Genomic DNA, 64,533 nt, shown 5'->3' with positions numbered 1-64,533 from the left:
GTTAGGATGGGAGTAACAGCAACCTAATTTTGTTGACAACATTGTACATAAAACTGCGTTACCGTGCTGCTTGACAGGACAACGATAGAGGTTCTGCTCGTGATGTTCAATTGCAGGTGCAGATACTTCGATTAAAAAACTATTTGTAGAACAGTTGAAAAGTGAACCCGCTGACTACACAATGGGCTAATTAGAAAAATAGAAGCAGTACTTTTCAATGTGTGAGTTATAAGAGGTGTACTGTGAGAAGAGGGTCATATGCATGTGTCTCACAGCCAATGTGTGAGAGTTGGCAGCTCTGAAGGTGGAAAACACTCCCAAGAAATGTTTTTCTTATTAAATATTATTTTCGGGTTTCTGTACACAGATGAAATGACCACAAAGAACATGTTTATCTTTGTGTTAAAGTAAAAAATATATATATATTGTTTTACATTGTACAAGCATGCTTTCTTCAAGGACAAACATCATCCATGTTTAACCTCTGACTTCCATACAACACAATGCACTTTCTTCCAAGTAATAAAAGCAACCACCCACTTCACTGCCTTGACCTCCTTGTTGTACCACTGCCTATCTCTTTGATCAGATATTTGCTCTTGAGCCATTTCCTAAGTTTTGGAACAACAGCTGTGAAGTGTGTCAAGCCGTCAGCCTGGAAATGGACATTGCATTACATGGACAAGCCCTATCCTGCAAACATACGACCAAAGTGTGCACGCACTTGCGGATGGAAGGCCATCAACCAGTTATTTAGACATGACGTAGCAATTCAGAAGCATGGAGGCCAATAAATGTTCTGAAGTGTAAATACACTAAGAGTGGTTGGTGATAAGTTGAATGAAATTCAGTGCAAGTTGTTAGCTTGTCCTTTATGAGGTCTTCAGGGGAACCCACGCCCAGACTGATGTTGTCTCTTGAGCTGTTATCACTGAGGCTTACTGAGCTCTCTACCAACCATATGCCATATGGTAGTACATGCCCGCTGCCTTGTTCCATCGTGTCCCTGTTGTGTCAATGAGGGAGCTGTAGGCCTACATCGGTTTCCAGTATGCAGAACCCAGAACACACACTGACTGACTGGCACCACTTATCACAGGACTATAGGGCTTCAGGGTCATAAACAAAATCAAGGCTTTTCTGAGATTTCAACTCATATTGCTTTTGTTGTAGGTGAAATGTGATATACTGTAATCATTCACCTCTTTATAGATGATTTAGAAAGAATACCTTTACTTTAACACACACACACAAAGACCATGTTGCAACATGCAGGGCCAGCCCACCCTTTAGGCAGGAATAGGCAGCCGCCTAGGGCAACAAATTGACGAGGGCGGAATTTCCCGAGCTAAACTTTTGTTTTGGTGAAATGTGATTTAATCATTCGCCTCTTATTTTTCTTTTTGTATTTTCCCCCCCCTTTCCCCCCAATTTTGATCTTGTCTCATTGCTGCAACTCTCCAACTGGCTCGGGAGAGATGAAGGTGGAGTCATCCGTCCTCTGAAACATGACCCACCTTACGTTGCACCTTAACACACGCCAGCTTAACCCGGAAGCCAGCCGCACCAATGTGTCGGAAGAAACACCATTCGACTGCCGACCAGGGTCAGCCTGCAGGCACCTGGTCCGCCACAAGGAGTTGCTAGAGAACAATGAGCCAAGTAACATCCCCCTCGCTAAACCCTCACCTAACCAGGATGACGCTGGGTCAGTTGTGCGCAGTCCTATGGGACTCCCGGACGATTGTGGCACAGCCCAGGAATGAACCCGGGTCTGTAGAAGCGCCACTCGGGAGGTCCTATCATTCACACACACACAAAGACCATGTTGCAACATGCAGGGCCAGCCCACCCTTTAGGCAGGAATAGGCAGAGCAACAGATTGACAAGGGCGGAATTTCCCGAGCTAAACTGACCAAAATGCTCCTCCAACAACACATACAGTGCATTATTTTGTTACGTTACAGCATTATTCTAAAATGGATTCAATAAATAAAAAATCCTCATCAACCTTGTTGATGAGTCAATCACCACCTTCCGGAGACACCTGAAACCCCACCTCTTCAAGGAATACCTAGGATAAAGCAATCCTTCTGCCCCCCCCCCCCCCCCCCCCCCCCCTTAAAATGATCTAGATGCACTATTGTAAAGTGGCTGTTCCACTGGATGTCATAAGGTGAATGCACCAATTTGTAAGTCGCTCTGGATAAGAGCGTCTGCTAAATGACTTAAATGTAAATGTAAATGTAACCTACAGACAATACCCCATGACGACGAAGCGAAAACAGGTTCGTAGAAATTTTTACAAATGTATAAAAAATATTACTTATTTACTTAAGTATTCAGACCTTTTGCTATGAGACTCGAAATTGAACTCAGGCGCATCCTGTTTCCATTGATCATCCTGATCATGTTTCTTCGACTTGATTGGAGTCCACCTGTAGTAAATTAAATTGATTGGACATGACTTGGCAAGGCACACACGTGTCTATATAAGGTCCCACAGTTGACAGTGCATGTCAGAGCAAAAACCAAGCCATGAGGTCAAAGGAATTGTCTGTAGAGCTCCGAGACAGGATTGTGTCAAGGCACAGATCTGGGGAAGGGTACCAAAACAATTATGCAGCACTGAAGGTCCCCAAGAACACAGTGGCCTTGATCATTCTTAAATGGAACAAGTTTGGAACCACCAACACTCTTCCTAGAGCTGGCCAACCGGCCAAACTGAGCAATCGGGGTGGGAGAACCTTCCAGAAGGACAACCACCTCTGTAGCCCTCTACAAATCAGGCCTTTATGGTAGAGTGGCCAGACGGAAGCCACTCCTCAGTAAAAGGCACATTACAGCTAGGGTTGCAAAGGTTCGGAAACTTACCGGTAAATTTCCGTACATTTTCTGTAAATCTTCCATGGGAAGTTAAGCCCGGGAATTTTGGTAATTTTGCTTAAATTCATCAAAAAATGTAGCTTATAACAGTGAACCTTTTTTTGTGGAATACACATAAGGCAATTCTAGGTCTTGTGGCATATTTTTGTTAAACTATCCCCAATTCAATGGAATTGCAACCCTCTGCATGCACAGTGCATCCTACCATCACATGTGCAGTGCACTCTTCCATCACATGTACAGCTGATTCTCAAGATCTTGCACACTAATGAGCTGCTATTGAGCCCACACTACACTGTCTGAGCCAAGGACTACATGCTTTCTGGAAAGTTTTGATTACAATACTTGGTGACATGAATATATTTTATATGACATGCATGATTTTTTGTTAACTAGTAAATAGGAGCCTATAGCAAAGTGTTTAAATCATTTCTAACTTGTCAACAATTTCTGCTAGTTAGTTTTTGCTACCATGTGGGTTTTAGCTTACTTGAGCCTGCTAACTGAGTGTTAATTCACCTGTTTCCATACATGTTTCATTTTAAAACATTTATCTTACAAAGGAGTTGTTTAATCTAACTGCTTAATTATTTATCTGTACATGTAATTTTTTGAATGTATTTTTTACTAATTTCTTTCTAATCTTTACAGGAAAATGCCACGGGCACTATCTGATGTGTGGAGACATTTCACTGCAGCTCATGTAGAAGGAAAAGCTGTGTACATTTGCAAATACTGTGCCAAATCATATGTGAAGAATGCTACAAAGATGTAGAATCATCTGGTCAAATGCATAAAGTTCCCTCAGCGCTCACAACAAGCAACCTCTGACAAAAGTCCCTCTCCTCCTTTCGAGGTGAAAATGATGAAACAGACACCTTATCGATAGCAACAGCTCATGGTCCTCCTGGATCCTACGTTTTTTTGACTCAATGGAGGAGCGTAGTCAGAGAAATGCTGATAAATGACTTTCTCGAGCTGTGTATGCAACTGGTTCACCTCTGATGCTCACAGGCAATATGTATTGGAAGAGATTTCTGAATGTTCTTCACCCAGCATACACCCCTCCAACCAGACATGCTTGATCTACTCATTTGATGGATGCAGAGTTCTAGTGAAGGTCAAGCAAATCATAGAGAAAGCAGACTGTATTGCAATCATCTCTGATGAGTGGTCGAATGTTCGTGGGCAAGGAATAATTAGCAACATCATCTCCACCCCTCAACCAGTATTCTACAAGAGCACAGACAAAAGGGACAACAGACACACCGGTCTTTACATTGCAGATGAGCTGAATGCAGTCATCAATGACCTTGGACCACAGAAGGTATTTGCAGTGGTGACAGACGATGCTGCGAACATGAAGGCTGCTTGGTCTAAATTGGAGAAGTCCTACCCTCACATCACACCCATTGGCTGTGCTGCTCATGCATTGAATCTTCTCCTCAAGGATATCATGGCACTGAAAACTATGGATACATTCTACAAGAGAGCCAAGGAAATGGTTCGGTATGTGAAGAGTCATCAAGTTATAGCAGCAATCTACCTCGCCAAGCAAAGTGAGAGGAATAAGAGCACCACATTGAAGCTGCCCTTGCAAAACCCATTGGGGTGGTGTTGTCATCATGTTTGACAGTCTCCTGGAGGGGAAGGAGTCTCTCCAAGAAATGGCCATATCACAGTCTGCCGATATGGACAGCCCCATCAAGAGGATCCTCCTGGATGATGTATTTTGGGAGAGAGTGGTAAGCAGCCTGAAACCTATAGCAGTAGCCATTGCACAGATTTATGGAGACAATGCAATCCTGTCTGATGTTCAGACTCTGCTTGTAGATGTAAGAGAAGAAATCCGTACTGCCCTGCCCACTTCACTGTTGCTCCAAGCAGAGGAAACTGCAGTTCTGAAATACATCAAAAAGCGTGAAGACTTCTGCCTGAAGCCCATACACGCCACAGCGTACATGTTGGACCCCAAGTATGATGGCAAGAGCATCCTGTCTGGTGCAGAGATCAACAAGGCCTATGGTGTCATTACTACCGTGTCTCGCCACCTTGGCCTGGATGAGGGCAAGGTTCTTGGCAGTCTGGCGAAGTACACTTCCAAGCAAGGGCTTTGGGATGGAGTTGCAATATAGCAGTCGTGCCAACATATCTCATCAGCCACATGGTGGAAGGGACTTTGTGGATCTAAGGCTCTTTCCCCTGTTGCCTCCATCATCCTCCAAATCCCACCAACATCAGCTACCTCAGAGCGCAACTGGTCCTTGTTTGGGAACACACACACTAAAGCACGCAACAGGCTGACCAATACAAAGGTTGAAAAATTGGTAGCCATCCAGGCAAATTTGAGGCTTTTTGAGTCTGACAATGAGCCATCCTCAACAAGGTTGGAAAGTGACAGTGAAGATGAGGCCTCAGAGTCTGATGTTCAAGATGTGGACATTGAGGAGGTCCAGGGAGAAGACATGGAAGCCTGAGAGGAAGACAACCAAAGCTTTAGTTTCAAGACTAACAATTTACAGATGAATGTTGAAAACGTTTTTGGGAGATGAGATGGATCATTGGGGATCATTCAATATTCCCTTTCTTTTGTTGTTCAGTGAAACCATCCCATGTGAAGAGTCAACTCATTTAATTAAAGTTAAATTCGTAACTAAATCGTTTTTTTATTTCTATTGGAAGGATTTAATCATTTGCAATTATGTCTACTTATGATAAGGTAAAAGGTTTATGTTTCTGTCTCCATATGATATGGTAAATATATCCAATGCAAGAAACATCCACATTTAAATGGTATTAATATTAATTTGCATATATTTCCGTTAATTTCCATATATTCTCGTTAAATCCCATATATTCCCGTTAATTCCAATGTAAAGTTTCCATCTCTGAATATTCCCCAAAATGTGCAACCCTAATTACAGCCCGCTTGGAGTTTGCCAAAAGGCACCTAAAAGATCAGAAACAAGATTCTCTGGTCTGATGAAACCAAGATTGAACTCTTTAGCTGAATGCCAAGCATCACGTCTGGAGGAAACTTGCTACCATCCCTATGTTGAAGCATGGTGGTGGCAGCATCATGCTGGGGGGTGTTTTTCTGCGGCAGGGACTGGGAGACAAGTCAGGATCGAGGGAAAGATAAACGGTATAAAGTACAGAGAGATCCTTGATGAAAACCTGCTCCAGAGAGCTCAGGACCTCAGACTGGGGTGAAGGTTCATTTTCCAGGACAACGACCCTAAGCACACAGCCAAGAGAACGCAGGAGTGGCTTCGGGACAAGTCTCTGAATGTCCTTGAGTGGCCCAGCCAGAGCCCGGACTTGAACACGATCGAACATCTCTGGAGAGACTTGAAAATAGTTGTTCAGCGACGCTCCCCATCCAAACTTGAAAGTTCTTGAGAGGATCTGAACAGGGGAATTGGAAAAAGTCCCCAAAAACAGGTATGCCAAGCTTGTAGCGTCATACCCAAGAAGACTCAAGGCTGTAATCGCTGCCAAAGGTGATTCAACAAAGTACTGAGTAAAGGGTCTAAATACTTATGTAAATGTGAAAACCTGTTTTTGCTTTGTCATGATGGGGTATTGTGTGTAGATTTATGAGGGGGGGGGGACAATTTAATCAATTTTAGAATAAGGCTGTAACGTAACAAATTGTGGAAAAAGTAAAGGTGTCTGAATAGGTTTGGAATGCACTATATACCTTACGTAATTCTTCCCAAAGACAATTTCTCTCACTCAGTGGCATATGGGACATTTAGGTGAGCACTGATGCCGCTCCATGATAAGTAGCGCCCACTTTGTCAAAGGAAGGGGCGCAAAATAGCGGCGCTCCCCCAATGTTCTGTCAATTTATTTTTTACATAAATCATGTAGCCTAATAGCCTAAGGTAAAAATAGTGTTGTTTTCTGTAGCCTACTGGCTGGAGATCAAATGTATGACAGTAACCAGATTTCCATCCATGCAAGTAAATTACATTGGATAAAGATGTAGTGACAGGCCTTATGTAAAACAGAAAATTTGTCGGTGAACTTTCCAAATGTCGACAAAACAAAATATGCTAGAAGAGGTGGGATCTTTTTGTGTCTATAAAAGTAATTGTGTGAGAAATGGCGGTGGAAACACTGTTATGCACAAATATTTATATAATAGGCATCACATCGAAGTAAACTTGGAGTCGCGTGATGATATGTTGTGTGGTTCTCCCACTGACTCAGAAAAGTAAGCAGTTTATTAGGCTACATATGAAATAAATGATGATGAACTTCACAATGTGGTGAAAGTGCACGGTGATGAGTTTGATGCTCCTTTCTTAGAAATATTATTCTGGTGATATGATGATCGATGCTTGGCTGCTGTTTGACAAATAAAAATTATCTTGTCTTTTGTCCATAATAATCTCATCATGTAGGCAAGCCCCACTGTGTCTGCGAGCTGTTGGCTAGAGCGCACTTGCTAATTCCTGAATGGGCACATTCACTATATAACACATTTTTGGGACAAAATCATCAGTAGAATTGAAATTACCGCAAAAGTTAATTGTATGTGTACTACATCATCACGCACAGCCTTTTATCAATTCGATGGAAACATTGCTGGTGGGAAAATGTGCTCCATATTTATGGACGCGAACCAGTTGTTTGTTTTATATGTTCCATAGCTCACTCGCTGGAAACGTTCTTCATACATCCATAATAATGAGCTAATTATGCCTGATTTGGCCTGACACAGCAAGAAAAGTTTGCCTTCTCGTCAGGACACGCAACACTGTTAATTACGAGGAGACTACATTCATGAATAAACGTTTAAAAATAAATGTATTTGAAACATATTCCAATGTTGAATAGTTTGTGATGTGGTACTGTTTGACGCGTATGAAAGGGAACTCTTGGTCAATGTTTCTAAACGTTGTCAGGAGGTTTCAAAATGAACGTTTCAAAATAAATGTATTCGGAACCTATTCCAACGTAGCCAATAGGTTGGGATTTGGTACAGTTTGACACGTACGAGAATAAACTATTGGCCAACGTTTATAAACGTTATCAGTAGGTTTCAAAATAAATGTATTTGAAACGTATTCCAATGTAGCCAATAGGTAGGGATTTGTTACTGTTTGACATGTACAAAAGGGAACTCTTGGCCAACGTTTATAAACGTTGTCACTAGGTTTCAAAATGAACTTTTGCTTACACTCACATTGTCATAGAAACGCACAGTTCCATCAACTTGTTTGCGGAATGCGAGTGTGGTCGCAGACAAGACACTCTTTTCTAACTGTCACTTAAGTGAATTAACGTAAACTCGTACATTGCCTTGGTCCGTACAATTGCCCTTATTTTAGCGCCCCAAAAACGTAATACTTCCAGATCAACTGTACTGTCAATACCATTGTAAAGCACAATTTCTCCCCTTTCCAACAGAATCTATTACATGACCTACACGCTACCCGTTTCTGCATAATTCAAGCAGGCAATGAGCCCCGTCGGGTCTTTTTAAAAATGGCGGGTGGGGAAGCGAAACTAATGCGTGATAGTAAGAAGGAGAAATGTTGTGTGGGAAGTTTGCTTTTTTTCACTCGATCTGTCCACCTTATCGCCTCTAAAATGTAAATAAAACACTATAAAGAGTTTATATAATGTGTCATTACATACCTATTTGAAGGTTTGTGTCGAATATGAATCGGGTTTTTAGGGCGGTGCTAAAGTGATCTTAGAAGTAAACAGCGGCTTTGAGAATGATGATCGCATGCAATGATGACGCAGAAAATGACTTGGTATCCCCCCTTACCCCGTCACTGTCCATTTCTTGTTTTTAAACGATGAGAGAAGTGCTACACCTGGTGGAGAGAGATTGTAAGACAGAAATAGTTGCTTTATGTGTGCTGTACGTTACGACATGACATGCCACGATGTAACGGAGGGTCAGTTTTTTCAACTTTTCTCCAATACTATAGAGACATTACCATGTCGATCAATGCTTGAATAGAAACCTAGTTTACATCCCCCAATTTTGAAGTCAACACAGTCGCTACAGTCCCATTAGTTTTCTTTGTAGCCTCGTTTGAATGTTGCGGTTGCGCACATTTGTACGGAATGGGGTGAGTTTACGTTACTGCAGTAACGTCGTCGGGTCACTTGGTAATTTTTATATTTGTGGTTACATTAGCTTTTAATTATGTAATCAGTGTTGATGTTAGATTATTAAACAACTGAATGCCTGGAGTTAGCAAGCTAACATTAAGTTAAATAAGTTAACGTTTTAGAACAAGGTAATGTCGGCTAACGTTAGCTTACCTAACTCAGTTGACTCACTTAACGTAACGTTAGCATTAGCTAAGTTGACTAACGTTAGAGTAAACTAGGCTTATTAACATTATCTAACTTTACCGTTCTGCCAGTTAACCAGCCAGCTGACCAGCCGTAACGTTACGTTACCCCCTTGCCTTGAGTTCTTCGGATCGTCATTCTCCTTTTGCCAAGTCATTTCTGCTTTGGATTTCTCAAGCCAAGCCCCGGGGTGTGTTCGCTGACACAGATGTTTCAATGTAACTTAGATCAAGTCACCATGCATTGAAACATGGCAATCTCTGTTTTCTGTCTGCAGCTACAGCTACAGCCTGCCAACAAGCCAGTCAACGAACCAGCTGCAGCCCTTGGTAACTTACTCTTTGCAAGAGTCTTCCTCCTCCTCCAGCCACCTAACATAAGGTGATTATATGAATTATTGAAATGAATTAACCCACCCAATTACTCAACTAAGCACCCCACTAGCCACTGTGTATATATCTCAATGACACGATCAATACATTAATTTCAGGATATAATGGATAGAGCGAGAGAATGCTGCTATAACAGGAAATGGATTGACTCAAGGAGAAAACTACTAAAGGACTGTAGCTTAAATAGGCCAGGCCATGAAAGGCACATTGATCCTGCGGAGTCAGAAATTGCTATGGAATGCACATCAAGTCCTTATGACTTAGAGACATCAAACAAAATCAGAGAAATTGACAATCATGGAGCCAACAATGATGGTGATGGGGAAATCAGTGAAGGGGACATTAATGGAGCCGATGATGATGGAGAAATCAGTCAAAGGAATATTTATGGGGACTCAGACAATGACAGAGTGATGGAATCCACTCTAAGAGAAGACTTAGCCTCTTGGCTTGTTGTGAATAATATAAAGCATACCGCAGCAGATGGTTTTCTCAAGATACTGAAAAAACATGGAGTTGATGATCTGCCATGTAGTGCACGTACACTGTTAAAAACTGATAAACATGTGCAGGTCGAAATGAAGTCTGGCATTGACTATGTGTTTTGGGGAGTAGAGAACATGCTGAAGAAGAACCTAGACAAGTGTCCCAGTTGCTTCACAGATGAGACTGAGTATTTGAATGTGTCTGAATGTTGATGGACTACCCCTATTCAAAAGCTCAAAAACCGTTACCCGGTCTGCGTTGTGTGGTCTCAACACCCCACCGATAGTTTTCCCAGATGCACTGTCATGTGGAAATTCTAAACCGAATGACCTCAACTTTCTTAATGATACCATACAAGAGATGAAGAAGCTTCAAGATGAGGGAATGGTGTATAGAGGCAGGCAAGTAAAAATCCTAGGAGGGTTCAAACAATTCTCAGGATACTACGAATGTGAGAGATGTGCATATCAATCAAATTTATTTGTAAAGCCCTTCTTACATCAGCTAATATCTCAAAGTGCTGGACAGACACCCAGCCTAAAACCCCAAACAGTAAGCAATGCAGGTGTAGAAGCACGGTGGCTAGGAAAAAGTCCCTAGAAAGGCCAAAACCTAGGAAGAAACCTAGAGAGGAACCAGGCTATGAGGGGTGGCCAGTCCTCTTCTGGCTGTGCCGGGTGGAGATTATAACAGAACATGGCCAAGATGTTAAAATGTTCATAAATGACCAGCATGGTCAAATAATTATAATCACAGTAGTTGTTGAGGGTGCAGCAAGTCAGCACCTCAGGGGTAAATGTCAGTTGGCTTTTCATAGCCGATCATTAAGAGTATCTCTACTGCTCCTGCTGTCTCTAGAGAGTTGAAAACAGCAGGTCTGGGACAGGTAGCACATCCGGTGAACAGGTCCGGGTTCCATAGCTGCAGGCAAAACTGGAGCAGCAGCATGGCCCGGTGGACTGGGGACAGCAAGGAGTTATCATGCCAGGTAGTCCTGAGGCATGGTCCTAGGGCTCAGGTCCTCCGAGAGAGAGAAAGAAAGAGAGAAAGAGAGAGAATTAGAGAGAGCATACTTAAATTCACACAGGACACCGGATAAGACAGGAGAAGTAGTCCAGATATAACAAACTGATCCTAGCCCCCGACACATAAACTACTGCAGCATAAATAATGGAGACTGAGACAGGAGCGGTCAGGAGACACTGTGGCCACATCCGATGATACCCCCAGACAAGGCCAAACAGGAAGGATATACTTTGCCAAAGCACAGCCCCCACACCACTAGAGGGATATCTTCAACACCAACTTACCATCCTGAGACAAGGCCGAGTATAGCCCACAAAGATCTCCGTCACGGCACAACCCAAGGGGGGGCGCCAACCCAGACAGGAAGATCACGTCAGTGACTCAACCCACTCAAGTGACGCACCCCTCCTAGGGACGGCATGAAAGAGCACCAGTAAGCCAGTGACTCAGCCCCTGTAATAGGGTTAGAGGCAGAGAATCCCAGTGGAGAGAGGGGAACCGGCCAGGCAGAGACAGCAAGGGCGGTTCGTTGCTCCAGAGCCTTTCCGTTCACCTTCACACTCCTGGGCCAGACTACACTCAATCATATGACCTACTGAAGAGATGAGTCTTCAGTAAAGACTTAAAAGTTGAGACCGAGTCTGCGTCTCTCACATGGGTAGGCAGACCATTCCATAAAAATTGAGCTCTATAGGAGAAAGCCCTGCCTCCAGCTGTTTGCTTGGAAATTCTAGGGACAATTAGGAGGCCTGCGTCTTGTGACCATAGCATACGTGTAGGTATGTACGGCAGGACCAAATCGGAAAGATAGGTAGGAGCAACCTCATGTAATGCTTTGTAGGTTAGCAGTAAAACCTTAATCAGCCCTTGCCTTAACAGGAAGCCAGTGTTGGGAGGCTAGCACTGGAGTAATATGATCAAATTTTGGGGTTCTAGTCAGGATTCTAGCAGCCGTATTTAGCACTAACTGAAGATGCACCCAGAAGGGAGTCTGGCTTGGGTGAGTTACATATCAGACTGTAGAAGACCTAGAGGCATGCACTGACAAGTCATTTAGACAGCACACTCAACAAGAACATCACCAACAGGTGAGTTGGACATTAGAGTTGGACATTGACATGGTGAAGGCCTTTCCAGTAGACTATATGCATCAGGCTTGTCTGGGTGTCACAAAGAAGTTGATTCTGACTTGGATGCATGGAAAGAGGGAAACAAGAATGTCTAGGAGTCATATTGCAAATATCAGTGCCCGCATGTTGGAGCTGAAACCAGCAGTGCCCAACATCTTTGCTCGTAAGCCAGGAGTCTAGATGAAATCGAAAGATGGAAAGCCACTGAATTCCACCAAATCATGCTGTACACGGGCAAACTTGTACTTAAGTTTGCTACAACCTATCTAAAAAAAATTGCTTCTCAGTGGCTATGTGTATAGTTGTCTGTCCAGACCTCATTGAGCAGCACTATGACTATGCAAAAGAGCTGCTGACCTATTTTGTCAAGAAGGCCAGGGAGCTGTACGGCCCAGAGTTTGCTGTTTACAATGTGCATAGCATGCTCCACATTGCAGTTGATGCAATTTCGTGGACAGGACAACTGTTCTGGCTTTCCATTTGAAAACTACAATCAGAATCTATAGAAGATGGTTCGCTCTGGACACCATCTCTTGGCCCAGATTGTCAAACGTCTTTCCGAGACTGTCGCTGTGGTTAAAAGACCTGTGTTTGCCAAGGAACAACAAAGTGTGAAATGCAGGAGGCCTGACAATGTGTTCCAGACAGGGAACAAGTTCTGCGAGGTGTGCGAGGAAGTGTCACAAGGGCGGTGGGTTCCTCTGCAGGGTGTACCAGGACCTTGAGTCATTATTTTCTGAGCCCTGTGACACAAGATTGATTGGAGTGTACCATGGTAGGACAGGGAATACCTCAATTAGAGTCCTTCCACTGGCAAGCCTAAACAAATCAGCTGTAATGGTCAAGGAGAGTGAGGACTGCTATATTTCTGAGAATTCTTCACAAGATGTAACAAGTTGTAAGTGTAATACTGAAATAACAGTATAATGATGTCTTCAGAGTAGCCTAATCAACAGAGTTCTCTGATGTGTCACTCAACCGCTCAATTAATAAAAGTTTGTCATGGATCGTGACCACTAAGAAGGTGCTAACTTCTTTAGAAGCTGTGAAATAGAACCATAACATGAAACTAATTCATACGTGGTCTGTACTGTGCTGTTAATGCCTATGGATCACAATCAAGTACATTTTCCTTTCAGGGATTCCTGTGCTACTGGCCATCTACAGGCTACGGCAAGAAGCTGAAGAGAGGAGACACTCCTGACAAGGAGAGGTGGCCTAAATATAGCAACCGTGTCCTCCCTCACACAACAACTGGTAAAAGTGTACCACCAATGTAGTTTGTCCTTAATTAACCAAAAGTCACTCTGTCACCGTTATGTTTCTGTTCCCCCAAATGTAATCTATTTGTCCAAATTTCTCAAATGACTCCTGCAAGGCACGCCGCTTTACAAAAAAGTTCAGAAATAAACCTTCAATGTGGAAAGCACTAGCGAAATGGAAACACGACCACACACCATCGCAGCTCGTTACCCGACTGGTTGTTCTGATGACAGCAGTAGTAAGATGAGTATATTAATATATGTGTAGATCCGATGCTTATCGAGAAGAAAAAGAAATGCACACCTATTTAGGCCAGGTGCTGGCTAGCGAAGTAAAAAAACTTTAAAATAAAGGAGAGCCGCACACTCTAGGAGCTCAGATGCAAAAAATGTATATCCAACGTTTCGACAGCCAAGCTGTCTTCATCAGGGTATAGATCCGATGCTTATGACAACTGATATAGCAACTGGTATAGATTCGTTTTTTATGGAACCCTGCTTTCCAGAGAAAACTTTACGTTTAACTCTACCGCCCAGATATCAAATCAAACTTTATTTGTCACATGCGCCGAATACAACAAGTTTAGCCTTTACCGTGAAAGGGGGGGGGGGGGGGGGGGTACACGTCTTGGTAATCGATCTGGTCCAGCGGCTTTGTGAATGTTGACCTGCTTAAAGGTTTTGTTCACATCGGCTACCGAGAGCGTTATCACACAGTCATCCAGAACAGCTGGTGCTCTCGTACATGCTTCAGTGTTGCTTGCCTCGAAGTGAACATAAAAGGCATTTAGCTCGTCTGGTAGGTTCGCGTCACTGGGCAGCTCGTGTCTGGGTTTCCCTTTGTAGTCCATAATAGTTTTCAAGCCCAGCCACAATGACGAGCGCCAGAGCCGGTGTAGTAGGATTAAATCTTAATCCTATATTGACGCTTTGCTTGTTTGATTGTTCATCAGAGGGCATAGCGGGATTTCTTATAGTTGTCCGGATTAGTGTCCCACTCCTTGAAAGCGGAGGCTCTAGCCTTTAGCTCGATGTGGATGTTGCCTGTAATCCATGGCTTCTTGTTGGGATGTGTACGTACAGTCACTGTGGTGACGACGTCGTCGATGCACTTATTGATGAAGCCGATGACTGATGTGGTGTACTCCTCAATGCCATTGGATGAATCCCGGAACATATTCTAGTCTGTGCTAGCAAAACAGTCCTGTAGTGTAGCATCCGCATCATCTGACCACTTCCGTATTGAGCGAGTCACTGGTACTTCCTGCTTTAGTTTTCGCTTGTATACAGGAATCAGGAGGGTCGAATTATGGTCAGATTTGCCAAATGGAGGGTGGGGGAGAGCTTTGTATGCATCTCTGTGTGTGGAGTAAAGGTGGTCTAGGATTTTTCTTTCTGTGGATGCACATTTGACATGCTGGTAAAAATTTGGTAAAACTGATTTATGTTTGCCTGCATTAAAGTCCCCGGCCACTAGGAGTGCCACTTCTGGGTGAGCATTTTCTTCTTTGCTTATGGCCTTATAGAGTTGGTTGAGTGCCAGGTTTGTTCTGTGGTGGTAAATAGACAGCTACGAATAATATAGATGAGAACTCTCTTGGAAGATAGTGTGATCTACAGCTTATCGTAAGGTACTCTACCTCAGGTGAGCAATACCTCGAGACTTCTTTAATATTAGACATCGCGCACCAGCTGTTATTGACAAATAGACGCACACATCCGCCCCTCGTCTTACCAGAGGTAGCGTCTCTGTTCTGCCGGTGTATGGAAAATCCCGCTAGCTCTATATTGTCCGTATCGTCATTCAGCCACATCTCGGTGAAACATAAGAGGTTACAGTCTTTAATGTCCCGTTGGTAGGATAATCTTAATCGTAGGTCATCGGTTTTATTTTCCAATGATTGCACGTTAGCAAGAAGAACGGATGGCAGTGGGAGTTTACTCGCTCGCCTACGGATTCTCAGAAGGCTGCCCGATCTGCGGCCCCTTTTCCAGCGTCTTTTCTTCACACAAAAGACGTGGATCTGGGCCTGTTCTAGTGAAAGCAGGATATCCTTCTCGTAGGACTCGTTAAAGGAAAAAGTTTCTTCCAGTCCGCAATGAGTAATCGCTTTTCTGATGTCCAGAAGTTATTTTCGGTCATAAGAGACAGTAGCAGCAACATTATGTACACAGTAAGTAAAAAATAAGTTACACAAGATGCCCCAAAAATGTACAAAATAGCACAATTGGTTGGGGGAAAGTAAAAAGTCAGCCATGTTCTTCAGCGCCATCTTTTTCCTTTTTCAGGGCACAAATGAAGGTGTCTTATATGGAGAAATGATTTATGATTTTGCAACTAACAGAATTTTGGCCCAATGCAATGCCAAATAAATCATGCTTCTTATGATTTGTAATTACCCAAAGATATCCCGTAAAAAGGACAATCCAAAGTGTCCAATGCACCACAACTGGGTTACTGTCCATTTATCTTTGGTGTTGACTATAATAGCATATTGAATTCCCATACCTGAGTTTAATCTGAACTTCCTACAGGCCTACCAGCCAAAACAACAACTGGTGGAATAGCGCTACCTGCAGCATCCAGTAAGAATTTTGCATATCTGTTACAGTACATAGTCAACCTCCCTTAGTAGTGCCCAACAGTATCAACATATCCCTCTCTATTTTCCCCCTCAATCAAAACCGTTGTGTTTTTCTGAAATGTCACAATGCACTGTTAATAAGAATGAATTAATTGCTTTACGCTAAACCTCCTATCCAGACTCATAGGTCTCCAACAAAAGGAATCTGCATCCACAAGTGCTGTGCAGTCTCAGGGGATAATTGCAATGATGTCTGGTTAGTATTGTACATGTTCATCTGTGATTTAACAGTGCTTTGGTCAAAATAGCAACTCCCCTTTAATCCTTTCTGCTAAAACAGCTTGTCTAGGACTTAATTATATGTCTCCATTCTAATCAATGATGTTGTCTTGTTAAGCCTTCCAGACAAAGGTACTGATGAAGCTAGACATTATAATTGAGAACCAGCAAGAGCAACTGAGGCTCCTTATTGCTACAAGGCCATCGACCACAGCTGAGGACCTCGACATTCTGCCATCACTGTTAAGACTCTGTGGCTGACCTGAAGCTACTGTGTAAGCGGATCTCAACAGAGGAGAATTTTCACAAACAATTGGTATGTTTTCACTGCAAGTACTTCTTTAACACAAAAAGATAAACACATCTTTTTCATTGTTTCTGTCAGACATACCAGTAATCAAATTCTCAATTACTCAACTAGACATCTTATCTCAGTATGTATGGGTCCAACACCGTAGGGAAGACTGTGAGGAGGATGATATGGCACATTGGGACCAACAGACTGTTGTCCCAGTTCAGTATGAAAGGGAGAAAAAAGTTGGCATTCGAAGACCTGCCTCTTTTAAGAGTCATGACAAGTAGGTGCACATTTATACCGGATACCCTAGTAGAACCTTTATTATTTATAGCTCAGAAGACAACCAACATCTATATACCCAGAATCCATTGGCCTCCTTGTCCTAGATCTACAATAAAATACCATATTGTGCTGCTTTACTGCTAATTAAACTGAATCGTGACGCGTTTCAATCTCATTCAGCGGCCTGCATCAGATGCCACAAAGAGGCCAAAATCACTGAGTGTGAGACCGAAATAGGTGAATGCCTGAAGCATACGCCATTTAAGTAGGGGGGCAACAAAAACAGATGGAGGACAGGTGGAGTTCAACGTCAGATATTTTTGTGTTCATTAACAGTACGCAACAGCAGCACAAGTGTTTTACTTACATGCAAATGTTGTTCTTCATTGTAATTTATCTGAATAATTCAGTTGTATGATCGACTCCCTCGTAGCTCGCTAACACAACAGCTGGATGTTTAGCCTAGTCTAGCTAAATACTGTAGTAATCCACGAAGCAAAACATTAGCGAAGTAACAGCAGTAGATACGAATTACCACATGCAAGTTATGCCTAACTATACATTAGTAACTATACAACCTATTAAGCTGTCGATGGGTCTACTTCATGGGCACAGCCATGTTTGTTTAATTCACCACTATCCCATAATGCTAGGTAATGTTCTTATTCTGTAACGTTACTTGTCAAAATTGACACATCTGTCTCCAGAGAAGAAGAGAGTCGCAGATAAACAGAAAGAGCTCTGTGTGCCCAAATGGTGTGAGAGAGCACGAGCTGACTGTGCCCCTCAAATAAATGCTAGTTCAATGATGAGTTTTAACACTCAGTTACTTTGTTTCAGACCACAGCACCTGAAATAATGGAGAGCGACGGAAGCATGAGCCCAAGAGACAGATGCCCAAGAGACAGAAGCCCAAGAGACAGAAGCCCAAGAGACAGAAGCCCAAGAGAGAGAAGGAGCACAAGCACAGAGTCGACCCTCATGCTTTTTAACTAAAGAGGACATTTTGTAACTCCAGTGATTTTATTAAATATGTCCAGTGGTAAAAAAGGGAAATACTAGGGAAATAGTAATGTAATTAGTTGCTAATCCAATTATAGTTATTCAAGAGTTAGTAATTAACAGTTTTATATTGTATTTTGTATTTCCTTGTTGGTTAAAGAAAATCTAAATATATAGTTGGAATTTCCTGTCTTCGTTAGTTGAAGCCATCATCGCATATAACACCTATTACCAATGTTAACCAACGTTTGTTAAACATTGGCGAACTTGGATGGACGTTTGAAACCCAACCAAACCAATGTTGTAAAATACACCTATTACCAATGTTTGCCAACATTTGATAAACGTTGTTGGATGTTATGTTTAAAAAGGAACTTATGGCCAACGTAAATTACACTAATACCAACGTTTACCAAACGTTGGCAAATGTTTACAAAATGTAATCTGTCCCCTACACTTTAACCAAAACCGAACGTTTATCTGAATGCATTCAGAATGTTTAGACAACCAATCCAACACCTAAATAACCCGTTTATAAAACATATTTTTGCTACCTGGGTAGAAACATGTGGGAGGATTTGACATCATAGCGCTGCATCATGACTGCAACATAGGGACCAGAGAAATTCATGTTCATCACTCCCCACATTAGGTTCATCAGATGCTCCAAAAAAATATGTTTCTGCAAAAGCCAATCAGATAGTTAGCTAGCTACGTTTTTCCTCGTTGGACCTGTATTTACAATGTATCCAATTTTGGTTTGTGTGGTTCTTGGTTTAGCTTTCTGTAACTTCGGTCAGCATGTGTAGGCACATACTGTATTGCGTCATGATTGCAAGGTGTCCAAATATCATTTCCAACTGACCCATTATCTGGTTTTAATTTATATTCTAAAATGCTCTTCTAACCAATCAGAAATGACTATTCGACAATGCTGTGCTAAAAACTGGACAGGTCAAAGTAAAATGGACAATATCTAGAAGGGTAATTCTGGCTAGTTATAACTTCTGTCTGGGAGTTTCACCCTGTGGGCTAAATTATCAGAGTAATCAGTGATTTAAAGGTTGTATTAGTACATTTTTGATGAGCTGCGTCATAGTGAAAAATAAAATTCTTCTGCATTTCCCGTTGTGTACACATATGGATTCTCATTGCAAATAGGCTCAAGATTACTCCTGATTAAATTGGGTAGCTGATATTTAGAGATTAAATACTCAAAATGATTAGTCATAGGAATCAGGACTAATGAAGCCAATGCAACTGGCTGTTTTACACACGTTAGGCCTACCACATGGATGAACATTTATCAAATGTAATTGCGAGCCGACACTGTAGGCTACACTATTGTAGTTTTGCAGGGGAGGAGGGCGGCAGAACGGCCAGGACTGGCAACATGGTTGCTTTTTCCAGATCAATCAAATTCATATTCAATGTTCTCGTGCTGGACCTTTACATCAAATGAAAATGATGGACATATTAAAGTTAAACAAAATAATATAGTCCATGCAGTATTGAAAATGTAGGACATTCATTAATGTGCTCCTTATTGGAGCCAAGGTCTTAAGTCAAGTCACACTTATCAGTGTTCCAAGATGGCGTAGCAGTCGGATGTGTTTTTCTCTTGTCCCTTCCTGTCCCTTGAAAACATTGTTTTTTGGGGGGGGTTTTCATATATTTTAATATCACTTTCCATCTTTGTTTCTTTTTTTCTACTGTATTATTGACTGTATGTTTTGTTTATTCCACGTGTAACTCTGTGTTGTTGTATGTGTCGAACTGCTATGCTTTATCTTGGCCAGGTCGCAGTTGCAAGTGATAACTTGTTCTCAATTAGCCTACCTGGTTAAATAAAGGTAAAATAAAAATTATTAAAAATAGAAAAAATACAGTTTGGGCCTCCCGGGTGGCACAGTGGTCTAAGGCACAGCATCGCAGTGCTAGCTGTGCCACCAGAGACTCTGGGTTCGAGCCCAGGCTCTGTCGCAGCCAGCCGCGACCGGGAGGTCCATGGGGCGACGCACAATTGGCGTAGCGTCGTCCAGGGTTAGGGAGGGGTTGGCCAGTAGGGATATCCTTGTCTCATCGCGCACTAGCGACTCCTGTGGCAGGCCGGGTCCCTAGGTGTACGGTGTTTCCTCCGACACATTGGTGCGGCTGGCTTCCGGGTTGGATGCGCGCTGTGTTAAGAAGCAGTACGGCTTGGTTGGGTTGTGTTTCAGAGGACGCATGGCTCTCGACCTTCGTCTCTCCCGTACGGGAGTTGTAGCGATGAGACAAGACAATAACTACTAACAATTGGATACCACGAAATTGGGGAGAAAAACAGGGTTACATTTTTTTTAACAAATATGTTAAATGCAGTTTGGTGGCTATAAACACAACTCAAAAAACTCCCTCTGGTGGCCGTGGTGGGCATTTTTCTATTCCGCCATAACCACACAATGTTTTTTCCTTCATATCTAATCAATCATTCTGTTGACTTAAATGTACTTGCAGATCCCAGATATGATAAGCAGCAGTTTGCCGTGTCTTTCTTATTTAAGTTGCTCAATGTACAGCAGAGAGTTAAAGTCAATATTTGTCCTCATTTGTTCTGTTCACACCATATCTGCACAGTCCCACTCAAATAATCACATATTATTTATTTAATAATTATTACATATTATTTTGGCACCTGTCCATCGTGTAGTCAGAGAGACCCTTTCTATTATTTTATGTACAGTCAGGTCTGTGTTATTGTATATCATATTTTATATATCATTATTAATAAATTGTACCTCTAACTTTTTACATGAAACGTCTAAAAATAAGTTGTTTTATGTACAGTACCAGTGAAAAGTTTGGACACACCTACTCATTCAAGGGTTTTTCTTTATTTTGATTAATTTCTATATTATAGAATAATAGTGAAGACATCAAAACTAAAAACTATAAATAGCACATATGGAATCATGTAGTAACCAAATAAGCAAAGAGAAACAACAGTCCATTCTTACTGTAAGACATGAAGGTAAGTCAATCCAGAGGAACTACTAGTATTGAAGCCAGGCTGGTTAGGGTCAAGAAGATTGTTCTGAGAGATAACGAGAAAGTGGATCAGAGACAGCACGCTCACATGTTTTGGAAAGAAAATAAAAAAGGGATACAGGTCTCTGATCCACTTTCTCGTTCTCTCTCTCAGAACAACCTTCTTGGCCCTAACCTTCAATACGTGTCACTCAACCAAGACTGCTTTTCCCCGTGTCATGGAGGCTCTCCACACTGCCAAAGATGACTGTCTCTCTCCTCTGTTCTCATCCTCCTAGATCTTTCAACTGCCTTCGACACCGTGAAACATCAGATACTCCTCTCCTCCCTCTCAGGGCTTGGGGTCTCAGGCTCTGCACACTCTTGGATTGCATCTTACCTGGCAACCCACTCCTATCAGGTGGTGCGGAGAGGATCTGTGTCTGCACCACATACTCTCACTACTGGTGTCCCCCACGGCTCGGTTATAGGCCCTCTTCTCTATATACACCAAGTCACTCGGCTCTGTCATATCCTCACATGGTCTCTCCTATCATTGCGATGTGGATTACACTCAAATACTTTTCTCCTTCCCGCCTTTTAACACCCAAGTGGCAACACGCTTCTCTGCGTGCCTGGCAAATATCTCAGCTTGTATGTCGGCCCACCACCTCAAGCTCAACCTCCACAAGATGGAGCTGCTCTTCCTCCTGGTGAAAGCCTGCCCGCTCCATTACGGTTGACAACTCCACAGTGCCACCCTACCAGAGTGTAAAGAACCATGGTGTGACCCTGGACAACACCCTGTCATTCTCTGCAAACATCAAAGCAGTGACTCTACAACATCCGTATAGTACGGCCCTACCTCATACAGGAAGAGGCGCAGGTCCTAATCCAGGCACTTGTCATCTCCCGTCTGGACTACTGAAACTTGCTCGTGGCTCGGCTTCCCGGTTGTGCCATCAAACACCTGCAACTTATCCAGAACGCTGCAGCTTGCCTAGTTCTCGAGTCCCAAGTTCTCCCATGTCACCCCGCTCCTCCACACACTCCAATGCATTCCAGTTGAAGCTCGCATCCACTACAAGACCATGGTACTTGCCTACGGAGCAGCAAGAGGAACTGCCTTTTACTACCTTCAGGCTATGCTCAAACCCTACACCCCAACCCGAGCACTCCGTTCTGCCACCTCTCATCTCTTGGCCCTCCCACCCCTACGGGAGGGCAGTTCCCGCTTAGCACCTGTCCAAGCTTTTCTGTGTCCAGGCACCCCAATGGTGGAACCAGCTTTCCCCTGAAGCTAGGACAGCAGAGTCCCTGCCCGTCTTCCGAAGGGCCAGAAACCCTACCTCTTAAAAGAGCATCTGAAATAATCCCCCTCCTCACCTAGACCACCCACACATCCTAAACCAACACAGGCACTTGACCCCCACCCCCCTCCCCAATTCTAGCTCTGACTTTGCTGATAGCTACTTTATTGAGGAAAAGTGTACTTACTATGCCTGTGATATGTGGTTCTCCCACCTAGCTATCTTAAGATAAATGCACTAACTGTACGTCACACTGGATAAGAGCGTCTGCTAAATGAGTAAAATGTCAAAATGTCACACAGAAGAAGTTATCGGAGAGGAAGATGTGAAATGTGAAGCGAGAGGATTTACTCCACCCAAAATCTGTCCATGTGAGATACGTCCTTTTTTGTATGGAGGTTAATGAGAGAGTGTCGAAATTACAGGTGGCTTATTTGATCAAATACAAGTTTGGTATTGTTTTGGCTGTTACAAATGTACTGATAGACACTACCGTTCAAAAGTGTTTTTGAAAGAAAAGCACTTTTTTTTTTGTCCATTAAAATTGATCAGAAATACAGTATAGACATTGTTAATGTTGTTAATGTGTTAGCTAATCAAAGTTTATCATTTTAAAGGCTAATTGATTATTAGAAAACCCTTTTGCAATTATGTTAGCACAGCGGGAAACTGTTTTTATGATTAAAGAAGCAATAAAACTGGCCTTCTTTAGACTAGCATCCTGGAGTCACCTCTTTACTGTTGACATTGAGACTGGTGTTTTGCGGGTACTATTTAATGAAGCTGCCAGTTGAGGAGTTGTGAGGCGTCGGTTTCTAAAACTAGACACTCTAATGTACTTGTCCTCTTGCTCAGTTGTGCACCAGGGCCTCCCACACCTCTTTCTATTCTGGTTAGAGCCAGTTTGCACTGTTCTGTGAAGGAAGTAGTACACAGCATTGTACGAGATCTTCAGTTTCTTGGCAATTTCTTGCATGGAATAGCCTTCATTTCTCAGAACAAGAATAGACTGATGAGTTTCAGAAGAAAGTTATTTGTTTCTGGCCATTTTGAGCCTATACTTGAACCCACAAATGCTGATGCTCCAGATACTCAACTAGTCTAAAGAAGGCAAGTTTTATTGCTTCTTTAAATCAGGACAACAGTTTTCAGCTGTGCTAACATAATTGCAAAAGGGTTTCCAAATGATCAATCAGCCTTTTAAAATGATAAACTTGGATTAGTGAACACAACATGCCATTGGAACACAGGAGTGACGTTTGCTGATAATGGGCCTCTGTACACCTATGTAGATATTCCATTGAAAATTAGCCATTTCCAGCTACAATAGTAGTTTACATGAACAATGTCTACACTGTATTTCTGATCAATTTGATGTTGTTTTAATGGACAAAAAAATGCTTTTCTTTCAAAAACAAGGACATTTCTAAGTGACCCGAAACGTTTGAACGGTAGTGTGTGTGAATGCACGTATCATTCTGGCAATATTGAGAAAAACGACTTGATTGTGCCTGTTGTTCACACACGTATGCCCTCTCATTGGCTAGAAAGGCCCCACCTGATGTCATCTGTCTTTAATCTTTGAGGACATGTATTTACATTGTTAGAGTGGTCACTCGGCTATTTTGTCAATATAATAGATAATCTTTCTAAAAAACATTGCTATGCTACTGGATCCATACGCTCAAAGGCACCACCTATCCAGGTGTCAATGAGGACAGAGTTCACCCCTTTCCTACACACTCAGGTATGGTCTTTCTAGAATAATCTTTCGGTTTTTTTTCTTCATCATCCATACTCTATTATCTCCAAAATGAATTGGGATTCATTAAGAATAAATAAGTAGTGTTTCCTTTTGAGGCACTACATCTTGAATTATGAATAATGCTCCTGATGAAATGTACATTATATTGTCAGTCTGCAACAAGAGATGGGTTGTTTAATGAGAATAAAACATTTACAACCATTTTCCTACTGTAAAACGTGCTGTGGGATTATACTTTTGCCTTTCAATTGCTTTTCAGCATGTCTGAACTTTAATCGTGATGACACCACTTACAGTAAGTCAGTGTACAGTAAGATGGCGAGATTGCCGATAACAGAACCGTTAACCCTGGACTGAAGAGCCCACTGTGAGGAAACATCATACCTTACAGCTTGTACCATAAACCAACGGCCACACCATTAATGTGGGAAGCAGCACCTCTGTCTCAAGTACCACTTACCTCTCACAAATAGACTTGCAGTTTCTCTTGGGACTCAATGCCTATTTTTGTCATTTGGGGACCACAGCCTCATCCTGGCAAAATATGACATAAAACTGCTGTGGTCTCTCCCTGCCAACACAGTGTATTACATGAGTCAGTGAGTCAATCAACGAAAAAAAACTAACAAACATGTTTCCACATTATTTGTGTCAGTGTTAATTTAATCATACAAATCTTGATTTATACATACAGGAAAAATGCTTGAATTTGCCATTTTCTCTTCTCATAAATGTTCTATCATAAGACTATGCAAACTCTCCACTCATCCACTCACCACGCCACACTGCTTTAAAAAAAAAAAGAAGCAAATAATTAAAAACTCTCCCCGTCGAACACACAAACACAAGCAAAGCAGACAAAGGGACTCCGATGATTTAAAAAAAAAAAACGTTTGGGAGGATTAACAGTATGACCTTGAGAAATACAGAAATATGAAAGGCTTGTGTGAAAACACCATGCCCACAAGAAAACAGATACCGTCCATCAGAATAAACCATAAAAGACTATTGTACAGGCATCTACAACAGCTTTAGTCGATGAATAACAATTGTCACTCATTTCCTTTTTTTTTTTTTTACTCAACCTGGTGGAACACGGGAAGCAGACAAATCAGGATTGCTTGAAGAAAGAGTTAAAAACGACAACATTCCCAAATGGTAAACAGATTTCAGAACACGATGTTAACTTAGCTTGGTTGATATTTGTAAACAATGATTAACATAACTAAACCTCATACAGCACTTCATGCGGAGTACAATGAATTCCAGGGTTGAACCTGTGTTCTTTTCAATATAAGTAGTACCAAATTTACTTCATTTGACAATCAAAACGGGACTCAATGTTGTGTACAAGTTTGGAAGAAAGATATAAAACAAGGAGTATATATATATATAAACACAAAATACGCTCTAGATCCAGACAGTAAATCAAATCACCACTTGCAAACACCTGAAGTGGCATCGTGCAAACTGCAGAAACAACTGCAGAAATAAAACAATGGTGTTGATATTGCTGCTGGCTTGAGAAGTCACAAACCCAGAAGTCTATTTTCTATGATGTTGTCCGTCGTGACGTGTCAGAGCCAATTTGGTTTGGTAGTTTAATTATTAGCACCATCTGCTTGCTCTAAAGAACAAGCTTTACGACTGAATTATGCATCTCTGTGTTAGAACAGTACAGCAAAGCCTTATTTACTGGGCTACTCCTTCACAGGCCTGTATCCTAAATTCTGAAACATCAGTGGAGGAATTGTTTTAGAAGGAGTATTATATTTATGTGTACATAGGTCACCACTTCCTTACCGAAGTAGTAACCACCATTTCATGTTTAGTCAAATCCAAAAGGAAACCATTCACATATAGTAACAGTCCAACGTTTGGACACACCTACTCATTCAAGGTTCTCTCTTTATTTGTACTATTTACTACAAGTGTAGAATAATAGTGAAGAAATCAAAATAACACATATGGAATCATGTAGCAACCAAGAAAAAGTGTTAAACAAATCAAAATATATTTTATATTTGAGAATCTTCAAAGTAGCCAACCTTTGTTTTGATGACATTTTCGCACACTCTTGGCATTCTCTCAACAATCTTTGCGTAGGATGCTTCTCGAACAGTCTTGAAGGACTTCCCACATGTTGTAAGGGTAGGCCCCCCCCAGGTGGTAAGGGTAGGCAACAACACATCTGCCACGCTGATCCTCAACACTGGGGCCCCTCAAGGGTGCGTGCTTAGTCCCCTCTTGTACTCCCTGTTCACCCACGACTGCGTGGCCAGCACGACTCCAAAACCACCATTAAGTTTTCTGATGACAACAGTGGTAGGCCTGATCACCAACAACGATGAGACAGCCTATAGGGAGGTGGTCAGAGACCTGGCAGTTTGGTGCCAGGACAACAACCTTTCAATGTGAGCAAGACAAAGGAGCTGATCATGGACTATAGGAAGGCCGAACAGGCTCCCATTAACATCGACGGGACTGAAGTGGAGCGGGTCGAGAGTTAAGTTCCTTGGTGTCAACATCACCAAACTATCTTGGTTCAAAAACACCAAAGTAGTTGTGAAGAGGGCACAGCAGCACCTTTTCCCCCGCAGGAGACTGAAAAGACTTGACATGGGTCCAACTCCCACTCCCTTTGTCTTTACACTGCTGCTACTCGCTGTTAATTATCTATGCATAGTCACTTTACAAATTACCTCGATTAACCTGTACCCCCACACATTGACTCGGTGCTGGTACACCCTACAAATAGCCTCGTTATTGTGTTATTTTGATTGATTCGATTTTGTTACTTGAGTTTATTTTGTAAATATTTCATTAACACTATTTCTTGAACTGCATTGTTGGTTAAGGGCTTGTAAGTAAGCATTTCACGGTAAGGTCTACCTGTTGTATTCGGCAAATACAATTTGAAATGCTGATCTCGTTGGCTGCTCCTCCTTCACTCCGCGGACCAACTCATCTCAATTGGGATGAGGTCGGGTGATTGTGGTGGCCGGGTCATCTGATGCAGTACTCCATAAATCTCCTTCTTGGTCAAATAGCCCTTACACAGCCTGGAGGTGTGTTTTGGGTCATTGTCCTGTTGAAAAACAAATGACAGTGGGACTAAGTGCAAACCAGATGGGATGGCGTATCGCTGCAGAATACTGTGGAACCCAAGCAGGTTAAGTGTGCCTTGAATTCAAAAAAAATCACAGACAAGGTCACCAGCAAAGCACCCCCACACCATCACACCTCCATGCTTCACGGTGGGAACCACACATGCGGAGATCATCCGTGCACCTACTCTGCGTCTCACAAAAGAACCAAAAATCTCAAATTTGGACTCATCAGACCAAAAGACAGATTACCACCGGTCTAATGTCCATTGCTCGTGTTTCTTGGCCCAAGCAAGTCTCTTCTTCTTATTGGGCTCCTTTAGTAGTGGTTTCTTTGCAGCAATTCGACCATGAAGGCCTGATTCACAGTATCCTCTGAAAAGTTGATGTTGAGATGTGTCTGTTACTTGAATTCTGAATTATTTATTTGGGCTGCAATTTCTGAGGCTGGTAACCCTAATGAACAGCAGAGGTAACTCTGGGTCTTCCTTTCCTGTGGCGGTCCTCATGAGAGCCAATTTCATCATAGCGCTTGGTTTTTGTGACTGCACTTGAATAAACTTTCAAAGTTCTTTACATTTTCCGGATTGTCTAAGAGTAATGATGGACTGACGTTTCGCTTTTCGTATTTGAGCTGTTCTTGCCATAATATGGACTTGGGATTTTATCAAATAGATCTTATCTTCTGTATACCAACCCTACCATGTCAACACAACTGATTGGCTCATACGCATTGAGGACAGAAATTCCACAAATTAACAAGGCACACCTGTTAATTGAAATGTATTCCAGGTGACTACCTCATTAAGCTGGTTGAGAATGCCAAGAGTGTGCAAAGCTGTTGTCAAGGCAAAGGGTGGCTACATTGAAGAATCTCAAATATATTTTGATTTGTTTAACACGTTTTTAGTTACAACATGATTCCTTCCATGTGTTATTTCATAGTTGATGTCTTCACTATTATTCTACAATGTAGAAAATATGAAAAATAAATAAAAACATTAAAACTTTTGACTGGTACTGTACATATGCAGACATTGATTAAAAACCTACCGTTGGAAGTCGGAAGTTTACATACACCTTAGCCAAATGCATATAAACTACATTTTTCACAATTCCTGACTTTTAATCCTAGTAACAATTCTCTGTCTTAGGTCAGTTAGGATCACCACTTTAATTTTAAGAATGTGAAATGTCAGAATAATAGTAGAGAGAATTATTTATTTCAGCTTTTATTTCTTTCATCACATTCCCAGTGGGTCAGAAGTTAACATACACTCAATTAGTATTTGGTAGCATTGCCTTGAAATTGTTTAACTTGGGTCAAATGTTTCAGGTAGCCTTCCACAAACTTCCCACAATAAGTTGGGTGAATTTTGGCCTATTCCTCCTGCCATTCCTTGCTCACACACGCTTTTTCAGTTCTGCCCACAAATTTTCTATAGGATTGAGGTCAGGGCTTTGTGATGATGGCCACTCAAATACCTTGACTTTGTTGTCCTTAAGCCATTTTGCCACAACTTTGGAAGTATGCTTGGGGTCAATGTCCATTTGGAAGACCAATTTGCGACCAAGCTTTAAATTCCTGACTGATGTCTTGAGATGCTGCTTCAATATATCCACATCATTTTCCTTCCACATGATGCCATCTATTTTGTTAAGTGCACCAGTCCCTCCCGCAGCAAACCCCACAACATGATGCTGCCACCGCCAGGCTTCACGGTTGGGATGGTGTTCTTCGGCTTGCATGCGTCCCCCTTTTCCTCCAAACATAACGATGGTCATTATGGCCAAACAGTTCTATTTTTGTCTCATCAGACCAGAGGACATTTCTCCAAAAAGTACGATCTTTCTCCCCATGTGCAGTTGCAAACCGTAGTCTGGCTTTTTTTAATGGCGGTTTTGGAGCAGTGGTTTCTTCCTTGCTGAGCGGCCTTTCAGGTTATGTCGATTATAGGACTCATTTTACTGTGGATATAGATCCTTTTGTACCCGTTTCCTCCAGCATCTTCACAAGGTTCTTTGCTGTTGTTCTGGGATTGATTTGCACTTTTTGCACCAAAGTATGTTCATCTCTAGGAGACAGAACGCGTCTCCTTCCTGAGCGGTATGACAGCTGCGTGGTCCCATGGTGTTTATACTTGCATACTATTGTTTGTATAGATGAACATGGTACCTTCAGGCGTTTGGAAATTGCTCCCAAGGATTAACCAGACCTATGGAGGTCTACAACTTTTTTTCTGGAGGTCTTGGCTGATTTCTTTTGATTTTCCCATGATGTCAAGCAAAGAGGCACTAAGTTTGAAGGTAGGCCTTGAAATACATCCACAGGTACACCTCCAATTGACTCAAATGATGTCAATTAGCAATCAGAAACTTCTAAAGCCTAGACATCATTTTGTGGGACTTTCCATGCTGTTTAAACGCACAGTCAACTTGTGTATGTAAAACTTCTGACCCACTGGAATTGTGATACAGTGAATTGAATTTTTGGAAAAATAACTTGTCATGCAAAGTAGATGACCTAACTGACTTGCCAAAAGTATAGTTAACAAGAAATTTGTGCAGAGGTTGAAAAACGAATTTTAATGACTCCAACCTAAGTGCATGTAAACTTCCGACTTCAACTGTACAATTGCTCACCAAGGCAAAATAGTTTTAGATGGCTTTTTTCACTCACACATGTCATTTACTCAAGCACACACACACATCCATCCCTTTGCTTAACTCATCCAGCAGTCCTTACTCACTGAGGTGTGTTGAAAGAAAACTAAAAAACAGCTGTGTGATAGTATGATTTCTTTTTTCGGATTTATAGCACTCATTATGTAGCATTTACACATGCAGATCTCAGGAGGGTGCTGATGATGTTGCTAGGGGGTTATTCGCTGGGGTAGGTGCATCCTTGTTCTCTCTGTAGCTTGTGTTTTGGTGGATTGGGGGCAAGAAAGAGGGTTGTCTGGAGTCTGTATGAAATATGTCACTCCCCTCTCCGGTGCCCCTGCCTCAACATACCCGGGTCAGTTCAGCACCGCCTGGTTCTCCCATCTTTCTAACTCTGGCCAAACGGATAGGGGCCATGAATACCCTGGGGAGAGACACAGAACACAGTCAAATGCATGGTATGAGATCAGTAAAGTGAAATGCTAAGAACGTGGTCGATAGAAATGCGTTGTGTAGAACAAATATGAGATTTGCCTGTCGCTTAGAATAGGGAATCGTACAAGCGCCGTTCATTACATTTCGATCTGAAAAATTCTCTTACACTGGGGCATTGGGACAACAGTACTCCCCCCCCCCCCCCCCCCCCCCCCCGCTATACTGGAGGTGTAACTTTTTCCCGGCATGAGCAGTGTGGGCCGCTCTATCCCGTTGTTCTCGGGTGGGAGCTGCGTGTCTTGAAAATCTTGAAATTAGAACCGGTGCGCAATTTTACGCTGAACGGCGCATGCCTCCTGCGGAGTCGGCGTGCTCACGGCCAGGTTTTCATTGAATTTAATAGGGGTTTCTCAAGGTTCGCAAAAGTTGTGTCCGGTGTCGCAGGCCAGTAAGGAAGCAGCACCCTCCTGAACAGGGCAGGCCCTTACATAAAGCACATCTGTATCCCTCAGAAAGATAAGCTCCGCAGTACCTCAGTCCATTATTGAGTCAATAAAAGCTGTGAATGAGCAACAGAGGCATGGGTTTCTGTAAAGTCAGGTGTACCCAGCCAGGAGTGGTAGTACATTTACAGTCTGGAATAAACAAAATGGCTAGCTATAACAGAAGTATGAGGTGATTTCGAGCAGGCACGGACACACACATATCCAAGCATCTCTGAGGGCTATATGGTGGCAAACTGACAAGGGTTATTATCATATATACAGGTAAATCCATAAAAACAATAAAATAACTTGCATCATTAAAGGCAATAAACTTGGCAAAGCAGGTGGAGTACAGCAGCTGTAGTGGTGGATGTTGTTGCTCGGTGAGGATATTGTAACCACGAACTGTCATATAGGGATGCTTTTCCAGACACAGATTAGGACTACAAGGAGAACCTCCATTGAGAATGCTTTAGTCCAAGACTTAAAAAAAGGCCAATGCAGCCGTGTTCATCTCAATATCAATTCATTTCTCGGTAACAATTAAGTACTATGGATGAATATTTTACCAAACATCTACCACATTTCAATACCAAGAATAATTCATATTTATACCGAGAGTGTAACGAGTGTGCCCTGAGAGTCGGAAAGCAAGTTCAGGGAGTGAGTGTTTTTATAAATAAAAGAAACAATGAACACGAAACACACCGACATGAAAACAGAGTCAATAACACCTGAGGAAAGAACCGAGGGGAGTGACAGATATAGGGAAGATAATCAAGAAGGTGATGGAGTCCAGGTGAGTGTCATGAGGCGCAGGTGCGCGAGACGATGGTGACAGGTGTGTGGGATAATCAGCAGCCTGATGACCTAGAGGCCGGAGAGGGAGTATACGTGACAGAGAGTCCCGGGAAATACCACAAAAATCTTAAAACAAAGATATGGTTACTATGCCAGGGTTCTCCCAAAATACACTGCTCAAAAAAATAAAGGGAACACTTAAACAACACAATGTAACTCCAAGTCAATCACGCTTCTGTGAAATCAAACTGTCCACTTAGGAAGCAACACTGATTGACAATACATTTCACATGCTGTTGTGCAAATGGAATAGACAAAAGGTGGAAATTATAGGCAATTAGCAAGACACCCCCAATAAAGGAGTGGTTCTGCAGGTGGTGACCACAGACCACTTCTCAGTTCCTATGCTTCCTGGCTGATGTTTTGGTCACTTTTGAATGCTGGCGGTGCTTTCACTCTAGTGGTAGCATGAGACGGAGTCTACAACCCACACAAGTGGCTCAGGTAGTGCAGCTCATCAATGCGAGCTGTGGGAAAAAGTTTTGCTGTGTCTGTCAGCGTAGTGTCCAGAGCATGGAGGCGCTACTAGGAGACAGGCCAGTACATCAGGAGACGTGGAGGAGGCCGTAGGAGGGCAACAACCCAGCAGCAGGACCACTACCTCCACCTTTGTGCAAGGAGGAGCACTGCCAGAGCCCTGCAAAATGACCTCCAGCAGGCCACAAATGTGCACACCATGACTGACACACTGGGTCAGTCATGGTGTGGGGTGGCATTTCTTTGTGGGGCCGCATATCTACCACATGTCCTGCCAGAGATCAAATAACCAAATAAAATAGAGATTCAGTGACCCAAAATCACATTGATTGATTATCAGACAAGTCACAGGCTTTTGGTTGGGAGTAGGACAGGCTACTACCCGAGTGAAGAGGAAGCAGACTTGTTCAAAATGTTATCAGCTAATATACAGTGGCAAGAAAAATAATGTGAACCCTTTGGAATGACCTGGATTTCTGCCTAAATTGGTCATCAAATTTGATCTGATCTTTATCCAAGTCACAACAATAGACAAACAGTGTGCATAAACTAATAACACAAATGATTGAATTTCTCATTGTCTATATTGAATACATCATTTAAAAATTCACAGTGTAGGTTGGAAAAAGTAGTGAACCCCTAGGCTAATGACTTCTCAAAAAGCTAATTGGAGTCAGGAGTCAGCTAACCTGGAGTCCAATCAATGAGATGAGATGTTGGTTAGAGCTGCATTGCCCTATAAAAAAAAAACAAATTAAAACAAATTTTGATTTGCTATTCACATGAAGCATTGCCTGATGTAAAACATGCATCGAATAAAAGAAATCTCAGAAGACCTAAGAATTGTTGACTTGCATAAAGCTGGAAAGGATTACAAAAGTATCTCTAAAAGCCTTGATGAACATCATTCCACAAAATGTCTAGAAATTGATCAAGTTCAACACTGTTGCTACTCTCCCTATGAGTGGCCGTCCTGCAAAGATGACTGCAAGAGCACAGCGCAGAATGCTCAATGAGGTTAAGAAGAATCCTAGAGTGTCAGCTAAAGACTTACAGACATCTCTGGAACATGCTAACATCTCTGTTGCCGAGTCTACAATATGGAAAACACTCAACAAGAATGGTGTTCATGGGAGATCACCACGGAAGAAGCCACTGCTGTCCATAAAAAACCCATTGCTGCACATCTGAAGTTTGCAAAAAGTGCACCTGGATGTTCCACAGCGCTACTGCCAAAATAGTCTGTGGACAGATAACACTACAGTTGAGTTGTTTGGAAGGAACACACAACACTATGTGTGGAGAAAAAAAAAGGCCCAGCACACCAACATCAAAACCTCCTCCCAACTGTAAAGGTTGTTTGGAGCTGCTTTGCTGCCTCAGGGCCTGGACAGCTTGCTATTGTCAACGGAAAAATGAATTCTAGTTTATCAAGACATTTTGCAGGAGAATATTAGGCTGTCTGTCTGCCAATTGAAGCTCAACGGAAGTTGGGTGACACAACAGGACAACGACCCAAAACACAGAAGTAAATCAACAACAGAATGGCTTCAACAGAATAAAATACGCCTTCTGGAGTGGCCCAGTCCTGACCTCAACCCGATTGAGATGCTGTGGCATGACCTCAAGAGAGCAGTTCACACCAGACATCCCAAGAAAATTGCTGAAACTGAAACAGTTTTGTAAAGAGGAATGGTACAAAATTCCTCCTGACCGTTGTGCAGGTCTGATCCGCAACTACAGAAAACGTTTGGTTGAGGTTATTGCTGCCAAAGGAGGGTCAACCAGTTATCAAATCCAAGGGTTCACATACTTTATCCACCCTGCACTGTGAATGTTTACACAGTGTTTTCAATAAAGACAAAACGTATAATTGTTTGCGTTTTATTAGTTTGAGCAGACCGTTGTTCTATTATTGTCACCTAGATGAAGATCAGATAACATTTCATGACCAATTTATGCAGAAATCCAGGTATTTCCAAAGGGTTCACATACTTTTTCTTGCCAATGTATGAGCAAACTAGAATAAAATACGATCATTAGTACTTAGCTAATATTTCCCCAGCCTAATTTTTACCAAATATCCACTCAGAGATTCAGTGAAAAATCTAACAGATTTGTTACACACAATTAGTATAACAGTTGGATACAACTTTAGGAGTTGCAGTATAAGCAACAATTTGATACATGCCTTCAATTGCATTAGCCTACTTTATTCCAATATTTTCATCATTCAGTTGCTCATATCTAAAGTGAGTTTTCCTTTCTCTCTGCGCTTTTTCTAGGCCCAATGTCTGTTTCCTCACTCCATTTCCGCCCGCCTCCACCATGTTCTCCTCAACACCAGTTTAAATCAATATAGCCTACTGTTTACTAGAAGTCTGGCTTTTTTTTTTTTTTCAGGTTCGGAATCATTTCATTTCTGTGATGGCGGAACAGGCCTGGGCTCGGGCTTCTGCTCACCGGGCTTGGATCAGAATAGCATTTTCAGTTCTAATTAGAACTCTAAACTGCATTTGGGTCTTGTGTGCAGTCCGACAGTTTCAATTATGCATGTGCTTTGAATTTATGGCGACTTTGTGTGAAGTAAATCCGCGAGGCTAAAGGCTTCCATGTGACAACCTGTTTAGATAATGTGCCATTACATTTTTTGCCAATCTGTTGCGGCGCATGTTGTATATTTTGTGGAATTGCATTAGTGCCACATTGGGGGGAAATGTTGTCATTTCCCAGGTCTTGTCATAAAAAATAAAAATCAGGAAATGTGAAGAGTGGTTATGGGATCCAGGTTACTGGTGTTAATACCTATTAAGTACACACACAACCGTTGAAAAGTTTAGGTCACTTAGAAATGTCCTTGGTTTTGAAAGAAAAGCACATTTTTTGTCCATTAAAATAGCATCAAATTGATCAGAAATACAGTATAGACATTGTTAAAGTTGTAAATGACTATTGTAGCTGGAAACAGATTTCCAAAAATGGAATATCTACATGGGCCTCTGTACACCTATTATCAGCAACCACCACTCCTGCAGTTCTCTCTGTTCTGTGAAGGCAGTAGTACACAGCGTTGTACGAGACCTTCAGTTTCTTGGCAATTTCTCACATGAAATAGCCTTCATTTCTCAGAACAAGAATAGACTGAGTTTCAGAAGTCCTTTGTTTCTGGCCATTTCGAGCCGGTAATTGAACCCACAAATGCTGATGCTCCAGATACTTAACTAGTCTAGTCTAAAGAAGGCCAGTTTTATTGCTTCTTTAAAATCCGCACAACAGTTTTCAGTTGTGCTAACATAATTGCAAAAGGGTTTTCTAATGCTAAATTAGACTTTTAAAATGATGACCTTGGATTAGCTAAAACATGCCATTGGAACACAGGAGTGATGGTTGCTGATAATGGGCCTCTGTACGCCTATGTACATATTCCATACTTATTTTTATTTTTTTTAAAGCCATTTCCAGCTACAATAGTCATTTACAACATTAACAAGACTACATCGTATTTCTGATCAATTTGATGTGATTTTAATGGACAAAAAAAAAGAGGGAAAAAAGTGTGCTTTTCTTTCAAAAACAAGCACATTTCTAAGTGACCCAAAACTTTTGAACGATAGTGTATATACACACACAAAAGTATGTTGACACCCCTTCAAATTAGTGGATTTGGATATTTCAGCCACACCCGTTGCTGATGGGTGTATAATACAAATATATAAATAAATTGAGCACACAGCCATGCAATCTCTAAAGACAAACATTGGCAGTAAAATGGCCTTACTAAAGAGATCAGTGACTTTTAACAAGGCACTGTCATAGGTTGTCACCTTTCCAACAAGTCAGTTTGTCAGGTCTGCTCTGCTAGAGCTGTCCCGGTCAAATGTAAGTCCTGTTATTGTGAAGTGGAAACGTCTAGGAGCAACAACAGCTCAGCCACGAAGTGGTAGGCCACAGAAGCTCACAGAACAGGACCGCCGAGTGCTGAAGTGTGTAGCGTGTAAAAATAGTATGTCCTGAGTTACAACACTCACTACCGAGTTCCAAACTGTCTCTGGAAGCAACACCAGCACAATAACTGTTTGTCAGGAGCTTCATAAAATGGGATTCCATGGCCGAGCAGCCGCACACAAGCCTAAGATCACCATGCGCAATGCCAAGCTTTGGCTGGAGTGGTGTAAAGCGCTCCCCCATTGGACTCTAGAGCAATAGAAACGCGTTCTCTAGAGTGATGAATCACGCTTCACCATCTGGAAGGCCGACGGACGAATCTGAGTTTGGCAGATTTGGCCCTTTCCTGTTTCAGCATGACAATGCCCCCCGTACACAAAGTGAGGTCCATACAGAAATAGTTTGTTGAGATCGGTGTGGAAGAACTTGACTGGCCTGCACAGAGCCTTGCTTTCAACCCCATCAAACACCTTTGGGATGAATTGGAACGCCGACTGCGAGCCAGGCCTAATCGCTCAACATCAGTGCCTGACCTCACTAATGCCCTTGTGCTGAATGGAAGCAAGTCCCCGCAGCAATGTTTCAACATCTAGCGGAAAGCCTTCTCAGAAGAGTGGAGGCTGTTATAGCAGCAAAGGGGGACCAACTCCATATTAAGGCCCATTATTATTTTTTTATGAGATGTTCGCCGAGCAGGTGTCCACATACTTTTGTGAATGTAGTGTACCTTACCATGATTGTTTTTAATAGCAGAGAAGCATAAATATTGCGCCCCCCATGCATTTACCACAAATACCTTGTTTGCTAAGTTAGCCGTATTGTAAATCCCTCTCAGTTACTCTTTTGATGTATCGTCATTAGCACAGTATACATTATCTACGTTTTTGCGCCAAGACGCCGGCAATTTGAAAAAGTTGAATTTGATTGTGCCGATTTACTCGTGCACTGAATCGTGTCATCCGCTGTAGTTTCAAAACTCTGGATAGTGCTAAAAAATATATTTCTGAATTCTGACATCTTTATGCACCTTTGCAATTAAAATGGGCAAAAAGAAACACAAAATAGCTTCTTAGCAAAAGGGCAATTTCTCAAGCAAGAATTTCGCTGGGACTGTCTGGGAGTGGTCTGAGAGGGAAACTGAAAATGAGATGCGCTCTAGCCAACAGCTCGCAGGTACAGTGCGGGTATAGACTACATAATGAGATTATTATGGACAAAAGAGTGAAATTACTTGTATTTGTCAAACGGCAGCCAAGCGTCGATCGCCGTGTCACCAGGTTAAGACCCTCGATAATTATTGGAAAGGAGCATCAAGCTCATCACCGTGCACTTTCACCACCCTGTGAAGTTCATCCTAACTTACTTCATCTGTAGCCTAATAACTTCAGTTTCATACACATGCTCCGTTAGGTTGTTAAAATACTGTACCCCTGAAAACCAGAAACATCCACTTTCTGCCAACGAGCGGTAGCCTAATAAACTGCATGCTTTCCCGAACAATCAGTCTGTGCTACAATTCAAAGCAGCGCTCTATTGTGTTTTACACACTACCAAACACACATTCTGTAACTGTACAGTAGTGGCAACGCCTGGAAAAATGGCGAACTTCACTAACACTGTACTTTTGTGACAACAAAAACACTATATTGAATTAGAGGTTTCAAAGTCAGCCATGAGAAGAGATGTTTTGATCCACATCCAAACATGGCACTGAAAACAAAAACAAAACAAAAAACTCAAGAAATATTGTAATAACTTCTCACACAAGAGGCCCGATGTTTAAGCAGAAAACAATGAGTGGACGTCACCTTGTTTCGAGGCAAGCCAAACTTGGTTCATCAATTCATACATACCTGACTGTAAGTCACTACTGATAGATTGCTTTGGAGCCCATTCGATGCTCTATTTACAGAATTGTGAGACAGTCCGTTTTGATCTTGCTGGATGGCGTCCTGCGTGCCCTCCCAGGCTCCTCCAGGGTCTTTCAAGTTGTTGTGGTCTCCGGCGTTGTGTTTGCTCTTCTGTGGCGAGGCGAAGGGGTTGAAGTCTCCCTCCACGTTGCGGTGCGGCTGCGTGTTGAACTCTGTCTCGAAGGAGGACAGCTGCTGTGTCACGCCCAACAGGCCCCCCACCTCTACACTGAGGATCACCCAGATCACGTCTGTGTGGACAGAGAGAGTGACGCACACCAGGCGTTAGGGGTGACGTGTTCTGTCCAGGAGACAGAGTGCTGTGAGTTAAATACCCCAATGCTCAGTAAATCAAGGATAAAAAGTCAAGTTGACCAATTTCAAGACATTGACCACTTAAAAATCTTGAAAAAGGACTTCACAGCTAAATGATTGCACACAAACGTATAAAATGTTTAAAAGAAAAAAAAGACTGCAGAGGTTAACGTGTCTGGATAATTTCTAGACTGAATTACACCCTTATGGAAAAAATGTGTCCACAAAACAGTGCATCTGCGCTGTGTGGGACATACCTCCGTAAAACTGTCCTGTGGCTGTGCACATCCTCCATTGGCCCTGGTACATGCCAGGTGACGCAGGGCTGTGCATCTGCACACTGACGTCTGAGATCTCCTGGGGCTCTAGACAGCGCACCATCACCATGTTGATGTGGCCAAACTGGTCCCCTCCAATGTACTTCAGACATACCCCGGGTGGCCAGGACTCTGCACCTGTGAAACACACAGACAAAGATATTTCATACACATTTGTAAAGACAGAAAGCTCCCTTGCCAACCATGCAGTCAGTTACTCATACCTTACCTGCATCACACACACACACACACACACACACACGTTTACAGGCCAGTGGTTTCCAGGTCTGACATTGCAGTGAAGGTTTTTCTTCTTTTGTGACTGAATCATACGTATGGTGATATAAACTGGATGAATAAAAGGTAACCCCCACCTGTGTTCTGTATCCTCCAGGTCTTTGTGAACGGTGTGTCGGGGGGAACAGACTCTCCCTCACCAATCGTCACATCCTCCAAAAAGGACATGGATGATGTGTTGATGCTGGGACTCTCAACGTCATAATAGGCACCGATGGCTGCCTGTAGATTCCTGTTTTAATGGCAAAAGACATTGAGGAGAGTGGGTGAGTCAATGCCATGTTGAAATCAGCAAGTATTCAACCTGATCTAGTTCCTGAAACTGCTTCACAACAACCATTTGAATATATATATATATATACACACACACACACACTGCTCAAAAAAATAATGGGAACACTAAAATAACACATCCTAGATCTGAATGAATGAACTATTCTTATTAAATACTTTTTTCTTTACATAGTTGAATGTGCTGACAACAAAATCACACAAAAATGATCAATGGAAATCAAATTTATCAACCCATGGAGGTCTGGATTTGGAGTCACACTCAAAATTAAAGTGAAAAACAACACTACAGGCTGATCCAACTTCAATGTAATGTCCTTAAAACAAGTCAAAATGAGGCTCAGTAGTGTGTGTGGCCTCCACGTGCCTGTATGACCTCCCTACGACGCCTGGGCATGCTCCTGATGAGGTGGCTGATGGTCTCCTGAGGGATCTCCTACCAGACCTGGACTAAAGCATCCGCCAACTCCTGGACAGTCTGTGGTGCAACGTGGCGTTGGTGGATGGAGCGAGACATGATGTCCCAGATGTGCTCAATTGGATTCAGGTCTGGGGAACGGGCGGGCCAGTCCATAGCATCAATGTCTTCCTCTTGCCGGAACTGCTGACACTCCAGCCACATGAGGTCTAGCATTGTCTTGCATTAGGAGGAATCCAGGGCCAACCGCACCAGCATATGGTCTCACAAGGGGTCTGAGGATCTCATCTCGGTACCTAATGGCAGTCAGGCTACCTCTGGCGAGCACATGGAGGGCTGTGCGGCCCCCCAAAGAAATGCCACCCCACACCATTACTGACCCACCGCCAAACCGGTCATGCTGGAGGATGTCCAGAACGTTCTCCGGCCTCCATGCTCTGGACACTACGCTGACAGACACAGCAAACCTTCTTGCCACAGCTCGCATTGATGTGCCATCCTGGATGAGCTGCACTACCTGAGCCACTTGTGTGGGTTGTAGACTCAGTCTCATGCTACCACTAGAGTGAAAGCACCGCCAGCATTCAAAAGTGACCAAAACATCAGCCAGGAAGCATAGGAACTGAGAAGTGGTCTGTGGTCACCACCTGCAGTACCATTCCTTTATTGGGGGTGTCTTGCTAATTGCCTATAATTTCCACATTTTGTCTATTCCATTTGCACAACAGCATGTGAAATTTATTGTCAATCAGTATTGCTTCCTAAGTGGACAGTTTGATTTCACAGAAGTGTGATTGACTTGGAGTTACATTGTGTTGTTTAAGTGTTCCCTTTATTTTTTTGAGCAGTATATATATATATATATATATATATATATATATATATATATATATATATATATATATATATATATATATATATATATATATATATAATAAGTATCTTGGTGATAAGGATTTTCCCTGGCAAAAATATGAGTCAAGGTAATTTCAGGGTTGTTTTATTTTGTTGTGATAAAGTCGTGATCACTAGCCTACCTTAGCTCACTACCAATCAAATGACGTCATCATATCATATCGCAAACACTTGTTCAAAAATGTACTCCTGGAGCTTGCACATGGTTGTTTAGCTGGACCACAAAAAAATACAAGTGAAATTGTGATGGAAACCCATTTTTCAGCTCTACTGATGTTTTAAAAAATATATATTTTATAGGGAGTGTGCCTACTACGGTATTGGCAAGTGTTAACTACAGGGCATGTATAGCCTGCATGATGAAATGATTATGGACCAAAGAGCAAGATCATTTTTATTTGTCAAACAGCTGACCTGGAATCGATGATCATGTCACCAGAATAAGACCCTCGATGTTTGTTGGAAAGGAGCATCAAGCTCACCACTTGCGCCACCTGGTGAAGTTCATCTTAAATTTGTTCAATCTGTAGCCTAATAAACTGCATGCTTTCCTGACGAGTCGTAATGGGAGGACCACACAACATGTCATCGCATGACTCCCAAGTTTACTTCAATATGATGGTTATTAAAGCAATATTTGCACATAAATGCATTTCCACCTGCATTTCTCACATAATTCATTTTAACAACAAAAAGATTCCACCTTGTCTATCATGTTTTGTTGACAATCGTAAAGTTAATTTAAAAAGAAATTGCTGCTTCCATCAGACATGTCATGACATTTTTTATCCAACATGGTCTTTGCTGGCATAAAAATGTTGTTTTTTCATACGATACGACTTTACTCGCATAAAAACTGTATGGAAGTGTGGTTATTGAGTTGATTCGATGAATCTGGTCCAGGGAAAATGTTCACTGCATTAGTTTTGGAACCGGGCTGCCTCCCAGGCTTGAGCCAGGTGCCCCTGTTCAAATGCGCCGTTCAAATCAACTGGGAGCTGGTATATCTCCGACTTCCGACAGTGTGTTCAAGACAACTGGGTATTACTTGGGGGGGAAAAAATGGAGCAGCTGGGGAAAATAGTTAACAGTCATCCAACTCAGAACCTCTGGCATCTTTCTAGAAGATCAATGACCCCATGATTTTACCTCATTTTCCAAATTCCCAAGGTGCTTTCAAGACAACTGGGAATTCTGAAAAATACAAAGTCAAGTCATGAAGCCAGTGCTCTTCAGGTCAGAAAGTCAGAACTCTACAAAGAGGCCCGAGTTCCTGAGTTGGAATTCCGAGTTAGATGACAGTTAAAATCGATCTTCCCCATTTTTTCAAAAGTTCCCAGTTGCCTTAAACTCAATGACGTCAGAAGTCAGAGATTTCAGAGTTCACAGTTGTTCTGAACACAGCATAATGAGTAGGATTCTGTGTTTACACATGCAATTGATTGCTTTTAACAATAACGCTGTATCTGCCTTCCCAATGAAAACTAGTTTTAAAATAAATTCTAACACACACGCACACAAAATGGACAATATATGTTGTATGCACCATGCTGCCTTGTTTACAACATGACCGAGCAGCGTATATTACTGTTTCATTTGAGAAAGGCGCTCCTCCCTCACCGCTTTTGCCCGTTCACGTCGCGGTCCATAGACCAGTGCCCCGCAGCATAATCGAATATATATCTGGCGTTAGCTACAGTTTCACATAACTAACGTAGCTATTGCCGCGTTCACATACTAATCGAAACTAGGAAACTCGGAAAAGTCTGACTTGTTAACTGGTTATTTATACATGTGTAGCGTTCATCGAATCAGCAAATCGGAATTTTCCGAGTTCCGACTAGCACAAGAACACGGCTAATTCCCAGCAATGTCATAGCCAAATTCAAAGTATCAGCACAAGTAGATCTAGCTATAACTACATGAAAAAGAACGAGAGAGTCATCACACACACAACCACAATAAATGACAGCTAGCTCGCTTCTTTGGCACTCGTCAAAATTTAGCTAGCTACTAGCCAAGTTAGGCCCCACATCCACGAACTCACCAGTTGGTCATATCAAGGAAGAAGGCGCATCCTGCCGGGTTGAGTTGGAACCCCAGCAGTCTTTGGAACTCTGAGATGAGGACATCCTTGTCAGTGGTGCCCATACAGTTGAATTTCTGCATGAGCTCCGGGTCCAGGTCTATGTCCATGCCCTCCATCGGCAGGTCTACCGTGGCAGCGACGGCGGGGTCTCCTAATTTAAACCGAGGCCTTGTCCAGTCATAACAACCACTCCAACAACAATACATTTAATACGCATGGTGGGGGGCAACGTTTGACGTCGGTGCAATTGAACGTCACCTTGCGTCGCGGTGTGTGGGCCAAGGTGTGGACACAGAGATTCTAAACCCAGAGACGCAAAAGCGCAAGCGTTCGAAGCAGACTAAGTAGACCAGGCCGGGGTTTGGGGATGGAGAAGTAAATGAAAGAAGTGAAAAAATATTCCTTATTTGTTAATTTTCTAAAGGCAAAACCTAGATTCGAGACAATGTCTTAAGTAATTTGTGTTATTACTCGAAATTCGTCAAAAAACACTATCGAAGCCGTGCCTTTTGAGTTGACGGCCTGCACATGCGCAGTTTGTCACGAGGCGACCGTTAGACCAATGACGTTTTCTGCGCATGCGTTTAGCTAGCCAACGTCGCCATGACATCGCCTTCAAGCGTGATCTGGGATTTCTATTGGAGAAGCGTTTAAGCACAGATAGAACAACGAGACAGATATTTCACCAGATGTATAAAAAGTGAAGCATCCGCTTGGCGTTTCCACTCACTACCAAATATGGCTGGCAGGGGGAGACGATGGATTTTGGCTGAAATTCAGCACATTTTCTAATCGATGAAACATTGGATCTCAATACAGTTTTCTGTTCCCCAAGCTAGAATCCGTTATGAACAAAGTGGACTACGTTTAGCAGACTTTAACCTTTGCCAAAGTTGTAAAAAAATGCGTTGTTTAGGAGTGCAAATGCGAATTGAGTTATTGCACACGCGGAAATGTGCAGATATATGCTACAACAGGCTAATAGGATCTCGCTGGCTCGTGTTTGGTCCTGCCCACTATGACTAATGTGTTCCCATTAGAAACGACAGGCTGTGGTCTCTTGGTTTAGTTGTAAACATATTTGGTTTTAGCCTATCTTCATACTTTTCTGTCAAATCGAGCTTCATTTATACAGCACATTTCAGACATGGAATGCAACACAATGTGCTTCACAGGGAAAACAATGGAAATAAAAACTACAATATTTACTACATAGGCTATATTATTTAATTTATTTCAAGTCTAGCATACAAATAAATACATTGTGAAGCATTTGCAAATGTGACACAATAGGCTGGTAGGGACATATAGCGCTCAGCATTTAAATAACATTTCCTTGTATTATATCATTATAGTCTATATATTGCGCATATAGACTGTGACTTAGAATTAAATACAAAGTCAACAGAAAAATACTTATTAGTGAATTTGAATTCATTTATAGAATACATTTTTAGAAACATGAGTTTGGCCAGTGTGTGGCTACAGGCTCATGCGATGCTGCCTGCGAGCCGGCCAGCAGCGGAGAATATCCTTTCCACACTTGCAGAGGCACTGGGGATGGTAAACACCCTTTTGGCCACTCTTGCCAGGCTGGGCAGAGATGCAGAGTTGTTTTATATTTATATAGATAGGCTCAAAGGTTTTTAGGCAAAACAACCCAATCAAAACGGAAAGCTCCTTGAACGTGGGAATATGTAGGCTAGTTGAGAACAAGTTCTCATTTACAACTGCGACTTGGCCGAGATAAAGCAAAGCAGTGCGACACAACAACACAGAGTTACACATGGAATAAACAAGCGTACAGTCAATAACACAATAGAAAACAAGAAAGTCTATACAGTGTGTGCAAATGGCGTGAGGAGGTAAGGCAATAAATAGGCCATAGTAGCAAAGTAACAAGGTCCAAGAGGCATGGAGAGGCAGCCTTCAGTTAGTATGCCCCAGCCTCTGGAATAGCTAAACGTTTAAGAGATCTGATTTTTTGTTTATACATACTTTGTTACAATGACACAGTTATATACCCACCTCCTTCCTTTCATGTGCACATAGTTAGTACACCATCATCCATTTGGGATAAGTGTATTTTCAGATACCACAATGATTCTTTAGTTGTGGATACTACATCACCGCACTCCCTATCTTGCTCTTGGTCGTCATCTTTGTAAATCACCTTGATTTAGCCCCTGTGTGTTTTACTAACTTCTTTATGAAAATATTTAGGGAACTCCATGACAGTAGCTAAAGCAAGGGGCTATAGCAGCACACAAGTAGACTACAAATGCATGCCCTGAGCTCGTCAAGTGAGCTCTACTGGACTAGATGGGAAGGCCGACGCTCCAGTCTTTGGGAATCTCGCCCAACACTCCAGTCAAATTGGGCATGCTCAGCTCCGCTCACATACTCTGCTGGCAGGCTATTCCAGAGGCTGGGGCCATACCAACTGAAGGCTGCCTCTCCATGCTTCTTGGTCCTAGGCTTTGGGATAGTTAAAAGGCTAGTGTTAAAAGGCTAGTGGCTTAGAAGCACATCAGACATGTTTTGGGGTGCACAATCGGGGATTGATTTAAAACCAATAGAATAGTCTTAAAATTCATTCTAAAACTGTCTTTGGTGCAGACTTTTGATTAGGTAATCTGTTGCTATTCGAATTCTTATTTGTATTGGCTTTTCTTTAGCTAATGATGGTTTCAAAACAATAATCTGGGTTGTTCTAAGGAAAAATACAATTAAATAATCAGAGGTCCTTTATTGCATTAGTGAATTAGACTAATCAACTACTCCCTACAGGGAAATCATAATTAGCGATGAGAAAAAGTATGTAAATTATTAGGCGGAACTATTTATGGTCAACCTTTGAATTTTCGAACAATTGAGAGTGGGAACACAGGCAGGGTTGCCATGTCCAGAGTTTTCCTAATATTTGGTTACTTTGAAAAGGATGTCACCGGTTAAAATGTTGCGAGGTTTATGCTATTTCTAAATTGCATCGTGGCCGCCATGGCATTTTGCACCCTTGACAACTACTGTGATTATAATTATTTGACCATGCTGGTCATTTATGAACATTTGAACATCTTGGCCATGTTCTGTTATAATCTCCACCTGGCACGGCCAGAAGAGGACTGGCCACCCCTCATAGACTGGTTCCTCTCAAGGTTTCTTCCTAGGTTTTGGCCTTTCTAGGGAGTTTTTCCTAGCCACCGTGTTTCTACACCTGCATTGCTTGCTGTTTGGGGTTTTAGGCTGGGTTTCTGTACAGCACTTTGAGATATCAGCTGATCTAAGAAGGGCTATATAAATAAATTTGATTTCTCTTATTTAAAAATAAATCTCACTGTGACCTGCTGATGCTGACTATCAGGCTGTGAGTGAGTAAGTGAATGAATGATGGGGAGGGCCGGAGGGGTGTGTATGTGCGTGTTGAGAGCACTGGTTGAGAGAGCGCTGCAGCAGGCAGCTGAGTCACGGAGACAGAGCACCAAATGCGCGCTTGTGACAACTTTTTGCCAGTTGTAGGTAGGCTACTTCGATTGGTCATTATGGAGCCACCTATTTCCAACCCCTTTTCCATAAAATATATTACCAACATAATTAGAGCAGTAAAAATACATGTTTTGTCATACTCGTGGTATACGGTCTGATATACTGATTGGCTGACAGCCATGGCATTCAGGGCTCGAACCACCCAGCTTAATTATAGCAGTCAGAACAAGTTAAATTGATAATGATCTGGCTAGTTTAATAAAGAATAATTATATTTTCTCTTGCAACATATTCTTAATAAGCTCTCAATAATTATTATTTTGATGAAAAACCGAATTAAATTAAGTCTATATTATTTCTTAATTCGCTCGAAGTCGTTATGGGAAAGGGTTTATTGGATAAAAGTAGAAACTAATATTGCTGCTAGTTTTCAGGCCTGGGTCAAGGATTTACATTTGCGAAGGCCTGGCAACCCTGAACACAGGAAATGATCTCACTGAGCGTCTCGTGAAGAACACAAAAAAATATGCCTAAGTAAGTTGCGAAATCCCTCAATTCAATTGTTATTTACAAGTATTTTATCGCTGCGTCACCTGCAATAGTCACATGTTTCAATGTTTTAAAACTTATGTTTGGGAACGATTCTTTTTAAATCGAGATTGTGTATATTTTGTGTCTGCCCCCCAATAGTTAACGTTAGCATACGACCTTTAACGTTACCATTCTGCTCATTATTCATTCGCATCTAGACAGTTCGCTGTTTTGATACTAAGCTATCTGTTCTCATTTAGCGATGCCATATCGTGTTAATGATCTCCTTTGCCTTAACTAAAGTTCAATTGTGTATGTGAAATGTTTTATCTAGACTAGCTAGCTAACCCATTCATAGACGCTAACTGTTTTAACGCCTGACGATGGTATCTTTTTGTAGTTGTACTTGTTAAGATCCCCGACTCGTTCTGAAAGTTAAAACGCATCGCTTGTGGTAGTGAATGCATCTTTCATATCAGCGAGAGATAATTTTCAATAAACAAAAGGTTAAACGCCCACACCAATAGAAATCCACGTTTTGACCCTGAAAGACGATGGCCAGAGCTTACCCATGATGTTGCACAACAATGTAGCCAAGTCATCATTTTAGTCAAAGTATGATATACTTGGGCTTGAAGTGCCAAATCCGAATTTGTGACTTCGGATGTTTCCGTGAGTCTTAAGTGTCTTTTCCAGTGGCGATTTTAGCATGTAAATATTGGTGGGGGCAGTGCATGCCAGCAAAGCCACTACACAACACGATACATTAATTGCCCTATAACTGTGACAAACGGTGCCCACAATATGTTAGGGCCTACATAAAGCTGTCCCATCACCTTACCACTGCTACACCTGGCTATCAGCGGAGTTTTCTCTGGCAGTGAAACAGGTCATTTAGCCTCATTTACTGTCTTTAAAAAACATGTACAAACTAGTGATGCGCCGATATGACATTTTTGGCCAATACCATTATCCGATATTTTCCTTGTCAAAAAAAATGGTACCGAAATTAAACATTTTAGCTGCCTTTTAAGCGTTCTAGTACAGTTAAATAGTTCACACGCACACAGCGATCTAAGGCACTGCATCTCAGTGCAAGAGGCGTCACTACAGTCCCTGTATCGAATCCAGGCTGTATCACATCCGGACGTGATTGGAAGTCCCATAGGGCGGCTTCATATTGGCCCAGCGTCGTCCGGGTTTGGCCAGGGTAGGCCGTCATTGTAAATAAGAATTTGTTCTTAACTGACTTGCCTAGTTAAATAAAGATTACACACATACACCACACTGACAAAGTTATTTTGTTGGCATTTACGTATGTCCCCATTAGCAGTAAAACATAATCAAAACCTATTTCTTTCACTTACTTGCTGTGCTGTTACGCTGTTCATTTGTTCAATCGTTTTATTCTCAACCAGGATTTCTATGGAACGCTGTTTGGGTCTTTGCGTGTCAAAAAAGATACACGTCAAAACACTATTTGACGTGTCAAATAAGCTTGTTGACCAATCAGGACCTGAAATGACTGCACGTTACATAATAATTGAATACGTTCATACATTTTTTTACATAGTTATTACACATTGATTACACTATCACTCGTATTTCATATGTCACAACGATTCATCGATACGTATGCTATGGTGCTGGTTAAGTTGTCTCGCGCACCTACAGTGCTGGTCATAAAAAAAGCTAGCTAGCTCATGGATGTAAACAATGTTCTTCCCCAGAAACATAGCAAAACGACCCTAATCATCTAAAATAAACCTAATTTATAAGACAGTTCTTATTTGATTAATGGTGGTCGGACCCAACTATGTGAAGCTAACCACAATAAGGATTAGCCGCAATAGTGGACTTTGCGGTTAGCTTTCAAAATAAAAGTATGCCATTGACAGTGATGCAAACGAATACAAATTGTAGAATTATGCCATAATTGAATAGATCATGCTAAACGAGGTTGGAATGTTGTCAGTCTACTCAGTGACACCCAGAGAACATTAGCGTCGTAGCTCTTATTGACTGGGCAGGTGATTTTACAGTCACAGTCCCGTGATAAGAGCTACAATGCTAATATTTGCGTAAACTCCTCAGAGTTGTGTTCTGTGGGTGTCACCGAGTAGACTGATACCCCATTTCATTGCTTCACATTCCAACCTTGTTTAACATTATCTAGTCTAAATATGGCATGATTCCACCAATTGTAACATTCTGCATCACTTTCAAAGAGGTACTTATATTTTAAAGGCTAACCGACCACTGGATATCATAAGGTGAATCCTCCAATTTGTAAGTCGCTCTGGATAAGAGCGTCTGCTAAATGACTTAAATGTAATGTAATGTAATGTAACCGCAAGTTCCACCATTGTGCCTAATCCTTATTGTGGCTAGCTTCACAACACATAACACTGTCTGGTCGAGCCTCACTAGCCAGATTAAGCTAACTGGCTGCTTATAGCTTTAGCTTTGTGCAACAGGGTTAAGTAGCTGGCAAGCTAAGTTAAATTTCAATAGGCGAACAACAAGCGGCTACCTAGCTAATACTTATTCTCAAGGATTCCTAAATCATTGCTAAGAATAATGAAAATGACTGCAGTTTCTGTTGGTCATTGTTTTCAGGCTGGTTGTATTGGTGCTAGCTAGGCACCAAGCCAAAGCTAGCTACCCCAGAAGTTGCGGTCGAACAAATAATGCTTTATTGCCAACGCCGTATTGTAAACATATCGTTCGTAGCCGGTGTTTGCTTGTTTGCAGACTTTTTTTTAACAAACAAGGTCGACTCATGATGACGTTAGTGATCTTCAGGTCGGAGCTCTAGAAAGAGGCCTGAGTTCCCGACTTACAATTTCAAGTTGGATGAACCTTCAAAAAGTATTTTCCTAGTCGGAGCTCGTTTTTTCCAGAGTTCCCAGTTGTGTTGAACTCAATGAAGTCAGATTTCCCATTTCTGAGTTTCCAGTTGTTTTGAGCGCGGCAGAAGTCATGCTGGATTGACACCATGGCCAATGTTGAAAGTTTATCCTTTTAAGCTGGGAAAAAAGACCCTTAAACCCAGACTTGAGACCACACACCCACTCTACTGAATAGCAGGGTAGTGATTGCTTTGCAATGCTTGCAGTTAGCCACTGATTCATTCCAAACCACTCATTGTTGAATTTGCGATTTTCAAGTTGTTGTGTAATGTTTATAGTCGATGAGCACCGATACGTTTTCTCTATAATTTCTCTTCATATGACAAGGGTGAAAAAGGATTTGGCAGTAGATTGTCGACTTGATTCATGATAATAACTGCTAGCTAAGATTTTGAAAATATGATGTTGACCTGATCAGTCCAATCAAACTTCTGTACATATAGCGTGATTTGACAATTTTATCTGTGGCTAATGACCTTGACCATTCTTGGATGGGCACTTCTAATATAACTCTCTGGCAGCACTCAAGGGGCTTGAATTTTTGATCTCTACCCTTTGATTTGTTGGTGACAGAGTGTCCCCATGAGTGACAGAACACTGAGCCAATCACGGCGCAAATGGAGAACATTACCAACCCCTGTGCCTCGTTTTTTTCCCCGCTGGCTGCCCCAACACCACAGAAAGCACTGAGCTAGGCTGAAACACTTGCATTTTGGAGCTGCCTTACTCAAGAAAGCAAAAAAGAAACCATGATTGTATGTGGCTTTATTAACTCAATGATTTACCAAAAAAAATGATATGTGACACGTATTAATGCCAAAATAACATTTACTATTTTTTACATTGTAGAATAATAGTGAAGACATCAAAACTATGAATTATATATAAGATGGCGCCGGAGAACAAGGCTGACGTTTTATCTATTCCTAACTGTTTTTTTATGTTAATTTCTTTGCATTGTTTGTAAGTTATTCTGTACATAATGTTGCGGCTACCGTCTCTTATGACCAAAAATAACTTCTGAACATCAGGACTGCGATAATAAACCCCCACTTTCTTCCATTCTACTAGCAAACGTGCAATCTTCAGAAAATAAAATCGATGACCTACGCGGAAGATTAAACTACCAACGGGACATTCAAAACTGTAATATCTTGTGCTTCATGTTGGCTGGTTATACGCTGTATCGGCAGGACAGAACAGCGGTGTCTGGTAAGACAAGGAGCAGCGGACTATGTATTTTTCTAAATAACAGCTGGTGCACAATATCTAAAGAAGTCTCAAGGTTTTGCCTCGAGGTAGAGCATCTCATGATAAGCTGTAGACCACACTATCTACCTAGAGAGTTTCATCTGTATTTTTCGTAGCTGTCTATATACCGCAACAGACTGATGCTGATGCTGGCACTACGACCGCGCGGAATGAGCTGTATTCCGCCATAAGCAAACATGAAAACACTCATCCAGAGGTGGCGCTCCTAGTGGCCGGGGATTTTAATGCAGGGAAACTTAAATGAGTTTTACCAAATTTCTATCAGCATGTTACATATGCAACCAGAGGGGGAGAAGTCTGGACCACCTTTACTCCACACACAGAGATGCATACAAAGCTCTCCCTCGCCCTCCATTTGGCAAATCTGACCATAATTCTATCCTCCTGATTTAAGGAAGCACCAGTGACTCGATCAATAAAAAAAGTGGTCAGATGAAGCGGATGCTAAGCTACAGGACTGTTTTGCAAGCACAGACTGGATTATATTCCAGAATTCCTCCGGTGGCATTGAGGAGTACAACACATCAGTCATTGGCTTCATCAATGAGTGCATCAATGACGTTGTCCCCACAGTTGACCGTAGGTATATACCCCAACCAGAAGTCGTGGATTACAGGCAGCATGCGCACTGAGCTAAAGACTAGAGCTACCGCTTTCAAGGAGCGGAACTCTTACCCGGACGCTTATGAGAAATCCCGCTATGCCCTCCGACGAACAATCAAACAGGCAAAGCGTCAATACAGGACTACGATCGAATCGTACTACACCGGCTCTGACGCTAGTCGGATGTGGCAGGGCTTGCAAACCATTACAGACTACAAAGGGAAGCACAGCAAAGAGCTGCCCAGTGACACGAGCTTACCAGACGAGCTAAACTACTTCTATGCTCATTTCGAGGCAAATAACACTGAAACATGCATGAGAGCACCAGCTGTTCTGAAAGACTGTGAACACGCTCTCAGCAGCCGATGTGATTAAGACCTTAAATCAAGTCAACATTCACAAGGCTGCGAGGCCAACCAGATTACCAGGACGTGTACTGCGAGCATGCGCTGACCAACTGGCAAGTGTCTTCACTGGCTTTATCAACCTTTCCCTGTCCGAGTCTATAATATCAACATGTTTTAAGCAGACCACCATAGTCCCTGTGCCCAAGAACACTAAGGTAACCCGCCTAAATGACTACTAGCAATGAAGTGCTTTGAAAGGCTGGTCATGGCTCACATCAACACCATTATCCCAGAAACCCTAGACCCACTCAAATTTGCGTACCGCCCCAACAGATCCACAGATTATGCAATTTCTATTGCACTCCACACTGCCCTTTCCCACCTGGACAAAAGGAACATATATGTGAGGAAACTATTCATTGACTGCGGCTCAGTGTTCAACACCATATTTCCAAAGCTCATCACTAAGCTAAGGATTTTGGGACTAAACATCTCCCTCTGCAACTGGATCCTGGACTTCCTAACGGGCTGCCCCCAGGTGGTAAGGGTAGGTAACAACACATCCGCCTTGCTGTTCATCATCACGGAGGCCCCTCAGGGGTACGTGCTCAGTCCCCTCCTGTACTCCCTGTTCACTCATGACTGCATGGCCAGGCACGACTCCAACACCATCATTAAGTTTGCAGACGACACAACAGTGGTAGGCCTGATCACCGACAACGACGAGACAGCCTATAGGGAGGAGGTCAGAGACTTGGCCGTGTGGTGCCACGACAACAACCTCTCCCTCAACGTGATCAAGACAAAGGAGATGTTTGTGGATTACAGGAAAAAGAGGACCGAGCACGCCCCCATTCTCATCGATGGATTCATAGTGTAGCAGGTTGAGAGCTTCAAGTTCCTCTATACCAGGCGGTGTCAGAGGAAGGCCCTAAAAATTTGTCGGACTCCAGCCACCCTAGTCATAGACTGGTCTCTCTGCTACCACACGGCAAGTGGTACCGGAGCGCCAAGTCTAGGTCCAAGAGGCTTCTAAACAGCTTCTGGGTACCCAGACTATTTGCACCCCCCCCCCCCCCCTTTTACACCGCTGCTACTCTCTGTTGCTATCATCTATACATAGTCACTTTAATAACTCTACCTACATGTACATATTACCTCAAGTAACTGGTGACCCTGCACATTGACTCTGTACCGGTACTCACCTGTGTATAGTCTTGCTATTGTTATTTTAATGCTGTTCTTTAATTACTTGATACTTTTATTTCTTATTCTTGCTCATATTTTTTATTTTTTTAACTGCTTTGTTGGTTAGGTGCTTGTAAGTAAGCATTCCACTGTAAGGTCTACACCTGTTGTATTCGGCTCATGTGACTAATTAAATTTGATTTGAAATAAAACATATGGAATCATGTAGTAACCAAAAAGTGTTAAACAAATCTAGATATATTTTAGAATTTTCAAAGTAACCACCCTTTGCCTTGATGACAGCTTTGCACACTCTTGGCATTCTCTCAACCAGCTTCATGAGGTAGTCACCTGGAATGCATTTCAATGAACTGCTGTGCCTTGTTAAAAGTACATTTGGTCAATTTCTTTCCTTCTTAATGTTTTTGAGCCAATCAGTTGTGTTGTGACAAGGTAAGGGTGGTATACAGCCCTATTTGGTAAAAGACCAAGTCCATATTATGGCAAGAACAGCTCAAATAAGCAAAGAGAAAAGATAGTCCAGCATTACTTTACAACATGAAGGTCAGTCAATCCGGAAAATGTGAAGAACTTTGAAAGTTTCTTCAAGTGCAGTCTCATAAACCAAGCGCTGTGATAACACTTGCTCTTATGAGGACCGCCACAGGAAAGGAAGACCCAGAGTTACCGCTGCTGCAGAGGATAAGTTCATTAGTTACCAGCCTCAGAAATTGCAGCCCAAATAAATTTTTCACGGAGTTCATGTAACAGACACATCTCAACATCAACTGTTCAGAGGAGACTGCGTGAATCAGGCCTTCATGGTTGAATTGCTGCAAAGAAACACCTAATAAAGGACACCAAGAAGAAGAAGAGACTTGGTTGTGCCAAGAAACACAAGCAGTGGACATTAGACCGGTGGAAATATGTCCTTTGGTCTGATGAGTCCAAATTTGATATTTTTGGTTCCAAATGCCGTTTCTTTGTGAAAACAGCGTAAGTGAACGGATGATCTCCGCATGTGTGGTTCTCACCATGAAGCATGGAGGAGGAGGTGTGATGGTGTGGGGATGCTTTGCTGGTGATACTGTCATTGATTTACTTTGAATTCAAGACACACTTAACCAGCATGGATACTGCATCAGATGCATCAGATGACCTGACCTCCAGAATCACCCGACCTCAACCCAATTGAGATAGTTTGGGATGAGTTGGAACGCAGAGTGAAGGAAAAGTAGCCAACAAGTTTTCAGCTTACGCGGAAACTCAACTCCAAGCATTCCAGGTGAAGTTGGCTGAGAGAATGCCAAGAGTGTGCAAAGCTGTCATCAAAGCAAATATATTTAGATTTTAACACTTTTTGGGGGGGTAACGTCATGATTCCATATGTGTTATTTCATAGTTTTGATGTCTTAACTATATTCTACAATGTAGAAAATACCTGGCAATTTCCCGCATGAAATTTCTCAGAACAAGAATAGACTGATGAGTTTCATAAGAAAGTTCTTTGTTTCTGGCCATTTTGAGAGTGTATTCGAACCCACAAATGCTGATGCTCCAGATACTCAACTAGTCTAAAGAAGGGCCGTTTTATTGCTTCTTTAATCAGGACAAGAGTTTTCAGCTGTGCTAACATAATTGCAAAAGGGTTTTCTAATGATCAATTAGCCTTTTTTTTTATGATTAACTTGGATTAGCTAACACAACGTGCATTTGGAACATAGGAGTGATGGTTGCTGATAATGGGCCTCTATATGCCTATGTAGATATTCCATCAGGTCTCTAGAGATGTTTGATCGGGTTCAACTCCGACCTCTGGCTGGGCCATTCAAGGACATTCAGAGACTTGTCCCGAAGCCACTCCTGCGTTGTTGGCTGTGAGCTTAGGGTCGTTGTCCTGTTGGAAGGTGAACCTTCAAACTAGTCGGAGGTCCTGAGTACTCTAGAGCAGGTTTTCATCAAGGTTCTCTCTTTACTTTGCTCCGTTCATCTTTCCCTCGATCCTGACTTGTCTCCCAGTCCCTGCCACTGAAAAACATCCCCACAGCATGATGCTTCCACCACCATGTCAATTTAAATAAATAAATTAGGCACTAATCTATGAATTTCACATAACTGGGCAGGGGCACAGCCATGGGAGGCCATAGGCCCACCCACTTGGGAGCCAGACCCACTCATTTTGGAGCCAGGCCCAGCCAATAAGAAAGAGTTTTTCCCCACAAAAGGGCTTTATTACAGACAGAAATACTCCTATTTCATCAGCTGTCTGGGTGGCTGGTCTCATGATCCCGCAGGTGAAGAAGCCAGATGTGGAGGTCCTGGGCTGGCGTAGTTACACTTGGTCTGCGGTTGCGAGGCTGGTTGGACATACTGCCATAAACAACGTTGGAGGCAGCTTATAGGTAGAGAAATTAAACATTTAAATTATCTGGCTACCAACTGGTGGACATTCCTGCAGTCATCATGCGAATTGCACGCTCCATCAAAACATCTGTGGAATTGTGTTATGTGATACAACCGCACGTTTTATAGTATTCTTTTATTGTCCCCAGCACAAGGTGCACCCGTGTAATGATCAGTTTCTTGATATGCCACACCTGTCAGGTGGTTGGATTATCTTGGCAAAGGAGAAATGCTTAATAACAGGGATGTAAACACATTTCTGCATAAAATTTGAGAAATTATATTTTTTGGCGTATGGAAAATTTCTGGGATCTTTTTTTTCTGCTCATGAAACATGGGACCAACATTTTACATGTTATATTTTTGTTCTGTATAGAAACTTCAGAAATTAGCTTCAAAGTGTTTGTTAAAAAATAAAAATCTTAGTTTTGGAACTATACTATTCATGTAATCCATTCAATAGTTTAACTATAATGAATCAGGTCTAATGAATGTCATTTGACTCAGTATTTTGTCCATAGATTAGCAAATTTAACTCTGATTATACAGTGGGGAAAACAAGTATTTGATACACTGCCGATTTTGCAGGTTTTCCTACTTACAAAGCATGTAGAGGTCTGTAATTTTTATCATAGGTACACTTCAACTGTGAGAGACGGAATCAAAAAATGTGTATGATTTTTAAGTAATTAATTTGCATTTTATTGCATGACATAAGTATTTGATCACCAACCAACCAGTAAGAATTCCTGCTCTCACAGACCTGTTTGTTTTTCTTTAAGAAGCCCTCCTGTTCTCCACTCATTACCTGTATTAACTGCACCTGTTTGAACTCGTTACCTGTATAAAATACACCTGTCCACACACTCAATCAAACAGACTCCAACCTCTCCACAATGGCCAAGACCAGATAGCTGTGTAAGGACATCAGGGTTAAATTGTAGACCTGCCCAAGGCTGGGATGGGCTACAGGACAATAGGCAAGCAGCTTGGTGAGAAGGCAACAACTGTTGGCGCAATTATTAGAAAATGGAAGAAGTTGAAGATGATGGTCAATCACCCTCGGTCTGGGGCTCCATGCAATATCTCATTTCGTGGGGCATCAATGATCATGAGGAAGGTGAGGGATCAGCCCAGAACTACACGGCAGGACCTGGTCATGACCTGAAGAGAGCTGGGACCACAGTCTCAAAGAAAACCATTAGTAACACACTACGCCGTCATGAATTAAAATCCTGCAGCGCACGCAAGGTCCCCCTGCTCAAGCCAGCGCATGTCCAGGCCCGTCTGAAGTTTGCCAATGACCATCTGGATGATCCAGAGGAGGTATGGGAGAAGGTCATGTGGTCTGATGAGACAAAAATATAGCTTTTTGGTCTAAACTCCACTCGCCGTGTTTGGAGGAAGAAGAAGGATGAGTACAACCCCAAGAACACCATCCCAACCGTGAAGCATGGAGGTGGAAACATCATTCTTTGGGGATGTTTTTCTGCAAAGGGGACAGGACAATTGCACCGTATTGAGGGGAGGATGGATGGGGCCATGTATCACGAGATCTTGGCCAACAACCTTCTTCCCTCAGTAAGAGCATTGAAGATGGGTCGTGGCTGGGTCTTCCAGCATGACAACGACCCGAAACACACAGCCAGGGCAACTAAGGAGTGGCTCCGTATGAAGCATCTCAAGGTCCTGGAGTGGCCTAGCCAATCTCCAGACCTGAACCCAATAGAAAATCTTTGGAGGGAGCTGAAAGTCTGTATTGCCCAGCGACAGCCCCGAAACCTGAAAGATCTGGAAAAGGTCTGTATGGAGGAGTGGGCCAAAATCCCTGCTGCAGTGTGTGCAAACCTGGTCAAGAACTACAGGAAACGTATGATCTCTGTAATTGCAAACAAAGGTTTCTGTACCAAATATTAAGTCCTGCATTTCTGATGTATCAAATATTTATGTCATGCAATAAAATGCAAATTAATTACTTAAAAATCATACAATGTGATTTTCTGGATTTTTGTTTTAGATTCCGTCTCTCACAGTTGAAGTGTAACTATGATAAAAAATTACAGACCTCTACATGCTTTGTAAGTAGGAAAACCTGCAAAATCGTCAGTGTATCAAATACTTGTTCATTTTAAAACATTTGTAATTGTACAATTATTGTTGTATGCTCTGAGTCTCATGGTTTTGCATAAGGAAAATGTAAGATTCCTCTGTTCATTTCAAATTGTTTTATTTTTGAAACATTTTATATAGAATAACTGATTATTTTAGTCGTTCTACCATTTATCAACATATTGTTCAATGATTCGAACCAATGGTTATTCCGTGACTAGCTAATACGCTTTCTTTTTTTCCCCGTGGTATCGTTTTAGTATTGAGTATCGTGATACTCAACCTGGTATCGAAGTCAAATTCTGCTATCTTGACAACACTAAACAGCACAGATATTTATAGCCTACTTCACTGTGGAAAAGAGGCCGCAATGTGGATATGATTTTGAGTTGGCGTCCATATGGTTTCACATTTGTCTCCAAGGATCATAAGGAAACATCCTAAAACAATTGCGTTGTTAATTTACAATCCCGTTATCCAAACTGATTGCTCATTTAACTATCTCTTCACAATTTATAAATTACAGTGCATGGAGAATGGTGTTATTATTTTTTCCACTTGGAACCGGTAGGTTCGCTCAACCTTATTCATGGTTTCCTCCCGCGTAAAGGTGGTAATGGTTAGAATACAGCGTATCTGCCTCCCGAGTGATGCAGCGGTCTAAGGCACTACATCGCAGTGCTAGTTGCGTCACTACAGATGACGCAACTAGCCGTGCCCGGGAGACCCATGAGGCGGCGCACAATTGGCCCAGCGTCGCGATTTAGGGGAGGGTTTGGCCGGCCAGGTTGTTCTTGTCCCGTCATGCTCTAGTGACTCCTGTGGCAGGCCAGGCGCAATGCACGCTGACATGGTCGCCAGGTGTACGGTGTTTCCTCTGACATATTAGTGTGGCTGGCTTCCGGGTTAAACAAGCATTGTGTCAAGAAGCAGTGCGACTTGGTGGGGTCATGTTTCGGAGGACGCACGGCTCTCGCCCTTCGCCTCTCCCGAGTCCGTACTGGAGTTGCAGTGATGGAACAAGACTGTAACTTCCAATTGGATATCACAAAATTGGGGGGGGAAAATAAATACACATCCCTGCCACACCTTCATTTTGCTGACATCCACCTCAAACGAACAGCTGGTGAATGGCATAAGTTCAAGGTCAGAATACGAGGAGAGAGAAGAGCATAAAAGGGAATTACAGTCCATTCGTGTGCGCTTAACTTGGGTCGAAATTTCCCCCATGGAGCCAACTGTAGGCAAATGTACCTGCTGAAAACCCTACACACTGAGAAGGGTTTTCGAGAGCTACTAGCTAGCATCTCTTTCACTCTCCCAGCCAGAGCCTTCTATTTGCATAGTAAACAATATAAGGCACTGCTCCAAGCTAGTTTGTTCTGGTCCATGGCCCAGCTAAAGTTTTTATTTGATTTCAGTGAATTGGTTAACTTGCTTTTTTGTATCCCCCAGATTTTATTGTGACTACTGTGATACGTACCTTACACATGACTCGGTAAGCCAGACTCTAATTTTCAGCCTCTGCATTTTTTAACAATAGCGAGCACTTTATAAATTGCACCCTGTATTAACATTAAATTGAACATTTATATATTTTTACAGCCATCGGTGAGAAAGACTCACTGTAGTGGACGAAAGCATAAAGAGAATGTGAAAGACTACTACCAGAAATGGATGGAGGAGCAGGCACAGAGCCTCATCGATAAAACAAGTAAGCAGATATGAAGGGGGTAGCTAAACAGCAACAGTTTGTGCAGATACAAAACATGCACAAACCCCACACTTGCATAATAAGCGTATAGTGTTCGAATTCGGGGGTAGAACTCAGGTCCAGCGACTGTCAACCCAACACCTTAGCCGCTACTCCCAAGAGATCCAAACATATTTGGATGCTTCTCTATACGAAGTCCCTAAAGTGAGCACGTGCATCTCCGATGGCCTCATGGGTGCCGTCCCACGTCGGACACCGATGTAGTGAATTCAGAGGTAGCACCCTGGTCCAGCGACTGTCAACTCTACAATAGGTTAACATGTGGCCTTGTGTTTTCCTCCTCAGCGGCTGCCTTCCAGTCCGGTAAGATCCCTCCTACTCCGTTCCCTGGAGCGCCTCCCCCAGGCGGAGCCATGCTCCCCCCTCCAAACATCAGTACGTAGACTGTGAACCAGCCACAACAGTGCTAGTCTAGTATTTTGAGAGTGATTTATATTTATATGGGATACTGATAACTTGCTGTGTTAGGGACTGAGATTTAAATTGTAATTTGTGAACCCCAGGTGGCCCTCCACGCCCAGGCATGCTACCAGTGCCCGGGCCCCCTATGGGTATTCATGGTCCTCATATGATGCAAATGATGGGGCCCCCACCACATGGAATGATGCCTGGAGGTGAGATTATTGCCCCAAACACCTACATCATGTATTGTTGATGTTAACACTGTGTGTATGTGTCTAAAAAAAATATTTTCGATTGGCATTGGATAAAAGCAAGTTCTCACCCAAAATGTATCTGCTGCTGCTCACAAATCTTCACTGAACAAGAACAGTTCATGCCTGGTCAAAGTCATAGCTTTGAGATATCTTTTTCACCAAGGTTTGATGTAATGTATTCATAGTAGTCCATAAGGGACATGTATACTGGACCATGATTAGGATCAAATGTGAATACCAAGTAAAATCCGATATGATTTCTGTGATGTTTGCTGTCCCGTAGGTCCAGGTATGCGACCACCAATGGGCCACATGCAGATGATGCCTGGCCCACATATGATGCGCCCCCATCGTCCAATGATGCTTATCAGACCGGGTATGATCCGGCCGGACAGATGAGACCCAAAATCAAGAGGCGCTCCTGTGTTCTACACTGCCGTATACATGATCTTTGGAGGACACCGCACCAAAGGCATTGTTTGGGTTTTTGAAAAAGCCACCTATTGTCTCCACCTTAAAACCCATTTGGTAGAGTTCCACGTCGTCCCTCTTTATCTCCACAAAACCATTTTGACAGGCTATTTATTGTGGTTTCACATAACCAAAACTTCTGTTTTTTTTTTTGTGTGTTTAGCGTAGAGGTCATATTTTGTTTTGACGCATAGTTGTATTGTTTACACAAGTAGGTTTCCGTTTCCCCCTGCTGGCCTCATAAGAATACAGCTGTGGAGGTTTAACGTGGCACCAGTTGCACACCCATGTTAGAAAGAGCAGGTATAATTTTGTCACTGTTCCGATGTAAATGCCTGATTTTCTTTGTTTTTCAATGTAAAATATGCTTGTTTTTTGGGGCCCACAGTCTTTTTATTTTTTAAAGAAATAAAATGAGTAGACTTGAAAGTGTATGTTGGTCTTCAATCATTTTGTTTGAATAATAGATGTAAGAGAGGGTTTACTTTCATAAAATGAACAAGGACTCGTGTTTAGAAAAGGGTCTGTGTACTTCATTCAATTGACCTCTACTTTATTCAACTATATGACACTTGAGTGTGTTCTATAGAAAGAAGTCTGTTTTTCAGACTGACTCTTTTTCTCCACGGGTCACTTGTACATTATTTTATTGTCAGTATGCAGCATGTGGTTCATAAGGACATTTGTCCGACTGAAGCATTTGCCACAGTCTTTGTAGCTAAATGTTTTCTCCCCGGTGTGTAGCTGCATGTGCTCCGTCAGGGCTCCTTTCAGTTTGAAGCGTCTTCCACAAACGTGTCCTTTCCCGTGTGAAGTCTCAGGTGTGTCTTTTTAAAGTACCTACCGCAACCAAGCCTTTGTTACATAGGGCATGTAAATGGTTTCTCTCCTGCATGACTCATCATATGCATGATAAGGCTTTTCTCCCGCTTGAGGAATATGCCAAGTACACTACATTGCCAAAAGTATGTGGACACCCCTTCAAATGAGTGGATTTAGCTATTTCAGCCACACTTGTTGCTAACAGGTGTATAACATTGAGCACACAGCCATGCAATCTCCATAGACAAACATTGTCAGTAGAATGGCCCATACTGAAGAGCTCTGACATTCAACGTGGATGCCACCTTTTCAACAAGTCAGTTTGTTAAATTTCTGCCCTGTTAAAGCTGCCCCGGTCAACTGAAAAGGGCTGTTATTGTGAAGTGGACTTCTAGGAGCAACAACAGCTCAGCAGCGAAGTGGTAGGTCACACAAGCTGACAGAACGGGACAGCCAGGTGCTGAAGCGCGTCTGTCCTCTGTTGCAACACTCGCTACTGAGTTCCAAGCTGGCTCTGTGAGCTTCATGAAATGGGTTTCTATGGCCGAACAGCCGCACACAAGCCTAAGTTCACCATGTGCAATGGCAATCATTGGCTGGAGGGGTGTAAAGCTCGCCGCCATTGGACTACGGAGCAGTGGAAACGCATTCTCTGGAGAGATGAATCACGCTTCACCATCTGGGAGTCCGACAGACAAATCTGGGTTTGGCGGATGCCAGGAGAACGCTAACTGCCCGAATGCATAGTTCCAATTGTAAAGTTTGGTGGAGGAGGAATAATGGTCTGGGGCTGTTTTTCATGGTTCGGGCTAGGTCCCTTAGTTCCAGCGAAGGGAAATCTTAACGCTACAGCATACATTGACATTCTAGACGATTCTGTGCTTCCAACTTTCCCGTTTCAGCATGACAATGCCTCTGTGCACAAAGCAAGGTCCATACAGAAATAGTTTGTTGAGATCGGTGTGGAAGAACTTGACTGACCTGCTCAGAGCCCTGACCTCAAACCCATCGAAAACCTTTTGGAATGAATTGGAACGCCAACTGCGAGCAAGGCCTAATCGCCCAACATCAGTGCCCAACCTCACCAATGTTGTTGTGGCTGAATGGAAGCAAGTCTCCGCAGTAATGTTCCTACATCTAGTAGAAAGCCTTCCCAGAAGAGTGGAAGCTGTTATATACAGCAAAGGGGGGACCAACTCCATATTAATGCCCATGATTTTGTAATGAGATGTTCGATGAGCAGGTGTCCACATCATATTGGTCATGTAGTGTATGTCATTAACCTCCGACAGTAGGCTATTTAGGCCAATATCAAAGAATGTTCAAGAATGTTTAACAAGGTATTCTCTCTGCTCTGGCAGGGATGCATAGCCACCTAATATTTACTGGTAGAATCTCAATTGAATATCCTTGATTCCTCGCCTCCCCTCTCGTCACCTTCTCAAAACCCATTGGATGAGAAGGTCTGAGGTCCATCCCCTCTAAACTCTCGTCCGATGGGTTTTGAGAAGGAGGCAAGAGGATGTGAGGAATCAAATAATTCAAAATGAGATTATCCCACTGTCACTGCAGAAGCTATCTTTTTTGTTGTCGGTACCACATGAGACCATGGCGTAGACATAACACTTCAATCATCTAGGTTTGTTTTTCATTAACTTTATTTTATGCATAATGAACTTGGCTATTATGATATTCGGTGGCCTAAATAGACTACTTGTTGGAGTTTAATGACATATTTGTTTTGGTCACCAAGCTGAAATAATTATTCACTCTGAATCAGTAATACTGCACAGCAGGTTGCGATAAAAACTAGACTGCGGATATTGATCCGTTTATTTGCATTTGGGAGCAGAAATGTAATGAATATTGTTGATTCTGTGGATAAATAGATTAACGCTATTTATCTGAAAATGTCCAAACTGGAGCTGGAAAGACTGCAAACTAGCTGCACGTCATTTCGTTCGACCTGTTTTCTATTTATTTGTATATATCCATAAAAATACGCTGATTCATGATTTCGACTGGCTGAGAAAAGCTGCCTGCCTGTTAAATGCGTTTCTCACTGAGCGATTAGAACAGCAGCGGCTGTTGGGATATTTGGGGCAGGAAGAAATCTCCCCTTCGTCTACAGAGGCTTCTGTATATCGTCGTTAGTCTCATCAGCTATACCAGCTATACACAGTACTATCTGCGAGCTGTTGGCTATTATACAGTACCTTCAGACAATATTCACACACCTTGACTTTTTCCACATTTTTTTCACATTTTTGTTGTCATTGTCTGAATTTAAAATTGGTTACATTGAGATTTTTGGTCATTGGCCAACAAGTGCAATTATGTTTTTTGAAATTTTTGCAAATTCATAAAAAATTAAAAGCTGAAATGTCTTGAGTCAATAAGTATTCAACCCCTTTGTTATAGCAAGCCAAAATAAATTCAAAAGTAAAAAATTTTAATGGATGACTACCTCATCTCTGTATTCCGCACATACAATTATCTGTAAGGTCCCTCAGTTGAGCAGTGAATTTCAAACACAGATTGACATAACATTGAATATCCCTTTGAGCATGATGAAGTGATTAATTACACTTTGGATGGTGTATCAATGCACCCAGTCACTACAACGATACAGGTGTCCTTGCTAACTCAGTTGCCGGAGAGGAAGGAAACCCCTCAAGGATTTCACCATAAGGCCAATGGTGTCACGATCGTCTTGCTGTGAGAGATTGGACCAAGGCGCAGCGTGTGCAAAATACATCTTCTTTATTAAAAGAAGAGAGAAACAAACAAGAAACGAACAACTATAAACGAACTAAACAAAATAACAAAACTGACGACCGTGAAGCTAAACAGACATATAGTGCTGACACAAACACTACACATAGACAATTACCCACAAATGCATGATGCCCATGGCTGCCTTAAATATGGCTCCCAATCAGAGACAAATGAAAGACATCTGTCTCTGATTGAGAACCACTCAGGCAACCATAGACATACCTAGACACATTCACTCAACCATAGACATACCTAGAAACATTCACTCAACACAAACTCATACACTACACCCAACACCCCCTTTACCATATAACCACCCAAAACGACAAAACACAAACATTCCCCATGTCACACCCTGACCTACCTAAAAATAATAATGAAAACAAAGAATACTAAGGCCAGGGTGTGACAAATGGTGACATTAAAACAGTTAAGGAGTTTAATGGCTGTGGTAGGAGAAAAGTGAGGATGGATCAACAACATTATATTTACTCCACAATACTAACCTAATTGACAGAGTGAAAAGAAGAAAGCCTGTACAGAATACAAATATTCCAAAACATGCATTCTGTTTGCAACAAGGCACTAAAGTAATACTGCAAAAAATGTGTGAAAGCAA

General features: G+C 42.3%; 2 protein-coding genes and 1 long non-coding RNA gene across 6 annotated transcripts; 2 read left to right on the top strand and 1 right to left on the bottom strand.

Annotated features, from left to right (window-relative positions):
- The first annotated feature begins 8,852 nt into the window (after nucleotides 1-8,852).
- LOC129814881 (uncharacterized) lies at nucleotides 8,853-19,081 on the top strand. 4 transcript variants are annotated; one of them, XR_008753372.1, is made up of 8 exons: nucleotides 8,985-9,024; nucleotides 9,285-9,403; nucleotides 9,491-9,594; nucleotides 13,387-13,504; nucleotides 16,045-16,095; nucleotides 16,274-16,350; nucleotides 16,492-16,689; nucleotides 17,794-19,081. It is a non-coding gene; the product is annotated as an uncharacterized LOC129814881 (long non-coding RNA). The 4 variants fall into 4 exon arrangements; XR_008753373.1 differs by lacking the exon at nucleotides 9,285-9,403 and having other exon boundaries at nucleotides 8,853-9,024; XR_008753374.1 differs by lacking the exons at nucleotides 8,985-9,024; nucleotides 9,285-9,403; nucleotides 9,491-9,594; nucleotides 13,387-13,504 and adding an exon at nucleotides 14,866-15,683.
- Nucleotides 19,082-24,678: 5,597 nt separating this feature from the next.
- LOC129814874 (protein ILRUN) lies at nucleotides 24,679-43,141 on the bottom strand. Its single transcript, XM_055867996.1, has 5 exons — nucleotides 42,521-43,141; nucleotides 38,927-39,081; nucleotides 38,493-38,690; nucleotides 37,864-38,171; nucleotides 24,679-30,231 (listed from the first exon to the last, which is right to left on the bottom strand). The coding sequence occupies exons 1-5, from the start codon at nucleotides 42,766-42,768 to the stop codon at nucleotides 30,196-30,198; spliced, it is 945 nt and encodes a 314-aa protein (XP_055723971.1). The 5' UTR covers nucleotides 42,769-43,141; the 3' UTR covers nucleotides 24,679-30,195.
- A 3,338-nt stretch (nucleotides 43,142-46,479) lies between these two features.
- Nucleotides 46,480-60,743, top strand: LOC129814879 (U1 small nuclear ribonucleoprotein C-like). The gene is made up of 6 exons (XM_055868002.1): nucleotides 46,480-46,582; nucleotides 58,869-58,911; nucleotides 59,019-59,127; nucleotides 59,473-59,562; nucleotides 59,691-59,801; nucleotides 60,127-60,743. The coding sequence occupies exons 1-6, from the start codon at nucleotides 46,575-46,577 to the stop codon at nucleotides 60,240-60,242; spliced, it is 477 nt and encodes a 158-aa protein (XP_055723977.1). The 5' UTR covers nucleotides 46,480-46,574; the 3' UTR covers nucleotides 60,243-60,743.
- Nucleotides 60,744-64,533: the final 3,790 nt, after the last annotated feature.

This window comes from Salvelinus fontinalis, chromosome 18, assembly GCF_029448725.1.
Source record: "Salvelinus fontinalis isolate EN_2023a chromosome 18, ASM2944872v1, whole genome shotgun sequence".
Classification (NCBI taxonomy): domain Eukaryota; kingdom Metazoa; phylum Chordata; class Actinopteri; order Salmoniformes; family Salmonidae; genus Salvelinus; species Salvelinus fontinalis.
Note: the sequence above shows the minus strand (reverse complement) of the source record. Positions and strands in the feature narration are given on the sequence as shown.

Coding starts and splice junctions, on each gene's coding strand:
- LOC129814879 (XM_055868002.1), top strand. Junction 58,912..59,018: donor CGTACCTTACACATGACTCG/GTAAGCCAGACT, acceptor ATATTTTTACAG/CCATCGGTGAGAAAGACTCA. Junction 59,802..60,126: donor ACATGGAATGATGCCTGGAG/GTGAGATTATTG, acceptor GCTGTCCCGTAG/GTCCAGGTATGCGACCACCA.
- LOC129814874 (XM_055867996.1), bottom strand. CDS start 42,768: ATGTATTGTTGTTGGAGTGGTTGTTATGACTGGACAAGGCCTCGGTTT. Junction 38,172..38,492: donor CACAGGACAGTTTTACGGAG/GTATGTCCCACA, acceptor CTGTCCACACAG/ACGTGATCTGGGTGATCCTC. Junction 30,232..37,863: donor CAGTAGTGACTTACAGTCAG/GTATGTATGAAT, acceptor GTCTCTCCCCAG/GGTATTCATGGCCCCTATCC.